This window comes from Solanum tuberosum, unplaced genomic scaffold, assembly GCF_000226075.1.
Source record: "Solanum tuberosum cultivar DM 1-3 516 R44 unplaced genomic scaffold, SolTub_3.0 scf00156, whole genome shotgun sequence".
Taxonomy (NCBI): Eukaryota; Viridiplantae; Streptophyta; class Magnoliopsida; order Solanales; family Solanaceae; genus Solanum; species Solanum tuberosum.
Window position 1 is genome coordinate 259,849 of NW_006239080.1, and position 56,015 is coordinate 315,863.

The 56,015-nt window shown below is 33.8% G+C and overlaps 2 protein-coding genes and 1 long non-coding RNA gene across 4 annotated transcripts; 2 read left to right on the forward strand and 1 right to left on the reverse strand.

Moving 5' to 3' along the window:
- Positions 1–26,584: 26,584 nt before the first annotated feature.
- Positions 26,585–27,128, forward strand: LOC102603299 (uncharacterized). The gene is made up of 3 exons (XR_367708.2): positions 26,585–26,653; positions 26,734–26,801; positions 26,935–27,128. It is a non-coding gene; the product is annotated as an uncharacterized lncRNA (long non-coding RNA).
- Positions 27,129–30,365: 3,237 nt separating this feature from the next.
- On the forward strand, positions 30,366–44,333 carry LOC102603532 (uncharacterized). 2 transcript variants are annotated; one of them, XM_006353344.2, is made up of 4 exons: positions 30,366–30,910; positions 31,851–31,920; positions 32,030–32,122; positions 33,998–34,227. In XM_006353344.2, the coding sequence occupies exons 1-3, from the start codon at positions 30,509–30,511 to the stop codon at positions 32,086–32,088; spliced, it is 531 nt and encodes a 176-aa protein (XP_006353406.1). In that variant the 5' UTR covers positions 30,366–30,508; the 3' UTR covers positions 32,089–32,122; positions 33,998–34,227. The 2 variants fall into 2 exon arrangements, with proteins under 2 accessions (XP_006353406.1, XP_006353405.1); XM_006353343.2 differs by lacking the exon at positions 33,998–34,227 and adding an exon at positions 43,998–44,333 and having other exon boundaries at positions 30,367–30,910.
- Positions 44,334–44,453: 120 nt separating this feature from the next.
- LOC102604085 (staphylococcal-like nuclease CAN2) lies at positions 44,454–46,531 on the reverse strand. The gene is made up of 9 exons (XM_006353345.2): positions 46,201–46,531; positions 46,065–46,120; positions 45,866–45,980; positions 45,679–45,792; positions 45,416–45,603; positions 45,286–45,342; positions 45,039–45,198; positions 44,886–44,954; positions 44,454–44,812 (listed from the first exon to the last, which is right to left on the reverse strand). Exons 1-9 carry the CDS (start codon positions 46,327–46,329, stop codon positions 44,708–44,710), a joined length of 993 nt encoding a protein of 330 aa, XP_006353407.1. The 5' UTR covers positions 46,330–46,531; the 3' UTR covers positions 44,454–44,707.
- Between the last annotated feature and the right edge of the window lie 9,484 nt (positions 46,532–56,015).

The following is a 56,015-nucleotide window of genomic DNA, read 5'->3' on the forward strand; positions in this document are numbered from 1 at the left end:
GACTCTTTTTATTGCTTTCTAGTTAGTTCATTAGGATGTTGTGGGGTTTGTCCCAACATCCATCTCAGTTGTTTTAGATGCTTCATAGATAGTCAGATGTTAGTCCTTTGAGTTTTTTCATTACCATTTCTTATTGTTAAGACTTGGGTTGCCACTTTTGGCCAAGTTGAATGTTTAATCTTTAAAACATTCTCAGTTATTTTATTTTTCAGTTAAGTTAAGTTTATTGATCATTATAGATATGAATATTGTCTTCTGCTGAGTTAAGTAAGTCAGGCCAAGGGTTCGCTTGGGGCCAACAATGGTCTTTGAGTTCCAGTCCCGCCAAGGGTGTAGGCTCGGGGTGTGACAAATGTTGTTATAAAGATAGACATGGACAAATTGTAAGTTATAGTATCTTGGTTTTACCTTATGAAAGTGATAAGGAAGATGGGTCGAATCATGATAAAGAAGGTTCGGTGGTTGTATAATTCCCAAGCGGAAAGTCGTATACTTTAAAAGTAGATGGAGTGATCAAGCGGCCCTTCTTGCGCCAACATACATCCAATGGCATAGAGTGATGCGTCAGTATGAACATGGAACTCCTTATTCCAATCCGGAAACCATATCTTCAAAGCTCATCACTTCAATAAAGGCATTGAAGTCAGGAGGCCGACCCCTAAGTTTTTTCTAATGGATCCGCAATTACATTAAAGTTCCCCCTACTAGCCACGGAAAGTTAATGCAAGTCGATAGGTCCGGGTTTCTCTGACAGATTTGTAGATATGATTTGGAGGTTGATTTCTAAAAATTACTACTCTATTTTACTGAATGTACAATCTTATTGATTTTTTCACTCTACTAGGGGAGTGAAGTAGGGAGATTCTCTCTCCCCAACCCTTTTTATTCTATCAGCAAAGGTTTTTTCTAGAGCACTTAACTCCTTATTTGATGATCCTCAACTTGTAGGATATGAGATGCCTAAGTGGAGTGTTAATCTGAATCATTTAGCATATGTAGATGATACAATCATTTTGCTTCATCTCATAATTATTCTTTGGGGAAAATCATGGTTGTTTTACACGGTTATGAAAAGCAATCAGGTCAAAAGGTGAATAAGGAGAAGAGTTATTACTACTTGCACCAGAATGTAGCAACAGAGATCTCACATCAGGTGAAGCAATGTACATTAATGAATAGAGGTTCTTTCCCTATGAAATATTTTGAGTGTCCTATCACTCATTCAAGGGAAAATAAAGAACATTCACTAATCTATCTGAAAAAGTAAGAGGGAAACTTCAAGCATGAAAAGGAAAGATGCTCTCATTTGGTGGTAAAGAAGTTCTTCTTCCTAGTGTTCTTCAAAGCATCCCTATTTATGTTCTTTCTACTATCACCCCTCCTAAATATGTTATTAAGGAATCGCATAGGATCTTTGCTAAAAAAAATTTGGAGTAATAAGGAATCATAGAGAAGTAAGCACTAGAATGAGCTAAGGTTTGTAGCCAGAACATATAAGAGGATTAGGCTTTAGGTCTATGTTTGATATTTCTCAGGCAATGTATGATAAATTGTGATTGAGTTAGAACTCAAAACTCTTTATGATCTAACTTATTATGGAATAAATATTGTAAAAAAAAAAGATTCCTACTCTGGTACAATGTAAAAGGGGTTATCAGGTTTGAAAACACATGCTAGAGAATAGGGAGTGCCTAGAACAATACTTGTGGTGGAACCTACAAGGGGGTACTTCTACGTTGTGGTATGACAGTTGGACCAACCTTGGATCCTTATACTTGCATGTGCACACTTGTTACCCTGTGAGGGACATTAGGGGAATTCTTAACTGAAGAGGGTTGGGATTTTTTTGCTTTACAAGATGTATACTCGAGGATGTTGATAACCATATAAGGCTTAACATGTCTTTTGTATAGCAAGAGAACATGGAGATAAACCCTAGTGGACTAAGTCTAGTACAGGGAAATTTAGTGTTAAAAGTGTTTGAGAGTTGCTAAGACAAAAGGCTGACATGAATGAGGACTTGAAACATTTATGGATTAAAGGGTTACCATTCAAATTCTCCTTTCTTGCTTGGAGAATTTGGAAATGTAAAGTTTATGTGGCAACCTTAATGCACTTTTTGAATCTTAGAATATCTTAGAATTGCAGGTGTTGTTCTAATCCAATGGATGAGACTATTGAACACTTAATTCTAAAAGGTGATGTAGTTGTCAAAACTTGGAATCATTATTTTAGAGTTGCTGATCTCGGAGGCCCTATGCTCAATCTGAAATAAACTATGAGAAGGTGGTGGACTCTAGAAGGTAGCTTTAGAATTCAAGTGGTTTATCAAATTGTGCCCATTATCATTTTGTGGTGCTTATGAAAGAGAATGGACACTATTTTACATGGAGGTTCATTCTCAGAAAGGAAGGTTATTTGGGAGATTAATGACATTATTTTGAAGGTAATTAGAACCAGGTTCAAAAGAGATATTAGAAGGAATGATTGGACTGATATCATTACGGAGCTACAGAGGCACATAAATACATGTATCATAAGTGTTGTGAGATGGATCCCTTATCCTGTTAATGGGGTGAAATGCAATACTAATAGAGCATTTCGGGGTAACTCAAGACCTAACTCGGCAACCTTTTGCATCAGAGATTATGATGGTAGACTGGTTGTGGCTAAATGTTTCAAAATTCAAGATATTACTAATTTGGTAGCGGAATCTAAGGCTATTAGAGAGGGGTTGTTGTTTTGTAAGAAGAATTTTTATCGCCTATCAGTATTGAAATGGACTCAATGTCCATGGTACAGATGTTGGAAGGGAGGAGGGATATACCTTGGAGTGTGACATTGGAGATTCACTCCATAAACTAGTTGAGGAGATCTGTATCAGCAAGAGTACAATATTCCTTTCGAGAAGGAAATACTTTTGTTTATTATTTTGCTAACCTAATTTTTTATTTTTGCAGGTGACTTTCAATTTAATAACATTCAGGACGTACCAATATAAGGGCAAAGAATTCTAAATTTTGACAAAATTAACACTCCTCAAATAAGAAGAAGACTTGCATATTGATATATAACAATATAATCTTATACAGGTTACTGTCTACGATTGATACATTCTGAAGTTGGCTATTAATATCCTAATTCTTTAACTATGGACTGAAATAATTTCATAATGGTTTGAGTATATGCTCCTGGTGAGACCTTTGAGGTGTTCGTCAAATACCAAATCAGGTCTTTGGTTTTGAAGAACTTGGTCTCCGGGGGTGGTTTTAATTTCTATTGAGATTCAACCCATTGAGATACAAAGAGAGAAAAGAAATAATGATTTTCAATAAAAAAAAATTATGTATAAAATGTAAGATTAAATACTTTAATACATAATATCAGGATCTTGAACACGATAATCTTACATAGAGATCGTTAGGGGCACATACCTGATGAGGAAGACATCATCACAGAGAGAAGCGGAAGCGTTAGTCGTAAATTGGTTTCTACCTCCTTGCCCTAACTTTATGTTACCACAACCATCGGCGATGGAATTATTGTAGAGAATATGTGGTAACCCTAATGGGTGGAGGGAGGACCAATTTATAGAGGTTATGACTTAATCCAGTACATCCATCAAGTAACCAATGTACGGACGAGATATATTCCTTATTAAATATTATTATGGTATTACTTGGGTTACAAGTAAACTTGGGCTATAAGTAAGAAATAATTAATAATAATTCTTACATTCTCCCACTTGGCCCAATGACCATATAATATTAATATTTAATAAACATTAGTTGCGCATCTAATAAATCTCTTCTATAATGTCCTTCATACATACCACAATATAATAAACTACTAATGCGAGTTATGGCGATTGTACATAAATTTTAAGCTACATACTTCCTTCCATATACTACTACATTAGCAACTTATCATACTAGGTTCATAAGCTATAAAACATATAACATTACGGTCCACAATAATGTCTTATAGAGACTTATCTTGTAATATCTCAAAACAATAATGTATACACCATTATGAGAAATAAGAAATTCATTAATGTATATCAAAAACACATAATTTTAGCTTAGAGTGTAAAACATCATAACTGTATCAATCATAAGTACAACCAAGACCCATTCTTTGAGCATGTTCTTTAAATGTCTTTGGTTGTAAGCATTTTTGTTAATGGATCTGCAATCATGAGATCAGTTCTAATATTCTCAAGTATCACTCTTTGTTTCTGAACTTCTTCCTTGACAGTAAAGTACTTTAATTCCATATGTTTGGCATATTTGGAGTACTTATCGTTCTTGGAGAAGAATACTGCTGCAGTATTATCACAATAAATTTTTCAGCGGCTTGGTAATGGTGTCGACAACCCCAAGTCCTGAAATGAAGTTCTGCAGCCATAATGCATGAATTGTGGCTTCATAACATGCCACAAACTCTCTCTGCAGTTTTTTTTCCAGTGATCAATTCCAGGATTACTTTGATATCTTCCTAGCATTCCGACCACAAAGCTAATATACGGTCGTGTGCAAGTTTGAACATATATCAAACTTCCAACAATAGAATATTAAGGAATTGAGTTCATTTCCTTTCATTCAACATCATTATTTAGGCATTACATGAGATTAAATTTGTCCCCTTTTTAATATGAACTATTCCTGCTGAACAACTGTTCATGTTAAATCTCTCTAGAACTCTTTCGATATAGCCCTTTTGAGACAGTTCAATAATCCTTGTGATCTATCACGGAATATTTTTATTCCTATCACATAGGATGCCTCACTTATATCTTTCATTTCAAAGTTCATAGAGAGAAAGTTTTTCGTTTCACGCAATATGCCTAAATCATTAGGAGCAAGTAAAATGTCATCAACATACAGGACTAAAAATATAAACTTACTCCCACTGATCTTTTGGTATATACACCGATCAATGGTAATTTTCTTAAATCCAAAAGATGTTATGGTATCATTAAACTTTATATACCATTGTCGCGAGATTTGTTTGAGTCCATACATTGACTTCTTTAGTTTACACACCATTTGATCTTTTCTTTTAATTTTGAAACTCTCTGGTTGGTCCATATAAACACCCTCATTTGAGGTCTCTATTAAGAAAGACAGTTTTCACATCCATTTGATGTAACTCTAAATCATAATGAGCTACCAAAGCCAAAACAATTCTTAATGAGTCTTTCTTTGAGACCGGTGAAAAAGTCTCTTTATAATCAATGCCTCATTTTTGAGTGTATCCCTTTGCAACAAGTCTGGCTTTATATCGTTCAATATTACCATTGACCCATCTACACCCGATTCTTTTAGAACTTTCTGGTAATTGAACAAGAAATCCCAGACTTTGTTGTATTCCATGGATTTTAACTCTTCATTCATGGCATCAATTCATTTATCAGACTCAGTAATTTATATGGCTTGTGAAAATGAAACCGGATCTTTATTAATTTCAATGTCAAAATCTGACTCTTGCAAATAAATCACATAATCATTTGAAATGGCCGATTTTCTTTCTCTTTGAGATTTTCTTAATGGCACTATTTGTGGTTCATTTGCATCAGATACTTGTGAGTTAGTTCCTTCTTGAAGTGTTTCATCCAATTGTTGTTCAACATTGTTAAAGTGTTCTTCAACAAGAGAAACAACATTTGTTATTGGTGTGGAAGTAGGTACATTCATGGGCAATGAGATATTTACCCTTACCTCATTAATTTCCACACTTTGTCGTTCAATACTCCCAGTAACTTCACCATTCTCAACGAATTTTGCAATATGGACCTAGACATTGTTTTGATTCGTTATACTTTCCATAATATTCACCACCTCTATCTGACCTAATGATTTTCACTTTTCTATCTAATTATCTTTCAACCTCATTAACGTACACTTTGAGAGCGTCCGCTACTTGAGATTTTTCTTTCAACAAATAGATAAATTCATAACGTGAAAATCATCGATAAAGGTGAGAAAATATTTTTCTCCACCAAAAGATGGAACATCAAAGGGTCCGCAAATATCAGTGTGTATAACTTCTAGAAGCTAAGTGCTCCTTGTGACACTTTTCTTGGTATACTTGGTTTGCTTTCCATTAATGCAATACAAACATATGTCAAGATCAATAACATTCTGATTCAGAAGAATCTCATTCTTTACTAATCTTTTTAATCTTTCTTTGGATAAAGGTGATAAAATATTTTTCTCCACCAAAAGATGGAACATCAAAGGGTCCATAAATATCACTGTGTATAATTTCAAGAAGCTGAGTCCTCCTCGTGGCACCTTTCTTGGTATATTTGGTTTGCTTTCTTTAATGCAATCCAAACATATATCAAGATCAACAAAATTCAAATTCGGAAGAATTTCATTCTTTACTAATCTTTTTTAATCGGTCTTTGGATACATGACCCAAACGTTTATGCCACAAATAAGCATAACTTTCATTTAGTGAACTACGTTTAATTCCAACATTTTGATGAATAGTAAGTAGGGATTCAGAAAAATGATTATCGAGTTTCAATCTATATAAACCATCAATAAGAACACCAGAACCATAAAAAACAACATTCTTATATAAATTGAAACATCCATGTCCAAACTTAAAATCAAATCTAGAAACATCAAGTCTTGAAAGAGAAATCAAATTCCTAGAAACTGAAGGAACATAAAGAGTCTATAATAGATCAAGTTGATGTCCAGTCTCCAAGATCAATTGATAAGTCCCTATGCCTTCAATTTGAGCCTTCATGCGACTCCCATGAACACATAATCCTTATTTGGATTTGTAGTTTGGATAGTAGTGAATCCCTGCAACATAATGGATACATGAGTAGTTGTACCAGAATCAAGCCACCAAGTATTATAAGGAACTTCTACTAAATTTGATTTGAAACATACAAAAGCACTAAATGTACCTTTCTTTTCAAACCAAGCTTTACGTTTCAGGCAATCTTTCTGATAGTGTCCTTCCTTTTTACAGAAACGACACACATCAGCCTTGAGTTCTTTATAAGCATCATGTGGAACTTTAGCAGGTGCTTTGTTTTTCTTAAACTTGTTGGCCTTCACTTTAAGTCCTTTACCAGCTCCTTGACCCATGAGGTTAATGGAATGACCTCTTTGTTTCTTAAGTCTTGACTCCTCTTGAGTAAGCATACTGGACAATTCACTAACATCCCACTTATCCTTAATAGTGTTATAGTTAATTTAGAATGGTCCATACTCAAGAGGCAATGAGTTCAGAATAAACTGAACCAAAAAGGTGTCATCCACTTTCATCCCCACGGTCCGAAGTCTTGCTGCAATGTTAGTCATCTCGATGATATGATTTTGCATACTACGCGACCCATCAATCTTCATGGTCGTGAGTTCAGCCATTAGTGTACCAGTGAGAGGCTTATCAGCAAAACGAAAACGTTCTTCCACAAACTTCAGGTATTCCCTGGCACTTTCTGTTTGTGGAATAGTACTCTTAATGTTGTTAGCAACAGTCATTCGCATGAACATAAGGCTCAATCTGTTAGAGCGTTCCCATGATTTATGAAAAGACTTCTCATCCTCACCGCTCTTATCAGTAATGGCAGTAGTTTTGTCATTCAACAGAGTCAAGTCAAGATCCATCACACCTAAGTAGAACTGGACTTGTTCATGTCATTCATAGAAGTTCAATCCATTGAACACCATAACAGACGAAGCATGTGAATGAAGAGGAATAACTGCAAAATAGATATACATGCTCACAAATCAGAAAATAATGTGAATTCAGTAAAGCGATAAAAATATATCGTAATTCTCCTTTAGGTAGATACTACGACACATTATCATAATTTAAATGCCAATTTTATCTTTAATAGGTAATTGAATAATTTTTAATCAAACATATACGACATCTTTGGATATACAATATATGTTTAACTAAAAGATATTAATTTACCTCATAATTTTCACTATTCATAGAATGATAGATTCACCTTTGGGTAAATTTTATAGTTCTAGCAATAGTGAAAGTCAATTTATCTATTTATTTTTCAATATAAGCATTTAATTAATCTTCATAGATAAATGACAATTTTATGAATGCATGTTTTTTCTTAACCATACTAGTTTGGCCACTTTGGTGACTAACAAGCTATATGAATACAAATGCATACATAATCTCATAAAATTTTGTGCATGTGAATAATTTTAAACATTTTAGCTTGGCTACTTTGGTGACTAACAAACTATAGAAACATAATACATGCATCAAGTGATCATAGACATGATATGTCTAGACGTTAATTTCTCTAGTTTGGCCACTTTGGTGACTAACAAACTATAGAAACATAATACATGCATCAAGTGATCATAGACATGATATGTCTAGACGTTAATTTCTCTAGTTTGGCCACTTTGGTGACTAACAAACTATATATATATACAAAGCACACATAATATCATAAAATTTTGTGCATGTGAATAATTTTATACATTTTAGTTTGACCACTTTGGTGACTAACAAACCATAGAAACATAATACATGCATCAGGTTAAAAAACCAGACACAGTCTCTCTTGGAATACTGAATATGCCAATAAATAATGAATTGTACTAATCCACATATGCCAAGTAATCATAAATATTATATGTGTAAACATTAATTTCTGTAGTTTGGCCACTTTGGTGACTAACAAACTATATTGCACTAAGTACACACATATTATTTATTGCTCAGTATAACGATCACTTTAATTTATTACACAATCTAAAACAAAACATAATTATTACATTATGGGAAGATTAAATTTTTTCAGAATTTGTGCAATCTAAACAAAACATAATTATTTATTTTTATTGAAGAATTCAAGTCTTAGCCTTTGACCGAAGAACCTTCTTATTTTGGCTTTCTCTTGTGCAGACGTGTGGATATGATGTTATAGTAATAAGTAGTTAGTATAGTCGGCTGTATATGTGATTTTTTCTTTTAAAAAAAAAGTAACCCAATTTACTAACTTTACTTTAAATTCAAATCTGGCCATGTCTCCAGAAGCTATTGATTATCATGGGAAATTATTTTACATTGATCTTTCGAAACCTTGTTAAGCCACAAATATGATTTCACATATACATATCAAGTAAATACTATCTATTATCTATAAAGATGCAAGACATACAAAGATTATCCGTTCAAACAATCCAGACTCTGATACCACATGTAAGATTAAATACTTTAATGCATAGTATCAGAATCTTGAACACGGTAATCTTACATAGAGATCGTTAGGGGCACATACCTGATAAGGAAGACATCATCACAGAGAGAAGCAGAAGCGTTAGTCGTAAATTGGTTTCTACCTCCTTGTCCTAAATTTATGTTACCACAAACGTCAATGATGGAATTATTGTAGAGGTTATGAGTTAATCCGGTACGTCCATCAAGTAACCAATGTACGGACGAGATCTATTCCTTATTAAATATTATTTATGGTATTACTTGGGTTACAAGTAAACTTGGGTCATAAGTAAGAAATAATTAATAATAATTCTTACATAAGAAGGTTATGTTGCAGACAGTGGACTCATCAAAGATAGATTCAAGCTATGAATAGAAAATATGGGATACAATATTTGTTGTAACTTGGGTTACTCAAAATGAGGAAATCGTGGACAACCATGAATGTTGATCATCTTGAGAGTTGATGAACTTCAAATGCTAAGTGAAAGGTCCCATGTCAGCTAGGGAATGTCAGTTCTGACAAAGCTCAATTCCAATCAGTTTGTTCTGCTCAGGTTGGAACAAGGTGACAAGGAGGGTTCAGATCTAGGGATGAAGAAACTTGAACTTTGTTTTTACATATTGTTGGTCCGTTCTCTGTACTTTCCTTTTGATATTTTTTTTTTTGTTTTTTTTTTCATTTGGAAAGGGTCACTTTTGGCTCAGTTGTACATATTCTAGTTCTTTTGTTAATAAATGGGCCTTTGAGCTCTCTTTAAAAAAAATTTAAAAAATACCTTCACCGAAGCTTGAGTTTGTTAGAGCTTTGGAACGGAATCTTGAAAAACTAGATTCTCTCTTCAAAGAAGAATGATTTGAAAAAATTTAGAATTAGATTTAGATTTGTAACACCTCGGAAGTGTAAAAGTGATTGAATTAAGTTGAAAAGGTTGCAGAAAATTTGTTGATGCAAATTTATACAAAGTGAAGTACGAACCGTACTTTGTTCCACGGTCTGTGGATGACTGTTGTATATGATGTCCTGAAAGTTGGGAAAAATTTCAAGTGTCAAATGACTTTTTACGAGCCAACATGATGGCTCGTGGATGGGTCTACGGGTCTTAAATGAGGCTTGTAGATTTAAGTTCCAGAATCCAGTGTCACGACTCAAGACTACCCCCTAGTCGTAACACGGTGCTTAGAATCACAAGTGACTCCAAGCTAACCCTTGTTATTGGCATAGTTATGAACAACTAAATATGAACATGTAAAAGAATGAAAATGACTGAGCGGAAGCATAATTATGGAATACTGATTCAATATATTTTTGAACAAAGTTTTTTAAATATAACAACTATAATGTGAAAGAAATCTGAAATAGAATCGACTGAATACAACAACTCTAACTTATTGTCTATGAAGCCTCTACTAATATTGATTATCATTAGCGGGACATGACCCCCGCTTACCTTAATCAATATATGTGAATAGAAATAACATACTAGAACTACAAACTGACTTGAGTGCTCGAAATACGAGAACTCATCACCTTCTGACTGGAAGCTACAATCCAACTGACTAGGATCTTGATAGTAAGAAACTTGAATCTACATCACATAAAAAAATGTAGGCACAAGAGGTATGTGAATCAGTACTTCGAATGTACTGAGTATGAGACATATGTATACATGATAATTTGTAAAGCTGGACATAATGAATTTAAAACATAATATGCAAGACCAAGTGAAACGTGATAAAAATCTTTATATAGAAATCATAAATCATATATGAGGTCAAGGCATACTTAAAATCATTTGAGAAGCTTTCATAAAACCTTTGAAGAAAACATAGTTCTTTTGTGGGATATTTACCATTAACCGACATAGACAGTCTGAGCTATAACATAGAATTCAGTGTCTGCCCCACACCGAAAATGGGTGTCCTTACTTGCCAAGATAAGAACCATAAATCTGAGCTAAAGTGGATCCACTAGCTAATGTCTGTCGCACCCCATTTCAAACTAGCCGAAACAGTTCACAACATTATATGGCTGACACTCTGATTTTTGGAAAAAGTTGTTTTTGTTTTAGAGTCGCCACCTAAATTTTAAGGAAAATATTAGGAAAACCATTTTTTAAATATGTGAATGTAAACTCTGTTTTGATTTGCGAAACCAGTGAGATTCTGAATAAGGATTTTGATTACTCGAGGGGAAGGTGTTAAGCATCCCTCAGAGCCTATCCGAAGATAGTCCTTAAACTCAATTTAGGAAAATATAACTAGGAAAATTCGTTTATTTATTTGCTTTAAAATCAATGGTAAGTATATTTTATTAGTTTAAGAAAAGAGTAAAATACAAGGTACGACACATATATGTCTATAAAATAAAATTAATGGTAATATGTGTAGCATACGGTAAAAATAAATAAATGAATGTACTAAGAATGTATGACAATTTTATATGTTAAAAAATATAGATTTGTCTTATATAAATGTATCTAAAAATAAACGTTGAGTTTAAAAGATATGAAAATTTATCGTTTTATTTATATATAGAATTGAGATGTAAAGAAAAATAAAATAAAATAAGCTAATATATAGTAAAATAATGTGTATATTAGAGTGTAGGGATTTATAAATTATAAAAAAAAAAAAATAAGTATCATTTGTAAAGTGACAGTAGATATGAGAAAAATAATATGAAAGTGTAACAAAATAAAAAAAAAATAGAATTTTATACCTTTATGTGTGTGACATATATATATATATATATATGTACCTTGTATTTTGAACCTGTTGACATATCTAAAGTCTTGAAATAACATCTTAAGAAATTAAAATGTTTTTGACAATATTGGATTGGAAAAGTGATATAGCAATTTTATTTTTATTTTTTTTAATGAGGGGTGATGTAAAGAAAATAAAATAAGCCTAATTATTTGCATCCCACCCCAAATCTTTATTCTTCTACTTTTAATTTTAAAAGGAGGTAAAAAATCGCCTAACCATTTCAAAGATAATGAATTAGGACATCTAAATATTGAATTAAATAATGCTAAAGTAACTCTTATTGGTCTATCTAAATTATGTAATTCTAGGCAAGAGATTTTGATTATCCTAAAGGGAAAGGTTAAGGATCCTTTAAGGAATTATTAAAACTAATAAATGTCAAACTTAACCTAAATGAATAAACTTGTATAAGTTTTTTCTTTTTTCACGAGCCCTTTTTTCTTTAAACAAAGAAAACAAGTTGGGAAATTCATAATAGCACGAGGAGCAATTGTGCTAAAAAAATGGAAATAAGTAGTGATAAATATGTATAAGTAAGAAAAATATTCTTTTTGCTAATTTGAACTTGAAATACTTTGGTTCTATTAAAAAAAAAAAGCTAAGTCGTATGTATCCTTAAGACAAAAGTAATAATTCTAACAAAACTTATAACATTTGTTTTGGCCCTTTCTAAAATAATGTTTCTTTTCCTTTTGAAAGTAATATTTTAAAAGAACCTTTTGGATTTAAACTCTCAAAGTATGTATTTTTAAACTTAAACTTTAAACACTTGGTTTATAAAATAGGTATATAATATTTGAAAATATTATTCCAACTTAGACTTCTTTGAAAAAAAAAAGGTTATGCTTTTATAAAAAAAATATTAACGAATAACCTAATTAGAAAGTATCGTCTAAGTTAAATAATTATCAAAATGTCTAAGGGGATATGGGGAGATGTAAAAGAATATGAAATAGGTCTAACTAGTGCGACTTAACTTATAACTTACATTTTTTATTTTTTTTGCTAATAAAATACAAGGGCCTACTTCCCTACTTGTTTTAAAAATATGTATGTCTAAATGTAAATATCTTAAACTTAAGTAATCTCTAAAGGTAATTATTCTAGCCTTTAATCTAGATTCAAATTTATTTGGAGATCCTAAGCGATGAATTAAGCCTAAATGAATATTATTTTAGTTCTTTTGAAACATCCTTTGGAAAACTCTTAAACCATAAGTTCCTTTTTCCTCAGCTTGAAAAGAATATTATAGGTAAAAAATGCTAACCCAATTTTCAAAAAATAATAATATTTTGTATCATTTATTCTAAAAGTATTTCCACAAAATTCACAAACAAATAATATTAGCTCACATAAATAATCTTCAAATAAAAAGACAAGCAATGTATCGAAAACTTAAGAGTTATGTAGGCATAAGTAAAGGTTAGTCAACATATCAAAATAATATAATCAAACTTGAAAAAGGAAAGGTTAAGAAATGTTGGACTCCTATTTATGAGACTCCAAGTATTGCGATGATCCTAATTGATGTTGGCCTAATATCTTAGGCCAATAATGAGTTTCAAAGTAGAAACTCCAGCCCTCCGGTTGTACATGAAAATTAAGAAGAGGAAACAAATCAACAACATAAGAAATATATATATATAAAAATGGATAGGTAAGATTACCAATTTAGAGCAAACTAAGTAATTGAGAAAAAATATTCATATTATCCCCTTGAAGTAACAAATATCACGTAGGACTTCAAAAGATGGAACACAACTCACAAGAAAACAAACTAAATAAACATGGCAAGTAACAGTAATAACAAATTATGATTCAAAATCAAGTTTATTCAATCGACTTCAAACAACTGCTATTGTTTCAATGTCTTGAGACAACTTATCTCAAAGCTTCAAATTCTTGTACCTATTTTGAAGATGATATTAATGAAATATTAAGCAAAACAAGGGATCTGATGTTGAAAATAAAAGTGGCAGGTACACAATATATTCAATAAATGTTCAACTGGCTAGTTTTAAGGTGAGAAACAAATGTTTTAATCCTATTTTTCCTTAATAAGAAATGTCAACTTAAAAAAAAAACTAGAATGGAGAAGAAGGATCCTGCAACGATGTTAATGGAACAGTGACCATAGCATCAACATTTTGCAAATAATGGAGTGTGTTATGAGAACACTACCAAGTATTATCCACAAAAGATCAACATAAGAGAGGGAAATATTTTTTTGAAGTAAAAAAACGAAATGAACCAGCAACAGCCAAAAAATGGTCCATCCACACTTTAAAAGCGATTATTTAGACAAAGCTCGGCTACCTTTGAAGGCGTAAACAAAGTTTAGAATCGAAACTCCTCAAACTTTAAATGAAATCTGACTTTCGAAACAATGAGATTACTTATAAAATTTTAAAGATGTAGAACATCGGCTTAAACGTGAATGTCATTTAAAAGCAGAGAGCAACACAAATCATCTCATGAAATCGTTGTAAAACTTCCAAGGCAGAAATATAAACATGTCTTGTGTGTGTTTTTTTTTTTTTAGCCGATTCTAACTCGAGTTTGCATTAACAAACAAGCAGCCGGGGGTTTCCATATTTTACAGACAACAAACTTATGACTTTCTAAAAAATATAACTCTAGAAAGGAATCAAACAAGCAGCCCCAAATTAGTTAAAAATTCCAGCATATTCAACTGAAGAAAAAATAAAAAAAATAGATGGATACGAATCTGCAAAACTCACTTCTGAGCTTGGAAAAAGTCATAAAACCATCTGCCAGAAACTTTGTTTTGAAACTTAGGTTAACATAAACTTTAAATTTTAAATAATGAAAAATATAGGATTTAGAACAAGATGTCAAGAAGTTGCTGAAAAACAGGGGCTCATATCATTCTAAAACACTAGTCAAAATAAGATTGTATCATGTTAGAGGAAGAAAACCATTAAATCTAGATTTTTACAAGTAATAATGTGCAACTATGTGAAGTCATAGCTAAGCACGGATGAAGTAAGACTTTAAAACTCAAAAAATCGCAATTCTTAACAGAAGGTCAGCAACATCCTTACTACGTAATCACAGACATCTTAACAAGACATTGTATGAAGTTCATTTATAATGGAGGATAGGGACATCAAAGCAAATACTAAACTTAATCTACATATGTAGTTTCTGATCGAGTCATCTTTTTCGATAGATTTTGTCTACATTTGGATCACACAATGCCCACACAACTATAAATTCTGACAAATAAATAAGCAGGATTAAAACACACACCTGGACTAATATATTTTATTATGTTTCAGCCAATTTATACAACAAATGCCAAAGATTTGGATAATTTTACCAGTTGGTTCCACAAGAAGTCATATCATCACATTAGTGTTATTACAAGGAACTTTTGGCTCTAGTTTCATGAAATCAACAGACACAATAAAATTGCTTCTTTATGCGCTGATTGTAAATGGAATATTATGTCGAAGGAAGAATTTTAGTCATTTTAATTCAGGACCCTAATAAGATACGAGTATCACAACATTATTTAAACTATCCACAGGTTGGTTTTGAATTAAAGCTAAAACAAGGCAGATCATGTAAGCATTTAACAACAGAAAACTAGATCAAATTTGAGAACCTTTAAACGACCATAATCGATTCATAAAAAAAAACTAAAATAGAGGAGATTACTGAACGTCAAAAAATTTCAACTTTGAACTTGAACTTCAACTCGAAGAAGAACGAAAACAGAGAACAAAAGATTTTCGGATCCTTGTTGGTTTCCTTGGATTCTTTGTTGGATTTCCGGATTGTTTTTGGATGATTTCTGAATGTTCCTCGGATGATCCTTTTATGAGAACCAAATGGTTCTCTTTTATAGCTAATTTGGGCTCCAAGAATTCAAAATTTGAATTCTTGGAAACCCCCCATCTCATAGCAAACAGAAACACCATCATGAAGGAGAAGAAAACCTTGGCATATCTTACTTTTTTCCGGATTGATTGAAAAGGGTGAGTGATAGATGGGGCAAGGAACTGCCGGAATTGACATTTTTCCGGCAGCCCAGAGCCGTTTCAGACGAAGGGGGTGGGGGATCACGTGGAGCGGTGATGGGACCATGGGAGAGGAGCTTGAGGCGTTGGTTTTTGGGGAAGAGGAAGAGGCATGGGTGGCTGATGGAGAAACGTTCTCTCTGGGGAAGAAGAACGTGAATTCTGGGCAAAAACAGAGTAGGGCGGTGGAGTCTATTTTGGGAAAGGTAAAAAGTCTTGGTTATTTTTGGACCATCTGATCATTTGATCGGACGGTTAAAAAAAATAAAAGGTTTTAAAAATATGTTTAATAATAACTAGTTTAAGGGACTTGGATTGCCAAATTTTGTTCAAATTAAATTCATTTAAATTATGACCTCTTCTTTATTAACTAACTATAATTTATTAAATTAAAAATAATTATTTTGCAAAACTAGCTTATTTGATAAAATTAGTCACTCTTAAAAATTAAATTAATATAAATTAGTAACTCATTAATTAATTAAGCTTTCTAATTTTAAACGATGTACGAAAAATATCTATTGCGACAAAAGAAATTATATTTGAACAAAAAAAAAAATAGACTCAATTCTTACGAATGACACTTATTAAAAATGAGAAAGTAAGTAGTAATATAATATATTTAATTTTTATAAGAAATAACATTTATGAAATAAATTTATCAATTAAAAAAAATCTTTTCGTATCCCTATAAAAACTTTCATGACATATAAATTTTATTATTATTAATATTATTATTTTAGTTACATGTTGAGAGCCAAAATTGGGTGTCAACAATGTCTATCTGAGACAATCATCCTATGGTGGCACATAGTTTATGGACATAGGTAATCGTCGTTAGTCCACTCGGTGTTAAGTAAAATCACAACAGAATTAAAATAGTCATAATCATAATCATAGAAAAATACTTGGAAAGATAATAATTAAGACTACCAATCCAACCATAAGTTCATATTAGAAAGCTCCTTTAAAAACCATGATTCATACATATGTGATAAAACCTTTCACAATCATGATTTCATAAGTATGTGAGAAAACCTTTCACAATTATGATTCCATAAGTATGTGAGAAAACCTTTCACAATACCTTCATATGTGAGAAAACCTTTCACAAATCATTGACACTTACTTTAAAGTATCCTCAAATCATAAATTCATCTTTTCATAAAGCATGCATAAATCGTTTATCAAATTCATGATCATAGTTCATAAGTTCATAAGCTTTTCTTCATAGTCAAAATCATGAATAATGCATGTGTTCATATGGATCAATTGAAAAACAATGCACTTGAAGTAAAATAAACTTTCTTGAAACTCTTTTAAAATAATGCACTTGAAATTAAAGATAATAATACTTTCTTGAAATACTTCTTGAAAATAATGTAACTAAAACTAAATATACTTTCTTGAAAGACTTCTTTAAAATCTTGAACATATTTTATTCATGAAAATAACGAATATGAAATACTACGACAAGTTTTATAAATAACTTTGATTAAAAAGGGATCATGTGGTATAAGATCATGAACCATAAATCAATAATCATTAATGACATAAAGTACCATAATTTTGATGATAAAAATCAAGAATCAATGATAGGAGATAAAGGAAATTCGAAAAACATAGAATCTTGGGTGAAAACCCTAGCTTTGATCTTAAAAATATATATTTTAGGAGTAGAGTGTGAGGAAAAATGAAGTTCCTCACTTTGATAATCTTACATACCTTAAACGCTCAATGAATCTTGAAGAAGAACCCTAATTTGAAGAAGAATGACCAAAAAATCCTTTCTTGAGATTCTTGAATTAGTTTCTTGAAAATCTTATGGCCAAGAATTGAGATTTCTATTATTGATCATGATTATAAGAAGGAATTTGAGTTGGAAAGATTGAAACACTTGGAGAAGGACTTACTTTGAAGAAGAATCTTGGAAAAGTTTTGGAAGAACATTACCTGGAGAAGAATCTTGAAAAAGATTTGGAAGAACATTACTTGGAGAAGAATCTTGTAAAATATTTGAAAGAATCATGCTCGGAAGTCTTATGCTTTGATCTTCCTTAGAATTTTGTATTAGGGTTTGAGAGAGGAGAAGAAGGAATTAATTAAAAGATGAAAATAGGATAGTTTAGGGCTTTATAGGAGTTAAGAAATTCATTTTTAAGGTTTTCCTAGTGGTATAAGGGGGAAAAAATTACCTTATTTAGAATTTTCCCGCGGCAAAAACGGAACTGCACTACATTATTTAGTAGAATGATCATAACTTTTTACTTCAAACTCGGAATGACACAAACTTGGTGATGTCGGAAAGAAGATTCAAAGACTTTAATTTGATAGGTTATGAGCCGCGTAAATCTTCATATTTTAAAAGATATGATCATTTGAAGTTGACCAAAGTAAAATCTTATATGGAAACTTAACCGATAAGGAAACTTTCAACTCAACTTTGTGTTAGAGGATTATTATTACCTTAATTAATCTCCAAATATCCTCCCGCACTAAATAATTGACTTTAACACCTATGCACAATTAGGAATCATCCGGTACAACCCTATACACTTATGAAGAATGGTTCAGATCTTAGCTTAGAGACTTTTGGGGTGTTACACCCAGTGATTTTAGTACCTTGGATCTACGGATGACAATGTATGGGTCATCAATGGACTACAACTCATGGTCATTTGATCATAGTCAAACATCATAAAGTTGGTTTTGAGTAACTCATTTCACGACTGGCCAGTATGATTTGTGGCCCCTTGTACGAATCATACATGGTGTCCGTCGAAGCGATTCAACAGTTATTACACCAAAGGAGTTATTTTTATGAGATTTTATGAACAATTTGTTATTACTAGATTCTTACCATTTCAAATACAATGAATATGTTATGCTTACACATGTTTTTTTGTGGGATTTTACTTAGTATCAAGTTGGATTAGCAGTGATTACTCAGATCTTAGAACTATGTGCCCCCGTAGATATGTCCCGATTGGATATTGGCTAGTGAATCCACTTTAACTCATGATTATGGTACCTATCTTGACTAGTCGGACACTCTATTTTCGATATGGGAGTAGTACATTGAACTCTATGTTATAGCTCACATGGTTTATGTCGATTAACGATATCTCCCACAAAGCTTTATGACTTCTTCATAGACTTATGTTATTATTATGATTTAAAAAAGAATGCATGACCTTGTACTATGTTTTTATGAAACCATATGATCAGATTTAGGTTATGTTTACTTGGTCTTTCCATTATCATGTTTTCAGATTTGTTATACTCGTGCCTCCTTCTCCATTCTCAGTACATTTAGAGTAATGACTACATACATATCTTGTGCCTATATCTTGAGGTTAGCACAGATTCTGATCTCATTGTCCAGACTTGATGAGTCTTCATGCTTTGAGGACATGTCAACATTTATGATTTTATGTCATTTCAGACTTGCTGTCATTTCCAGATTTGTTTAAGTAAGCTAGAGCTTGTCCTAGTCACTTACTATGTAGTAGATGCTTGTTATCAGACAAAGTATGTTTCGCATTTATGGTCTTTTATTTGGTATCATATTGAGTTGAACTTTGAGACTTATATTCCGTTTTCATGATTCTTCAATTATGTCTTTATCTTAGTGTCATGCTATATCAAGTGGTTCATTTAGGGTCTTTCAAAATTCTATTCACCATGTCATGTTTAGGGGGTAGTCTTGGACCGTAACAAGAATTATGTTGGGTAGGAAAATATTATAAAAGAGAAAGTAAAAAGTGTTGCAATAAATTGTTTTTTTCGAAAAAGCATTGCCACAAGGGTATATTGCAATGATTTCATTACGTGTTGCAAAGAAGAAATTTAAAACAATGAATATTTTTTAATTGCGACACTTTTATTTTAGAAGTATGCTAATAAGATCGAAAGTCTATCGCAACAGTTAAGAGACTTATAATAGATGTGTTATTGCAACAATTGTATAATCGTTGCTAATATGTTTTTGTTATAGATCTATTTTCCAATAATGTGGACTTGTTGACTGCATCTAACAATCTATAGAAGTACTTTAGCAACACCTTAGTTGGTAGATTGTGATAGGACATTGAATTGTATTTTTTTTTAAATCTCAGTCAAGCTTTATGTAGTGTTTTATCCGGAACTTATATGAAATTGTTTATCTCATCCCTAAGATGAATACGCCTACTTGGAGGAAAGAACCTCTTCAAAAATTCTTTTGTAAATTTTGTCTGATAGTGATGGATGCTTTACATTACTCCGCAAGTCATGTACTTGCTTCCCCAATAACAGAAAATAGGAATTACCTCAGTCTAATTCCTTCTTAAAATATACAGGGAAGGTTGTAAGCTAGCCATATCATGCGAAGTCTTTACGATATTATTTGGATCTTAAAAAAGTAGAGCATCGAATAAATCATCCATATCCATTAGGTGTAACATCGTGTTGGTGATGTTAAAAGTAGAATTTCTAATAAGTGTGGGAGGTCTAATGGCCCTAGCATGACCCACTTGTAAATCAACCTCACCTATCAACTCATGTTCATTCTCTTTATTCATTGCAAAATTCAGTCTTCGTCATCGCAATATTCTTTCTATTTCTGGGTCAATTAGAATCATGGGAGATCATTAACACTTAGTATCAGACATTAAATATAAAAAATTCCTACAATGGACAAAAACAAATCCATTGTAATCTTCAAAAGATAATAATAGCTATCTATAAATTTTTACAAATTATAAAACTCTAAACTACACTCTCCGACAACAACATCAGAATTTTGATGTTGCCCAAACTACACCATATTTATGGAATTAAAGCGATCGATGTAAAATGTAGTAGCCCAACTATGTTGAGGTTGAATCCCACATAGAGCGTACTCCGGTACTAGAGTTCTTTTATAATCTGATGTTGAGATTCAAATCATTAACTATTATTGAAAAATTGAAGGGTTTTATGAGAATCCACTAACTACTTTGATTTTATCAAACAATAAAGGCGAACTAGGGTTACAGTTCTTAAATATCAAAACTCAAACAAATATTTTACTATCAATTCATTCAAGTGTATTCATTGTGGAAAACTGACAAATCTATAAGTCTTTTAAAGCCTCTCGGCCCAATTAAGAGAATAACATCCTAAGTTTTTTTTCTCGATACGTTAGTGTCAAAATAATTTATTCATGCATCAAAAGTTTCAAATAAACTATCATCTTTCTAGTTCTAGTTATTATGTGGTGATTGGGAGCACCAAATTCTTGTTAATGGTTTTTTTTTTCCTGATATGTACTTCTATGGTCAAGCATATTAAAATATATGTGAGTTCTTTATAATGTTGTCAACAATTTTAAAAATATGTTAATTACAAACAAAAAAACGTAATACACAATGAAACCCCTTCATGAAAAGATATTTACTATAAATAATTTTTTATCATCATCATATTCTAAGTCTCATAATCCTAGTAATGAGTTTAGCTACTCATAACTAGCGAAAAATAATAACTATAATGAATTATTTTACTAGAGAACATGAATATAAAAAGAATTAAAAATCATTAATTAATGTAGCTCTTGCTAGATAATATTTTTCTATCCACAAGAATCTATTAAAGTTATACAATAAACCCTAAAAATTAAGAACAGTGAATTCTAACCTCTAAAACTAAGTTATAATCCTCTATTAATGAGTTGAAGCAACTCATAACTCTAAACGTTGTAAAAATAGACACACACGCACACATATACATAATATAGTTGAAATTTTAATTTCGATTGGACTCTGCTTTGAGTAGGTCAAACTCAATCTAATAGATAGGGAGACGCAACACGAGGCTCACTCACAAGCTCTAGTTCACAGGTTTCCATCTCAAGTCTTGCCTCCTTTTGTTGAGTCTTTGAAATTTAGTGTTTGTACAAATGGGGCGTCAGATTCATCTCACGGTTCTCCTGTAGCTATTTTTACTCCGTTTTAACTTGTATTACTTTGCTTTACATTCCAATCCATCCTACGGGTCTTTTCTTGCTATTTTTTTTATTTGAAATCAATCCAATCATAACTATTAGCTCATTACAACATATAATCAGTGAATACAACGATATTCACAAGATTATACCCAGAACTTAACTTAAAATGTGATTAAAATATGGTGTTTGAATACATAAATATATCCCAAATCACATATACAAACTCTTTCATGCTAAATTCATAAAAACAATATTGTCAAATACTTACCTTACACTTTTTGGAAATGAAAATGAAACCAATAACTCCTAAGGAGAGAAAGAATGGGGGCCAAGAACCGTGTGGTGTGTGTGTGTGTATATATATATATATATATATATATATAATATAGAAAGGTGAAGACCAAGGACGACCAATGGCAATTTCGAAAAATATGATGTGATTGAAGGGCAAAATCGTAAATGGCTAGCTATATGTGTAGAAGCATCTTTCAATTTTCAATTTAAATTAAAAAAAAATAGATAGAAAGGAAAGAAGAATGGTACAGAAAGGAAGACCCAATGCATGGCTTCATCTTCTTCTTCCTAAAATAAAATCATCGAAAAGAAGATCCAAAGCAACTTCATCTTCTTGAAATCGAAGAGTCACAACTTCATCTTCTTGAAAAAATTGAAGAGTCGCAACTTCATCTTCTTGAAATTGAAGATTCGTCTCTTCGACAACGAAACTCGTTCAACGTTCCTTCGCTCAGGCTGGTTAGGTTCCACGACGCTCCCTTGCTTGATGTTCGGACGTATGGGTCCAGAGATTTGAGTATCACGGTTGACTCCCATACCAAAATGATTGAAATCAGAGAGAAAACAGTTTCGTATGGTGGCCTGCGTGAGGAGGCTCAGGCGTCGATTCGACTTCTTTGGCTAGCTTGGTGGAGGCGGCCATCAGTGACGCGCTCATTTTTTCAATTTAATCATCTCGATTCGAATTCTTTGATAAATTCTTGCAGATGTGCGAGACACAAAGTGTACCGATTGTAGAGTTGCTGATACTCGAGAATGTAGCTAGCTTGGTGGAGGCGGCCATCAGTGACGAGGTCATCAATATTGTTAAAGTTCTAGATTTTTGACTTTTTGTTCTTTCCATTTTTTTCAATTTCATCAGATTCTAGAAATAAGATTTTCAATTTCTTCTTCTTTATCAGAACTTAAATTGTTATTCATTTCAGATCTTACATCAAGACAATTTTATGATCAACAAACTTCTTGCTTCATCATCAATGGAGACTTGCTCATCTTCCTGAACGAAATTTTAATCTCTGATATGTTTCATTCATTTTGTCTGAATCTCAAAATCTCTAATGAAAAAAATAATAAATAATAATTTATAATTATATAAAAAAAAACTAAACCTAACAAGGAGGTATTCTTGCAATATTCAAGGGTATAATTGTCATTTTATTATATATTTAATTTATTTTTTATGTATAAAATATAATATTTTACTTGTCCATTAAATCCCTTCCACGTGGCAGAATATTAAACACACAATTACAAAATATCTTCTGTCTAGAAATTTTCATCATACCTTTAAATAACTCTTCATCTTCTCTTCTCACAGATAGTTCATCTTCCTATTATATCAAGTTTGTTTTGTCTTCTGTTCTTTCAATTTCAGGTAAGTTCTTCATCAATTTTTTTGTCCTTCTCTCATATACTTATCTTTTTTTTTTCTTATTCATATAGCTATCTGTTAGGAATTATGATTTCAAGGAAGTTGGATTAGCACGTTAAATTTTTTGTATTTACATCAATGTCTTTTTCATGCTATTCACATAAAAGTCCATCGCTTTCAGTTATCCATTAGATCTATATAAATTACACTCTTGGCAAAATTAATCAAGACAGTTGCAATTCAAATAGGCTGAAAGTACAAGTTTTTCTCTAAAGCTCATAGCTTTACCAAAATCTCAAATAGGCAGGGACCTAAAAGCCAACAATCAACAATCTTGAAATACAATAATAACGATAACAACAATTATGCCCAAGTCTCAAACATGTAGGGTCGGCTATATGAATCTTCATTGACCACGTTAGAAAATAACAATATTATGGTATGTTGAAAGCTATGTTGCGTAGGCTCTTCACTTTGAATGTCGCACACGTGTCGGATTCTACAAAAATATACTATATTTGGAGAATTTGACGCGCACCCACTGACATTTTTGAAGAGTTTGAGCAAACATAGGTTGAAAGATACATTGTTGCAAAAATGCATTTTCTTTTTTCCTTAATGCTGCATGAATCATGAAGTGATTTTTCGTGCAATGAAACTCCCAGTTGATGTAGTGTTGTCATAGAAAGCTTGCAACTTGGTTCTTTTGTCCCAGTACATGGATTGCACAATAATTCTTGTTTGTTATTCTCTATTTATCAATTATTTAGACTTAAATGGAAAAAAAGAACTATGTGTTGTTTGTTACTATTCTCATTCCATATTCTCTTATGCATTACTATTTAAATCAGCCTTACGTTTTTATCATTTTTTTTTCCAGTCATACATGTCTATTAAATTAGATTTAATATATGGTTTGAATTATTAACTTTACAGAATTCTCAATTCATTGTAGTAGTTGTCCGCTCCTGTGTTTCACTTTTCTCTCAGTGTGTGGTAAGTATTACTCAACTAATCCCTTATTTAAAATTATTATTATTATTTACCAGATAATTATTTTGTGTAAAATTATTTTGATCCCAAAAATGTCAAGTAATAGAAACCATAAAAATGTGCATGCTTTTTAGAAATCAAATGCGGATAGAAATGCTAGGAGACGCGAACTATACAGATTGATGCCACCTGAGGAAAAAGAGATTCTTCTGGCACGCCGTCGAGCAAAGAGAGCTAAAATGAGAAAGCATAACTTATCTGAAAGTTCAATGAATAATGATTTGGCTACTGCATCGTCTTCTAATTTCACCATTGTTTTTGTTGCACAAAGTTCTAATCTTATGAGAGAACCCATGTTGCTCCTATCAGAAATAGGTAGTACTATGCCATCAGAAATTAATTATATCAAATTTCTATTATATAGAAACATGAAGAGGAGGACGACCAAGGGTATATTGGTCATTTCACACTAATAAAAATATTCCACATAGTTCTCGAAGCAACCATTTCTGCACTTTCTTTCACCGACAAATACAAGAACAACTCAAAATCTCCAGTTTTTTGCTTCCAAACCTAATTTCTTGGCACCTTCAAGTTCAATTTTACAATATCTTCCGAATTAGGGTAAGTTATTCTCTCAATTTTTGCTTCTTCTGCAAAACAAAACAGAGAACTCCTTCAATTCTCCTTCTTAAAACATTCAAGAAGGAGCAATAATTATGCAGCGAGCCATTAAAGTAGAGCTCTAGAAAGATCGGTTGACCTTTTATTCTCTACTCCTAAACAAATGCAGCAACATGACATCAACTCGAGGTTTCTTTCAAGTTTAGGCTCTCTTTAGTTTCACTTTTGCCTTTTCATGTTAAAAACCTAATCAAACTTGTAAACTTTGTATTAGATGTTGTGATTTATTACTAATAGTAAGCCTTTTTGATTCACCTATTGAATTTGTTTGATCTTAAAAAACTGTTATCTTTAATTAATTTGTTTCACACTGAAAAAATTATAATTTTAAAATCGTGTAGATCTTAGATTCATTGTGCAGTGTTTGTCTCTGTTATTTTTTACAACAACAATATACTTACATTCTTCAACAAACACAACACAATGCCTTTCATATATTGAACTAATAGCTTAACTTGTTAAAATATTTGAACAAACATAAGATGATGTCCTTTTACCCATCAGAAAAAGAAAAGAAAAAATTACATAGATACTGCTATTACTCTTTTGAGGGTTGCAATATTATTCATATTAGTAGAATTTGGAACAGGTTCTAGGAAGGAGATGACTAATGTTTTTTTCCATTCCCTTTATATTTTAACACGTTTAAGTGACTGATTACCATCATTCCATGGCTTAATAAAAAGGAACACTAATTTTATGGATCACATATTCTAATATAAGAGATTCAAAAGTCAAAAGAAAGCCTTTAAGAATTAGAATCCTCCCATTTAGTTGATCCATGCACTGATAATTTTGCTTGAATATATGTGCTTGTGATTACACACCCCACTTGTTTAGGATTGAAACATAGTTGTCATTGATTTGTTTATAAACATGAGTCAAGTGAGTATATATTTGGATGGCTCTTCCTACTTGCAATTTTTTTAAAACTTGTATAAGTAGTTGCTTTCTGATTGTGTTGTTGCACGAAAAAAATTGAAAAGGGGTGCTTGAAACTTGAAAGTATATGTAATTGATTCTATTTCTTAATCCTTATTGAAATCTAGCTCAGACATGTATGATGCTTCCTTCCAGTATTACTATTTGTTTGTTTTTGTTAAGAGTAGAAGATTAATCTTCTCTTGCATTGACGTAGCTCATAACTGCTTATTCTTCATTCATCAATATGAATTAGAACGAGAGAAGCTTGCCATGGTATTGGAGGAGGATAGAAGATCACATAAAGAGTGAGAACAATGCATCATTGAGCAACAAAAAAAATTCATAATCTCACTTATCTTACATCTGTTAAAATATGTGAATTCGGCTGTTGTGAACTTCCTTAGACTATCTCGTCTCTTTGAATTGCCGAGTTTAGCTCTTTTTTAGAATTTTAGGTGATACTCCACTTAGGACACAATGAGATGCTTGGATTTCATCTAAATCAATCCATGCTTTTGGTTTGGTTAGTCATTTTCTTAAATATTCCTCCAATTTTGAAGCCTAAGTTGTTTTGGGAGTCTTTAGGTCTGTTGTGGTGATTGTTGTCTTTGTGTGTGTTTAACCTTCTTAACTTTGGTAAGTGTCATCTTCTGCAGGATTTAAATTTCCCAGTCAGCTTCTTCGCATTAAAATGTCAAGTTTTCGAGGTCTATGGTGCTCTTTTGGCTGGTAATACGTCAATGTCAAGATTGGTTTGATCATCTTGGATATGCCTATCTCCCTTTTCACTGATTTTATTATCTATGTATAAAGATCGTATGTTTATAATTATCTGAGTTGTTTTTACCTATGAAATGTGCCTTTAAAGTTGAATTTATATCACCATATAACCATACTAAATAGTATTAAACATATGGACTATGGTTGACTGGATTTTTTTCCGAAGAATATTCGTTGGAACAGAAAAGTTATAGCAATGTTAGAGAGGAGTTATAATTATGATCACACCTCTGAAAATGTATGCACTGAACCAGAAAGCTAGACGAGTGAGTTATTTAAACTAATACCACCCGAGAAAAAATATGTCTTTTTAGCTCAACAATGAGCAAACAGAGCTGAATTAAAAAGACGTCGTCTTCTCGACAACTCTGTACCTTAAATTCATATTCTAGGTTGCTAAGCTACCGTGCATTTCATTTCAAATCCTTTTTTATTATGTTGTCATGTAGTTTTATCATCTTCCATAGAGAAGTCCTTACTTACGTGTTTGGAATTCTAGTAAAATGCACTTGAACATTGGAGTTCTCTCTTTGCTTTCGTAGAGATAGCAGGGACTGAGGAGGTTCATCACCCTATTATCCTTATAATAGTAAAATCAAAACTACATTATTAACAAGGACCCTTGAACTCAAAAATTGGGTCACAATATAAATTCTAAAATCTGAGTTGTGTTAATAAAACTCAACACATAACATTAGAGATGATACAGTAAATAGTGTATTTGCTGCAAAACTCTATCTATAACCAAACAACCAAGAATGGTACTTCAACTAAGTTGTCAACATATGTACCCATTTAAAGTACCCAAAGAAGAGACGTAAACATGTTTTGGTAAAAATCTGACTAAATTCGTTAGCAACATGAAGCGATAATTCACAGAAGCTTAACTCAGAGGCGGGTGTAGGATGATCTGGTGAAACTGTATCAGTAGCCATCTATAGCTATTGATGACAATGAAGAATCCAAAAAAATGATCTTTCTTCAACTGATAAATTCAATAGATTAAAGAAAGAAAGAAAAATGGATAGGCACTCTCAAATAGGCTCTCAAAGTAAATACAAAAGCAGTCGAGAACGAACTCACATAAACTCCAATCTACCCTTCAATGACTTAATAGAAACAACAAAAGAAAGTCCAGATCATGCCCCCTAATCAATTATTTCGAGCTTGATTATTTTTTGATAATTTGAATGGAAATGTTTTAAGGCTTGAAATGGTTGATGATTCAGGAAACCATCTTCTTCGTTTTTTCAAGCTTGAGCCAATATCATTTCAAGGTATCTTATATAAATATAAATTGAGTATGTATGGTTTTCTGTTGCAATGTATGTATGAACTAACTCTCAGGTCTTTCAATAGTATTTCATCATGACAAATATTATTACTTCTTGTAATTCAGTTGCTCACTCATAGAGATGAAAATGTACTAACTTTTGTGGATCAATATATATAGTGTGATCAAGATGAAGAGTAGTGAACATGTTGGTGAAGATTTCTATAAAATTTCTAAATGTAAGGTCCCTCCCCACCATGTCCTGGTAGTTCACAACTATATTTATTCCTGGGGTAAAGACTGCTCAGAGTGGAGTTCAAGTGCAAGAACAAAAGCTATAAACAAAAATAGGTTGATGGAATTTAGTAACTTCTTGATCGATTCAAAGCTAGAGCTCACTAAGATTGTTGATCTTTATAAAAACTTTTACTTATTATTCGTATTTTTATTTTTTGTCTTATGTAATTTTTTGAATAAAAATGTTTATTATGGTTCTTGATTTCTCGAACATATTTCCTAGGTAGATCAAACACAATAAATTATATCAGAATTTAAATTGTTGAGCCCGTGCTTAGCACCGGCAAGAACCATCTAGTATATATATATATATATATATAAATGTGTGTAATATGACTTTTGACCTAAATTTATGAATATATATTGCCTTTTGAGCGTATGGATCTTTGACCTGTCCCATGTTTGTTTAGCGCATTAATTTGGGTCTAAGAACTCTTAAGTAGTTGATCCACCTACTAATCTTGATTTAGATGTTTTAGGGACGTCTAAATCCCTAATCTTCAATTGGTGATATCTTGACCTCACGTTAATCGTCAAAAACATCAAAGCGTCATGAAGTTAGTTAACTAAATCATTAATGTATGAAATATGATACTTATTCTTGATGGTAACCTTCTTCAACTGTTTATAATCATACACATTCACATAGAACCATTCTTCTTATTCACAAACAACACAAGACCCCAAGGAAGGAACAACTTCGTTACTCAACAAATCCAGCAACAAATATCATGAACAAAAGTGTTCAAAGTTAAGATCGAGTATAGTGATGTCAAGAAGTTGAGCAATTTGTTCTATAGAAGAGATTTCCAACTATGTAGAATTTTAGATTTCCAATTATGGAACACAAGTTCAGTTCTTCGGTGAACCCAAGAATCGGTTGCCTCAAATAAACTACCAAACTTTAAAAATAAAATAAAATTATATTCATACCGATGAATCAAATTAGTTTGATATGATTCTATTTTTTGATATTTATGTCAAATCCTACAACCAATAATGAGCTAAGACTTCATTAAGAAACATATTTACTACGATTGTTCAAAATCAAGCCATAATTGATAGACCAATTACAAAATTGGATTATTAGTAGTGGCTATCAGATTCACAGTTGGTGAATGAATTTAAAAAATTATAATTAGCGACTTTGCAGTAGAGGGACAGATTACACAATTACCTTATTAAATAAACTGTTAACTCGTAACCATATTTATATTTTTATACCTAGGTATATAAAGTATCTATTGTAAACCCTAAATATAAAGCTCCACTCAATATTCCATTCACTTCTTACGAGAATAATGAGTCACTCCTCGTCAATCGTCACTTCTTAATCCTAAACACATCGTTTTTCTTACAATTGATCTTATAACCAAAAGAGTTGTGCAAAAAAATTATTACAAGTAATTGTGTCAGTTATTAAGATTCTGCTGGTTATTTTTTTTTATATGACATGCAACAAATTTATTATTTCATCTTTGCAAAGTACTTGTACAAAAGAAATAAAAGCTGTAATTTTAATTTCGTCGATAAAAGCTAGCTACACATATTAAGATTTTAATCTTCAAAAAATCAACAATAATGAACCTTTTTAAAAAATAAAATTAATTTGTGGATATCAAGACATCTTCTATTGCCACTTGATTAAAGAAAACAAACTAAATGAATATCTATGAGTGCGGCCCCAAGTCTCAACATCTAAAGCAATATAAAAACATTTTTTAAAAAAGAAAAAGAAAAAAGAGAAGAACATTAAGATCTAATTTGTATTTTTTAAATCAATTTTGTGGGTGTACCCAAATATTTCCTTGTTAGGGGCATTGCAATTACTGAAAATTCAAAAAGTAGTGGCCTAGTGGGGTTTTTTTCTGCGACGTTTTATGGGGAAATCGCTTCCTTCACCAAATAGAATTCAAGATTTTGCCAGAATAATCAGCTCCAACAGAATCCAGCGCCCGACCCAAGTCAAACCCGCATCCAGAATTAGGTCAGTTCCATCCCCTGTGGCCGCAAAGTTTAGGGCGGTGGTCGACGGCGATTCATCGGAGCGGCGGCTGAAGCTGAAGAAGAACATGGAAGAAGCAAGCTCTAACTCCAATTCCAATTCCAATACTTCTTCGTCGAACCAGCGGCGGCTACCTCTTGCTGACGTGGTGGCTGACTGTGTCAAGCGATGGTTCCACGATACTCTCAAGGAGGCGAAAGCTGGTGACGCTAACATGCAGGTCCTTGTTGGTCAGATGTATTTTAGTGGCTATGGTATATCCAAAGATGCACAGAAGGTGTTTGATTTTTGCTTCCTATGATCTTCTTCCATTTATTCCTTGTCTTAGTTCAATTATAGTTGCTCATAGTTTGCTAACAATCTAGAACTTGGTGATTTATAAATAACCTGGTGTAGAGATCCTTGTTTTCCATTGACAAGATATGAACAGAGAAAACCACCATAAAACGTATTGTTGAAAGAGCACAGTCTGAACTGTTCTTACACTTGAAGTTTTGACACTCTTTGTGCTTATACAGGGTAAAGTTGACTTTATTAAATGCTGAACCTTCTTACCTATTCCAAGTAGGAAGAGCTTTTTGGATTTTGGAAAAAAAAAGGATGAAATAACTTCACTGACAATTAGATATTTTTTATTTTGTCAGAAGAATCCTCCAAATATGTTGGTCTTACATTAGTTTCGATAACAAGGGTGAAAATGGGATAAATGGCCAACAACAAATGTTTATTATTGTCAAGCACATGAAATATCTTCAAACATTCAAGCTCGTGTGTGCCTTATAAATACTACTAGAAGAAACCCATAATTAACAGAAAGTATCCATCATGTGAAGATAGCAACAATCCAATTGAACTTGAACTCTTTAATAATTTAAGATAAGGAGAAGAAAAATTAGCATGATTTAAGTGCTTAGTTTATTCTTAATGAAGTTACACATGATTAAGAGGATGTACCAACATTTACATGCTTACTTATCTTCTCTATAATCAAAGAAGTGAATAACCACAGTGTGCCTGTTCAATTTCATAAATCTATTTATTAGAAGTTGCCCAAAGTTTTCAAAGCAGTCAAAATAAAATAGTTCCACTCTTTCCACTGCCCAGAAGTAGAGTTTTAGGTTTGGTTGAAACATTGACAGTTTTTCGGTTTTCCGTCTCTATTTGCTGTCTCTGAGGATGTGGGAAGTGCTTCTACTGATTGGTCAATTTGGGTACAGGGAAGAGCTTGGATTACCCGAGCTTCAAAGAGTCGGTCATCGGCATGGAAAGTGAGTGATAAACGCCCAGGTATGTAGATTTTCTGTTTACTGATTTTATCAGTTTGCTATTTTTTATTGATTAACTTTTATATTGGTTCACTGTTATTGTGTGGTGTTCATCTTTTCTTCCTTTTTAGGCTATAATGCCAGTGATTCTGATTCTGATGATACTGTGGAGGATACAAAGCAAAATTGAAGCTCTTTTCATGGGTTAAACAGGCTGTGGCATTGTAAGTTTCATTGCATTCATTCTAACAATAAAAAGAGGGTCCATTGAATTCGTTTCTTTCACTTCTATTGTGCAATGTCTTGTTCTATTTCTGATCTAAGTTGTTTGAAAGTTGTTGCACTTGCTAGGATATTGAACTCTGTATGTAGTAGTGTATGACAATGCCACTCTATCTAGATTCTTTGTTGTCTTCTTTAGCAGCAAGTGTTCTGTGACATTATGGGTCTGCTAAAGATCATAGAGTCAAGTTGTTTTATCTTGCGTACAAAATATCTCTATGATTTGAGAGTTTTTACAGCGTATGTGGGGTTGATGTATATTATTTTTCGGGGGTGTATATGAAGATGTTCTATTAATATTGAACTAAGATGGTCTCAACTTACATGCAATTGTAAATACATCAAAACTTTAGTACGGGAATTATTTTTGCACCAAAAGTATAAATGGAAGAAAAATGATCTCTTAGCCCTCCTTATGTGCTTTTCCAATGACAAAATACTAGTGAAATTCCACAGGTGGGGTTTGGGGAGGGTGGAGTTTACATAGACCTTATCTCTACCTCATGAAGGCCTCACGTGCTTTTCCATACCTTCAAAATTATGCCGTTTCTTGTGGAATCAACCAAAAAATGCAAGAAGGAGCTACATTCCATGTTTCTTTCTTTCTGGAGTTCAGCTTTCTTGCCCAACTTGCGACAGCTTTTGCCACTGCCATAGGTTGTACCCATGATAAATTAAATATTGAATATGTTCCATTGCAGAATTGCAATATAGCAGCTGATGATCCTTCCCTTGCTTTTTTACACAAGCAACATCAACTCACTACGATGCAATTTCACCCCATGAGTTATGTTTTTTGAAACTGGTAATGTTGTCTTCCTCAACATACCTTAAAGCTGAAGACCCCATAAATATTGAACCAGAAAAACTAAATACAAAAGAGAAGTTACAGGGAACCTAGTAGATCAATTATCTGTTCTACTTCATCTATACATTCCTCTTTACACCAAAACTCATAGGATATAATACAATTTCATTTAACTTTCTGAATGCAAGTTGGGATTGTTCTCCACCACTTCTTTTGACTCTTGTTTCCTCCTCTCCTAATCCATCAACTCAACTGATCTGCAACATGTTCTGGCGTTGTCCATTTTGTTTGTGAGACTTAAGAATAAGGATCAAATTTGTGCAGTTATCTTGCAGTGCAGAAGCAGATGGCTATTAGTTTCTTCTGCTTCATTACATAAGAAGCATCTATATACTATTTGAAACCCCCTTCTTTTCAGAATTTCCTGTGCAAGGCATGCTTTCCTGGCCACCAGCCAAGAAAAGCATTTAACCTTAGTTGGTGCTGAAAAACATCTAACCTTAGTTGGTGCCAAACTTTTTCAGATCTGCTTCCATGGTTCTATCCCACATCCTGGCTGCTCCCTTCTTTTTTTGTAGTCAGTTCGCAGAGTTTTTACCATCATTAACTTGTTTCCATATGATTGTGTCGGGGATCGGAGTAGTGCCTTTGAAGCTGTTGATTTCTTGTAAGAGTTGAGCCAATCTATCCACTTCCAATCATTCAAATATCTCCTGAAGGAGATGTCCCACCCATGATTGGACCAATTATCATCCCCAGGATTGGTGCAAAAAGAGAATAGATTAGGATAGGAGTTCTTCAATGCCATCTGTCCTTTCCATATATCTTCCCAAAAAAGAATTTTGTTTCCATTGCCTACCTTACAAGTGACAGTATCTGAGAATTTTGGTCCACAAGGCCTTTATTGACCTCCAAACTTGGACACCTGAAGTGCTAGTGACAGTATTGGTGCACCATGGACTGTTCTTCCCATACTTGTTTTGAATGACCACTTTCCTATGTTGCGCGGACTCTTCATTTTTGCAGGCGAACCCGTCTCGACACGACACTGGTGCGGGGTGCATGTCGGATTCGGTCAATCCGATCCGGACACTTTGACCAGAGTCGAGAAAAAATTTGGGGAAAAGGAGATCAGTTTCCGGCGACCTCTTCAGAGAGGAGGCGGAGATATACGAAGCTTGAAAAAGTACGGAGAAGAAGAAAGATGAGGAGTTTTTTCTTGAAAAAGTACAGGAAGTACATCTTTTTTATCTTTTTTGAAAAAGTAGAGTCTTTTCAACTTTTCTTGAAAAAGAAAACTAGAGACGAAGGGTTTCTCTAGATAAGTGTGTCCTTTTTTATTTATAAAATAAATTATACTTTTAATGTTTATTATATTCTCTCTCTTCTTTAACAATTATACTCCTTTTATTTTGTATGTAATTATACCAAAATATGCAATTCATTATTATATATATTTCATAAATATTTTTAGTAATATTTTAATATAATATATATATCCACTTATTTAATTATACTAGATATATTATTATTGTTGTTATTGATATAATTTATTTTTGGAGGTACGCTAAAAATAATAAACAATTATACCATGTATATATAATATTACACCTTATATTATATATATACCAGGTATACCAATTAGCCGTATCCCCGCACCTGTATCCATACTCGGATTCGCACCCCCGAATCTTAAAATTTAAATTTTGCCGAATCTGACTCTCAGATTCGCATCCGTCTCGGATACCCGCACTCGAGTCTGAGCAACTTAGCCTCTTTCCATAATGTTTGATGTTCTCCGTCATATCTCCATATCCATTTCGTTATCAAGCATTCTGTGTTTTCAGGATTCTTATACCAGGACCACCTGAAATCTTGTTAAGCTGAGCAACTTTCCAGTTTACTATTAACATGCCCACACACTCCCCCCCCCTCCCTTATTTCCTAGCTATAAGAAGTCCCTTCTCAGTTTATCTAGCTTCTGCACCACTTCAGATGGTATGAGAAATAGGGCTATAACATAAGTTGGCAAGGAATCTAAAACAACATTTATTAAAATTAGTCTGCCCCCTAGTGATAAATATCGAGACTTCCACATAGCTAGCTTTTTCTGTGTCTTTTCAACTACCCCATCCCATATTTCCAGATCTCTGTGTTTATTTCCCAAGGGCATGCCAAGTAAACTGTTGGCAGCTGATCTGTTTAGCGCCTGCATCTTGGGAATAGGCTACTTTTCTTCCCATCCACACACACAATCCAAAACTACTTCAAAGGTTACAAGAATCACGCTGATGTAGCTAATTTGTTCTGCTTTGGCTTAACAAAAAATTACTAGCAGATGATAGATTTCCAAATTCTCACCTCACCTGATGCGAAGCTTGACACCTTTCAACCACCCTTTTTTTTTTTTTTTTTTTTGAAATTGGTAACTTTGTATATATTGATAGAAACAGATCAGTATATGGGCTGTACTAGGGCCATATTTACAAGTAAATCCAGATCCTATGTCTATAATGAATCTAACACATCAATAATAGATACAGGATCATTAGACATTAGACCAAATCTGATTACACCAAAAACATAGAATCAAGATACTATTCAATTTGATCTGTTCTATACTATCCTCTATGTTATCAAAAACCTAGCATTTCTCTCCTTCCAGATAGTCTACCATATGCTTGCTGGTATGATTCTCCACCTACATCTGCTTCTTCCCAGCTTTGAAGAAGATTGACAACAACAACACATTTGAAGAGAATAGATTAGGATAGGAGTTCTTAAATACATGCCCAGAAAGATTGACAACAACAGATTGGAAATCCATCAGGTCTTGGTGCTTTGTCACTTACACATAATCTGATACATTCAAGAACTTCTTCGTCTTCAAACTGTCTTTATAACCATTCCTGCTCCTCTCTGTTTATGCCTTTGATCTGTTGAAGATTCAAGTCTGGCCTCCAAGTCATAGTTCCCTTGTAAAGAGTCTGATAGTAGTTCTGAATTTTCAGCTTTATAGAATCTGGATCAGAGATGGTAGTCCCATCATCACCTGAAGTGTCAGTAGAGTCAAGTCTCTTATGCGCTGTAGCAATTCTGTGAAAATATTTGGTATTCTTATCCCCACTTTTCAACCATTGTACTGGAGGCCTCTTCCTCAATGCTATTCCTCATTCTTTGTTACCTTAGACTCCATAGCCAAATGACCTTTTTGAAGAAGCTCATCATTAGTAAGTAATCTATGCTCCAGGATGCTTTCCAGACTAGAGAGTTGATTGAGAACTATTGTGTCGCTCTCAAACAAGGAATGCGTGTTCCACCCTTCCAACCTTAATTTGATTCTCTGTATGACTGTATCACTGGCAGTCTTAGTTCAGTGTACTTTAATTTTCCTTCTGGAGATAGGCCCAAAAATAATGATATATATGTGGCCGGGATGTTAGCCAATTTACACCACAAACCTATGTTAATTCTGGTGTGTTTTTTTACTTCTCCAACCAGTAATAATTCTACATTTTCCAGGCTTACATGTAGTTCTGATACTACTTTAAATCACATCATGCTCTGCATGTGAATCATACCTGTCTTATCTGTGCCTTAGAAGACACCTGCTATTGAAGACTGAAATAGAGGTGTCTTCTCGTTCTACCACTGTTTACCTCACTGCCTCTCAAGAAACCTCTATCTATGGTTTGTTCCACCTATCTATCAACGATGACAATAGATCTATTTCATCTACTCTAATCGATCAATAAATCTGTATTACAGTTGCTAATTAGCTGGAGTCGGCTATATGAATCATCTGTATTCATCCATCCAACTTTATTTAGCATATTTAGGGTGTTTGTATTGGCTTTTAAAAAGTGACTTATAAGTTAAAAGTCAAAAGTCATAAGTTGGGACACCCAACTTGTGACTTTTTTTTTTGTACCTTTTCAGTGTGAAAGTGCTTAAAAACACTTTTTGTGTTATCCAAACACTTCCAAAACCAAAAAATAGTTTAAAAGCCAAAAGTCACTAAAAATAAGTCACTCCAAACACCCACTTAATATGAAACTAAATATTTGTATTTTAAGGCAGTTTGGGTTCTCTAAAATTAGAATTCTCTAAATCTCACACATGCCCCTACTCAAACATACAGTTTAAACCAGAATAAAAAGATTCTTGGCAGACATATGGTCGAATGCAAATCTGGAGAATCTCGTAGTGGATAATCAATGATATTGTCACCTCTTATATTTTTCCCCAAGTTCTTCCTGAAAAGGATGTATAACCAGAAATTCCAATGCAATTGTCATCAACCTTTTTGATGTTAATTAGTAATGATGGTGTATCACATCTCATTCTAGAGCCTATTATCTCATTAGCAAGTATACTTGCATCCAGAGTTACTCTCCTTCACAAAAGAGCATTCTGATTGCTAGATGTGAGCTTATATCCATTACCGACCTCAATTTTACCGACAACAGCTCTGCCACAATCTTCTACATCCCTACCAGAGTTCTAAGTTGAAAATCTTTACCATACACCCCCCCCTCCCCTCCCTGGAATCATGATTATATGAGTAACTAAAGCTTCTATCTCTCCAAGGGTGACAGATTTTGAAAGATTCTTTTATGAGGAATAGTACTTGTGAGGGTGCTAGATTCAAGATGAAAAAATATCTAATCGTCCCCACTCTATCTAATTTGGTGAAGAACTCTGATGATCTCGGGAAAACCACTAACTTTCAAGGTGAACACATAAAATAACTACAACATATGTGGTAGAGCAATTAAAACAAGGGCGTCCTCTCACAGTCTTTATCTAATGGATCTTTCCATTCTTATACTCTTTTTGAGGGTTAACGATATTTATCAGATCTGTTCCTATCTAACGGAGTTCTATGGAATCAAATGACGAAGATATTGTTGAGAAAAAATGGATATTAAGGAGGAATGAAAATAGGATTCATGTAAAAAAGGATTCCCCATTCCATACCCGGAAGGATATGTGGCCATGAAAGAGGGAATAAGGATCCATATTGGTGGAAGTGATCCTTACACTTCATTGCATCATTGTTTACCATGTCCCAATCATATTTGGAAAATGTATAACTGAGACTATTTGGTCGAAGTGCTTAATCACCCAGGCAATCTACACCATGTTAGATATCATTATTAGAACTCAAAGTTTTTTCTCAAAAAACTCAAAAGACTTGAAATAAAAGTGTTTTTTAAAATTCTCCCTTCAAGCTCTTCTCTTCATAGCTAATACTTCGCAATTCAACACCTCCATTCCTTGCCTCAACACTTCCTTTTCCTTATACAATGTCTGTATGCAAATATCGTAGAATCTTTTCCCTAACTTGATTATCCTCATGAACACCTGTCCATTTATTTTATTTTATATATTTTCAAGGAAGCTATATCTTTTAATGAGTACTGGGTGTGCAAGAGAAGAACTTGATATTGTTATCTCACTTTTCAACCAATTTACGTTGGAACTTTTTCGAGCAACATCATTCCTAGGCTCTTTGATCTCTTTTTTTGGTTGTTGAGCAGGCAACATATGCAGTATAAACAAAAGAACTACTCCAAGAAAGTAGTCCAGTAATAATTACAAGTAGTAGTCAAAATGAGGGTATTCATGAATACACCAATAGTAAAAAATGCTAAACAATTCATCTTTATCTTTGGGAAAGGATTGCTCTTGTCTTCAAAGCATCTTTGTTTTCTCTCCTTCCAGATTGTCCACCATATGCAAGCTGGGACAATTTTTTATCTCTCCGTGTCCTGACAGATTACCATCTCTGTTCTAGCAAAGCTAAAACTTCCTGTGTACTCCTTGGCATAGTCCACTTGATTCCCCTCAAGTTGATGACGATCTGCCATAATTGATCCGTCACTTTACAGTGTAAAATGAGATTGTTTACTGTCTCTGCTTCTGCTTCTTCACCACACCAACAATAGCTGGAACAGAAAACCCCTTTCAATTAGTGTATCTTGAGTTAAGACAACTTGTCTTGCCAATAACAATGTGAAGCATGCTACCTTGTGTGGGATTTTGACTTCCGATATCATATTCAAGGCCAACACCCGCCTTGTGAATAGGTGCTCTGGAAACAGTTATAAACAGATTTAACAGAGAATCCTCCCAGCTAGTCTTTCATCTAATTAAGCTGTCTTCATTTGTGGTGAGATCTTGGACCTGTTCCTAAGTCTTGTAGAATTCTGTTAATCTATCAACTTCCCAATCGTTAAGAAGTCTTCTGAAATTGAAATTCCTTGGGGTTGGCCCTTACCTCCATAACTGTGAAATTCTTCTGCTGGCTCAAAAAGTGAAGGTCAGGAAATTGAGACTTCAAAGAGTGTTGCCCAGACCAGATTTCATCCCAGAATAAGGTCTTCCTTGCCTACTACTTTAATCTTGGAATTTTTGATAATTTTGGGCTACGGATTCCTAATTGATCTCCATAAGCCAACACCATGTGGACTCTGGAGTCATAGCCCATAGGTGCCTTGGTGGTGGTCCAGTAACCATCCATCCCATACCTTGTTATAATAGTTTCTTTCCATAGAGATTGTTCCACAGTTGCAAATTTTCCATAACCATTTTGATAGGAGGCTATAGATTTGTGATTTCAGATTTCTTATTCCCATTCCACCTTCCTCCTTGCAAGTTATAATAGATTCCCACTTTACTAAGTGAATCTTCCTGTTCTCACAATTTCAGAGAAAATTCCTTCCGATTGCATCCAGTTTCTTGATAACATGCCAGTATTCATTGGCATGGGGAATAAGGACATCATATAAGTTGGCATTGTTGATTAAAGTCAATCTACCTCCAAAAGAGTGATATTGACTGTTCCAATAGACAAGTTTTCACACATCTCTAGGATAGCATTCCAAATACTTTGTGACTTACTCTTAGCACCCATGGGCATGCCAAGGTAAGTAGTAGGCAGTTTTCCTATCTCCCTCCCAAAATTTTTGGCCAGACTGTTAATACCTTGAACCTCATTAATTGGGTAAACAAGACTTTTCCCCTAGTTGACATGAAGTCCAGAAATAGCTTCAAACAAAATGAATATAACTCTCAAATGTTTCATTTGGTCACTATTTGCATCACAAAACACCAATGTATCATTAGCATATTGAAGGTGGGAAATAGACAGACCAAGACCGTCTCCAGGCTTAACATTTAAACCCCTGATCCAATTATTAACCTGAGCTGTTCCCAACATTTCATTAGACCTTCCATTGCCAAAATAAAGAGAAAAGGGTAGAGAGGATCCCCTTGTCTGAGGCCTCTCTTAGAAGAGAAAAAACTAGATGGTGAACCATTGATCAAGATTGAGAAATTTACTGTCTTACAGCAGAACTTTATCCAATTAATCCGTCTATTACCATAGCCCTTCTTCTCTAATGTCCTCCATAAGAATTCCTAGTTAAGATGATCATATGCCTTCTCATCTTCCCTTACATAAGATGCCAGGGGCCTTTGTAATTTTTCTCACATCTACACATTCATTAGCCTACTAAAATGACATCCATGGATGAATGCCAGCTGCAAGCTGTCCACCAACTTTGACACTACCTTCTTGAGTTTTTCAGTCAGGATTTTTGAGATAATTTTATAAATGCTCTATCAGTAGGTCTAAAATCCTTCAACTCTTTAGCCCCCCACATTTTTGGTATCAATATAATGAAAGCAGAATTGGAACATTTTTCGAAGTAACCTTGGTCATAAAATTCTAAACAAGAGCCACCACTTCACTACTCATCATCTCCCAACAGTGAATAAAGAATGCCATAGAGAAGCCATCAGGGCAAGGGCCTTGTCCCCAGCACATGCCATTACACAGTCTTTAATTTCCTGTTCCCCAAATTGACTGAAGCATATTATTATCGTCCTCATTGATCATAGGCTCTGCATTGGTATTATAGAGTGGTCTCCATGCCTTTGTTTCTTTGTAAAGATTCTGGTAAAACTTGATGTCTCCTTTGATCTCCAATGGTTCATCTAAGGTAGTTTCTTTACTAACCAACCTATCAATGTTATTAAACCTTCTATGACAGTTTGCAGTTCTATGAAATAATTTGGTGTTTTTGTCCCCTTCTTTAAGCCACAATGCCCTTGATCTTTGTCTCCGGACCACTTCCTCCTGTTTTGCGTTTTCCTCAAACTCCACTGTCAGGGCAGCCCTTAAGTAAGCCTCATCATAACCTTTGGTCTTGAATCTCTTAAAGATATGGTTCATTACTCTCATGGAACTAGATGCATTAGTTAAGTCAAAACGCATCACTAACCATCATATAAACCATACTTGGCCTTAAAAGCAGTTTTCCATTCATCACGGGGATTCATTATAATTTGATGGTAACTACTCTTCAAATTAATTTTTGAAAAGACTGTAGAACCATGCCATTGATGATGGATCTAACATATTATAAGACGAATAATGAGATGACGATACTTTACCATTATTTTATTCATGGAACGACCGTCCCCATACATCCTCCAAGTTCCGTCCTTTGCATCAATTGGACTAATACATAATATGTGATATGTACTCGTGTTCCTTCTTTTTCCAAACTTTTTTGAAAAAGCTCCTCAACTTGTCTTTGCAGTTCCTTTGTTTCTTCAGGATTGCTCCTACGGGTAGAGGCCTATTTGGAATTTGAGATACTGTCACAAAATCAATTTGATGTTCTATTCCTCTTAAAGGTGGTAAATCCTTAGGAAATACATTTTCAAAATCATACTAAAGATTGGAAATAGAAGTAGGTAAAGAAAGAAGTTAGTTCATTAGAATTAAACAATCTCTACATGTAAGGAGTATTTGGACTACCCTCTTTTCTTGCACTCAAATCATTTTTGATTATTATATATAGATTTTTTATTTTTTGGTTCCTATATTTTTGCCCAACCCCCTTGTTTCTTTTCTCTCTTGTTGCTGCCTCTTTCCTGGCTGTTTTTATTTTTTCTCGGCCGTCTTTCTTTTCTTTTTTCCTTTCATCAAACTCACCTTTTATCTCTCCCGCTTGTTTTCTCACTGTTCCCTTCCATCTTGTTGATCTCGACCAACTTGGGATGGAATTAAAGTAGCTGGTGTATATTTCTCTATAAATTGATGGGTTTTGAACAAATTAGAGGACTTTATGTTTGTTGTTTTCTGGTGTTGCGTTTTTAGAATGTTTAAAAGATAGGTTCCCAAGTGTGTCGTTCCCTTATGCTTAAAAACTATTTATGCTTCCTATGTTGCTAAACTATTTGTAAAAGAAGTTAAATTGCATGGTACACCTCGAACTATTGCTAGTGATAGGGATGGGAAGTTGTTGAGCCACTTTTGATGTGTATTTTGGTGGTAATTGGCCACTAAGTTATTTTCTACTCCCTCCGTCCCATATTAGTTGTCCACCTTACTATAAATAGTTGTCCCAAATTACTGAAGTGGACAACTAATATGGGATGGAGGGAGTACTTCTTATCATGCACAATATGCATGCTCCATTAAGCACATATCACACAAACATATATGCCACACATTACACAGAGATTGCGTGGTTGAGTTTGTTTGATCTGATTGCATATATGTATCACATGGACCATGCCTAGAAATACTGTAGAAGTCCTAGCATGTTGGAATAGAGATGGAAATCAGTCAGGACACAAGGAGAGATGGAAGATTGTCCCTGCCTGCATCTGGTGGACAATATGGAGTGAGAGAAATCAGAGATGTTGTGAGAACAAGAGCATCCCTTTCCAAAGCATTAAAATGAATTGTTTAGTGACCTTTTACTTTTGGTGTATCCATTCTATTCCCAAGGATCCGGGGGACATCACCCTATTCTTAGATAGTTTATGAGGGAGATAGGTGTTTAGTTTCTTTTTGGTAAACCCTCTATACTTTTGATGTAATTACTACAGGAGTTCACTATTGGTGTACTTCTATGTTTATAATACCAGTTAACTTTCTCAAAAAAAATAAGAGAGTTTTTGTTAATTTTATTTAATAATAGCAACTATAACACCATACAATATGATTCACCATGTGGTGTTCAACAATAAAATGCAACTTTGATTATGTGTGGATCCACAGGTAATTTATTTGTTTTGAATGAATCCCCCCATTAAACCTAACCTGTGACCCACCAAACTAAAACCCAAACCAAATACGTAAGTGTATATGTTAAAGGCTTTAGATAAAGTTGCTTGAAAGGGATTTGAGATGGAACAAACTGGACAATTTTGTCCTTCTGCTAGAGATTCATTTTTAAGTGTGGCTATCTTTTGCTTCACCACTTGTGACAATTTTTCTGTGTTGATAAAGTAAGAGACTATAATTTGCTCATTTGCAATTTTAGTCGAGTCCACACTAGTTTCTCAATGTCTTTTGATTTATTTTATGCATCTCCAGTTTGCTCACTCATTGGGAAAGCAAATTGAGTAGGTTTTGATTTTTGGGTATTTATGAGATTGTTGCTTTACTGAGTAAAACATGAGTGTTTTTACTGTTGTAAACAACGAAGAGCGCTTGCTTTTTCCATCTTTGTGATATCTGTTGTCATTCTTGGTTTGGGTAACTCCCGTTTGTGAAGTATCATTTATGAGTCTTCATCAAGTAATGCAGAAGGGGCATTTGTTGGGGGTATTTTCTGTTGCTTGTATCAGAACAAATGATATCATAATACATGTGTGATGTGTCCTTAGGAAGCAAAGTGTGCAGGATATGATGGTGGAAATACAACTATTACCTGCCATTGTTTAGAGGGCTAGGCAACTACTACTTTTTTTCCCCAGCTGTGTACTGTAGCCTCTTTTCTTTTATGGAAGTCTTTTTTGGGGATGATGAGGGGCAGACTCTGGTTGCTTATATCATCTCAGTAGAAATGGAGCAAAATGTTAAATTGTACTCGCATGTTTTAGCATCCTTTTCAAGTTTCTTCTGCCTATGGGCAAGCCATAATTTTCACGCCTGGAACTTTATATCCTACAATACACTAATTATAATTTGTTTTATGCAGTGTATTTTTGTGCTATGCATATGCAGCCGTCAGTACCTTGCAGTTTGGTAACAGACATTCAACTGGACCTGCTGTTCTAATCTCCATGATATTTTTTTTTTCATTTGAAGTATTCCCATGTCCATAGTTCTGACTGGACTGTTAGCAAATCACATTATTTTTCATTAGTTTTGATTTTTTCTGTGTCATGGTGGTTTGATCTTGTAATTCTGGCTTAACTGGGAAGAAAACTGAAAAAAGGTGATTATTAGATCGTCAAGCCAACTTCAGTGGATTATGTCTTCAAAGTCATGATGTTTGGATGAATGGACACTTGAAACCTCAAGTTACTTTTTATGTTGTTGCATGCTAGAGAGTTGTCCATTTGCCGCAAACATCGGTATATTTTGTAGTTGATCTTGAAAGAGGAACCTAAGTTAGGTAGCTTAACTGGAAATGACGAAAATACAAAAGAGGAAGAGGAAAACGTTTTTGATGGTAATAGATATAGAAGCACCTGAGAAATAAATATACATATACAACAAGGAATGCCCAAGTACACACTACATTTGGCTTCCTTGGAGTTAAATTACTAGGAGATGCTTCTTCTACATTGCACCTCCTCTATATCAACACGATTTGACAATTGAATATAACATTACTGTGACTTTCTTAAGCTTATGCCTTTAATTAATGTGTTGGGGCAACCATGGCTCTGTTGAATTAGTTATTCATGAACGTTGGTTTTCACGTTTCTGTTTCCTCCACTCCCATGGCATTTCAGGATTTCTGGCTGCCCACAAGCCAATTCGTTTTGCTCGAGCTTCTTTTTCCCACTAAACCATAGAGAAAAATATATTAAGAAACATTGTGTTGTTAACTCCATGGCGACATAAAAATGCAGATTACCTTATCTAACTCTGGACGCTTGTCATACGCGGTATAGTGCCAGGCCAATCCCTTCTTTAACATCACTTCCTACTTGAGAAGCGAACTTAGAACTGGAAGAGCCTAAATTGAATAACTGGGAGAAGAAAGAATGGTATTGATTGATTTCAATACCTGTGCAAATATGCCATTGCAGTATATATCCCCTACACAGCGGCCATAACGATCTTCATCAAAAACTAAGACCCTTAAACTCTTACCCTGGAGAACTTTAGTCAGTTCTTCCTTGGCCTCTTTACCATATGGCATTGCACTTTCTGGTGCATCTATCCCCCTGATTTCTTCTTCATTCGTTATTTACCAATTTGACATATATCGCAGAATTATACATAGAAAAAAAAATATCCAAGTATCTTAATACCTTAATCTGATCCTATATTTTCGAGCAAGAACTTCCTCATGGTTCACTGGTATTGACCTGTGACAGAATCTCAATGAATTGGGTGAATGAAAGTTAAAAAAGAGACAAAGGCATGCTTGATGCAACTTACCTATATCCTGAATCTATGATCTGTTTGTGCAGTTGATCTGCTTTTGCATAATTTTTCTGAGCCCGTGCTTTTGATCTTTGAATAGCTGCATTTTGCACGTCTCTTGGGAGACACGATGCCTCTCTAGGATCTGTTGTACTAACATATACAGTTACTGTATCTCCGTCTGCCACAGCCTTTGCATCCACCTAGCACATACATTCTACGAGTATTACAACACTAATTTGAAGATTCAGAGGCTAAGCAAATTTCGATATTCTTACAGGGAGAGTATGCAATTCAAACTTGAGTCCTTGTTGGTGTGATGGAGGAGTGCCATCACTAGTTAGTTCTACCAAGGAGTGAGGAAGAGGAAGACCATAGAAAGCCAGTAACCCCTGAAATCAATTTTGCTAGACATTATTATAACAAGTTGTGAATGTTATGGAAATTTAGTACAAAGTTACAAACCTCAACATCTGCTTTCTGATGTCTCTTCAAGGTCTGAATGACAAGTCTTGAAGCTTCTTCAGGTGTTTTAGGAGGAGGCTTTGTTTCTCTCCACGCATCCGAAAGTTTCTTATACCTTCATTTATCACCAAAAATGTACAATTTAGGAAAATCAAACAGCTATTCTTGAGCTACTATTCCCAATTCTCTTAAGTTTTACCAGTTAGATTGCGCCTTCTTTGATGATACAACATGCTTACTCAGTCCTTGAGGAACCTAAAGGGAAAAAAGAAAAAATTGAAAAACCTAGATCTTAAAATTTGGTTGTGAAAATCTAATTCTTGGACCTCAATTACCTGGGAGTTGATTTCAAAGTTGTAGAGATCGTGTGCTAAAGCGGAAACGCCGGGATGATGGCTGAGGGAATCAGAGTCTGCTGAAGGTTTGCAGCAATTAACATACAAGGATCTTAGAGCGTTTCCCATTCTCCCGATCTAAATTATTGTTTGATGGTCCAAACAGAGAGGAAAGAGATTATTATTATGTAAAGAGGATTTTGCTTTTAGGTTAGAAGAAGATGGTAAAGAATCTTTTGTTAGATTGAAGCTGCGATCAAATTTAGGAACCAATCAGGAAAAGTAATCTGTTTAAGGATACGTAGTATTTACCCTTCAATCTCATGTGCCCCTTATTTATGGGTCAACGCCTCAACGGTCCTTTGCCTTTGCAACATTTCGTGTCCTCACGCCTGTATCTTGTCAATTTTAATTGTATATGCACCTTAATTTCAATGTTACACTATGCATCACGGCGGACATATATTGGTTCAAATGGGTTTAGATGCGTCAAAAAAATGTGCTCTCAACTTTGTCATTTAAACATGATATATTTTCTTTACGAAAGTTGAAGTGAAAAATTAATTTTTAATAATATTTTAATGGAGGGGTATATTTGATCATTTTTCACACATTTTTTTAAAACTTTTTAAATTCAACGGCTAATTTGAATTTATTATTTTGATGATCAAATTTTATATTATTTCACTTATTTTCTTGTAAAATTTATTATAGAATGCCACAATTCTTTTTAGAGATATAAAAACTAGATTACAATATAGTTGCAAAAAAGTTAGTTTTTGTTATAAATGCATTATTGTGGATGTCATCCGTAACTCTCTCTGAAGTTCATGTACGAAATAAATGAACACTATTTAATTCATGTAACTTGAAAAAACATTTTGTACTATGAATAGACGATGATTATTCTATAAAAGAGACAATCGAAAAGTACAAAAGAAAGAAATAAGAAAGCACTCTCTCTCATATATCTTGTTTATATATTTATTGTCTTATATTATTTTATATTGCTAATATTTCACAACACGTTATCAGCACGAGTCTATAACCAATTGAGACCTACTTAATTTGAAATTATTTTTTTCCTAAAAGTTGATCAATTTTCTTTCGGAGTCAGGTATACATTTATATGTTTATAACATCTCTGCTAGGACTTGCATAAGTCTTTGATTTGCGATATAATTACTGTGTACATAACTTGCTTTAGGTATTATTATGATACTTTACTAGACATAATAATCAATATGTTTCAGATTTATTTTTTTATGCTATTTATATGCTACTAATTAACTTATAATTCTAAATTAAATTCTAAGCAATATGGTAGCATGCTAGTTAAAATACTCGTAAGTATTTTCTTGTCATACATTATGATAAGTATATTTGTGTGTCATAAAGAAGAATATTATTGTATTAAATATGACTTGAATCTCTTACAAAACTTTGACGTTAATATCTATTGAAACTAGTAAAAAATATTGTAGAGTAATTAAAATTATATATTAAATCTACCGTTTCAATACTTCATGAGTTTGCATACTTTTAAGATATTCCATGTGCATGCGTATAATATATTTTATAATCATATTATACTTTATTATTTGAACATTAATTTACCATTTACTATAAAGAAACCAACATCATAATATTAACTCAATTATTTATGATAGTTTTCATCATGTCGAATTTGTCAAAACTTGAATTTGTGGCACTTGACATTTCTAGAAATTAAATAACTATTTGTCATGGGTACTTGATGCTGAAATTCACCTTAACACTAAGGGTCTTGGTGATAGTATAATGGAAGGGAATAAAGCATCAAGTCGGGATAAAGCGAAGGCTATGATTTTTCTTCGTCATCATCGTGATAAAAGCCTGAAGGTTGAATACTTGACGGTAAAAGATCCACTTGAATTGTGGATAGGTTTGAAAGGGAGGTATGACCACCTCAAGGCAAAGTTATTGCCAAGGGCTCGTTATGAGTGGATGCACTTACGGTTTCAAGATTATAAAGTCGTAATTGAGTATAACTCTGTTGTATTTAGAATCACTTCCCAATTGAAATTATGTGGGGAAACTTTAAAAGATGAGGACATGTTGGAAATACACTAACTAATTTCCATGCCTCTAATATTATATGACAATAACATTACCGTGAAAAGGGTTTTCAGAAATATTCTAAATTAATCTCATGCCTTCTGGTGGCTGAGCAACATCATGGCCTTTTAATGAGAAATCATGAAGCCCGTCCCACTGGAACTGATCCGTTACCGGAAGCACATAGGGTAGAAACACACGGTCAGTCTGAAATAAAACAAAATAATTAGGGCCATGACAACAGGGGCGGACCCACGTGTTGTCCAGGGGGTTCACCCGAACCCCCTCGATAAAAAATTATACTGTATATATAAGGTGAATTTTCTGGATTTAGGTGGATATATATATTTTGAACCCTCTCAATGACAAGGTGAAGGAGATAGCCCAGTGGTAGATCCCTTCAATATTAAGCCTGACGTCCAGGGATCGAATCCCTGGGTTAGCGTTTTATTTTTAGTTTTTACTTTCAGTTTATTTTATTTTTTTTAGTTTCAGTTCCGATTTTCGTGTTTTTTTTTAGTGTTTTTTAATAAAAAGTGCTAAAATGTGGTGTTAAACCCCAAAAAAATTCAAGGGTCCCATACTCCCATTCCTAAAAGCTAATAACTTTTTCACTTTCCAAATCTCTGAATCACTTTCTTGTTCTTCCCCAACACTCAAAACTCAAATATTAAAATCATCTCCCATAATATTCTATTGTTGATTTGACATATTTTAAAGGGCTAACTTTTTGTTTCACTGTAATCACTTATGTTAGTTTCAGATTTCTTGTAACGAAACTAACTTTTTGTACCTATAAACTATATACTACTACTTCCTTGAAATTTTTTTGTTGGCTTATTTACACGTTTATACTTTTATTTTTCGAACCCTCTAAACGAAAATCCTTGGTCCGCCACTGCATGACAATGTGCGTGGGCGTGGCAAAGGCAAAAGACGATATAATAATCGTCGATGTGGTGGTCATAACAAAAGAGAGAACAATATGTGTTCTCAAAATAATCATTCAAAAGGCAAGGGCGATCACTGTCATTGTTGTGGCCTTAAAGGTCACTGGATAAATGAATGTCAGACACCTGACCATTTTGTCAGGCTGCATCAAAATTCCTTCAAAAGAAAAGGAACTAAAGGCGGTGCCTCCTCTTCTAATGTCCCGGGTGGAGTGACATTTTACTCTAAAAATTGCTGCTCAAGCAGGATCTTCTCAAAAATATGATGAGAATGTTGAGGCAAATTTAGCATTGAAAGATGATGCTTTTGATGGGCTCGATGATATTACTCATCTAGAAGCTGATGACTTCTTTGGGGATTGCAACTGAAGATTGATAATTGGACTGAGAAATAAATAATATTGTTACGTGTTTTTAATGTCTTACTTAAAGTTCATGTACTTAAATTTTCTTTTGTTAAGTTTCATACTTCTTATTGTGTATTTTTATTTTATGAAGAAAAATAAAAAAATTCAGTCTTCAGTTAGGAGATATGTGCCTTCTGGACAGTGCCACAACTCATATGATACTAAGAGAAAAGAAATATTTCTCTCATTTGATTATGAAAAAGGCATATGTTAATACAATATTCGGTAGTACAAAATTGATTGAGGATTTTGAAAGAGCGACCTTATTACTACTTGGAGGAACATTATTGGTAATTGATAATGCATTGTATTGTAGTAAGTCTCAAAAAAACTTGTTAAGTTTCAAGGTTATTCGCCAAAATGGATATAATGTTGAGACTGCAAATGAAGGAAAGGTTGAATACATTTATATTACTACAATAAATGTGGAGAAGAAAATTGTGCATGAAAAATTGTCTGCACTTTCTTGATTATACCATACAAATATTGGTACAGTTGAATCACATGTCGTAGTAAACAAAAGGTTTACTGGTTCTAATAATTTTATTATTTGGCATGACCGGTTGGGCAATTCTGGTTATAATATGATGCGCAAAATAATTGAGAATTCACATGGGCATACTTTGAAGAACCAAATTGTTCTTCAATCAAAGAAATTATCTTATGCCGCTTGTTCTCAAGGAAAGTTGGTTATCAAACCATCAGCGGCTAAGGTTGGGGTGAAATTCCCTGCATCTCTGTAACGAATACAAGGTGATATATGTGGACCATTTAAATGTTATATGGTCTTGATAGATGCATCTACAAGATGGTCATATGTGTGCTTATTATCAACTTGAAATATGACTTTTGCGAGGTTGTTGGCTCAAATAATAAGGTTAAAAGCACACTTTTCAGATTATGCAATAAAGACAATTTGTCTTGATAATGTTGGTGAGTTTACATCTCAGGCATTTAATGATTATTGTTTGTCCACTGAAATAACAGTTGAACATCCTGTTGCACATGTTCATACTAAAAATGGTCTAGCAGAGTTATTGATTAAACGTCTTCAATTGATAGCTAGACCATTGTTGATGGGGACAAAACTGTCTGTTTCAATATGGGGGCATACTATTTTGCATGCAGCGACATTTGTGCGCATAAGGCCAACCAGTTATCATGACATCTCCCCATTGGAATTGATTTTTGATCAGGAGCAAACATTTCCCATCTTAGAATCTTTGGTTGTACGGTATGTTCCAATTGCTCCATCACAACACACAAAGATGGGTCCCCAAAGAAGGTTGGGCATATATGTTGGGTATGAATTTCATTCTATTACAAAATACTTGGAACCTAGAACTAGAAATTTATTTATGGCAAGATTTGCTCATTGATAGTTTGATGAATAAGTATACCCAACATTAGGGGGAGAACAAAAGCAATTGAAAATGAGATAGATTGGAATTCACTTTCATTGTCTCATTTAGATCCTCGAACAAATCAATGTGAGCAAGAAGTTCAAAAGATGATTCATTTGCAGAATATTGCAAATCAATTACTAGATGCATTTACTAACCTTCCACGGGTTACTAAATATATATCCTAGCTGCTAATGCTCAAGTTCGAGTTGATGTCCCAACAAGACAAAATGTTAAGGCAAACGAGTCTTGACCACACTTAAAACGTGAAAGACCAATTGGTTCCAAGGATAAAAATCCTTGAAAAAGAAAAGGAATAAATGATCATAATATGGAGACAATTGCTCATGAAGAGCTTCGAGACATAATAAATGATGACACCACTAAGGAGGTCCATGCACCTAAAAATAATGAGAATGAGGAAATCTCAATAAATTATGTCTCGACGAGAAAAATGTGGAATCAAAATAATATTGTGGTGGATAATATTTTTGCCTATAATGTTGTTAAATAATGCAACAAGATAAGGATTTGGAATCAAAATCTGTTAATGAATGTAGGTAGAGAAATGATTGGTCAACATGGGAAGAAGCAATTCAAACAAAATTGGCTTCACTTGAACAATGTGAAGTTTTCGGACCAATAGTTCGAACACTTGATGGTGTCAAACCAGTGGGGTACAAACGAGATTTTTTGTAAAAACGCAATAAAAATGGTAAAGTCGTAAGATATAAAGCACGACTTGTGGTACAAGGATTTTCGCAAGATTATGAGGAGACATATTTTCCTATGGTAGATGCAATTATCTTCAGGTATCTCATAAATATGTCAGTTCATGAAAAGCTTGCAATGCACCTAATGGACGTTGTCACAACCTATTTATATGGCTCACTAGACCACGATATTTTTATGAAAATCGTTGAAGCACTCAAAGTGCCTGAAGCATATAAAAATTCAAAAGAAAGTTGTTCAATAAAGCTTCAGAAATCCTTATATGGATTGAAACAATCATGGCGAATGTGGTAGAATCGTCTTAGCGAATATTTGCTAAAAGAAGGGTATAAGAATGACCCTATTTGTTTTTGTATTTTTATACGAAGGTTAAAATCTAAATTTGTAATAATATCAATTTATGTTGATGACTTGAACATCATCGGAACTCCTAAAGAGCTTTCAAAAGTTGTTGAGTGTTTGAAGAAAGAATTTGAAATGAAAGATATTGGTAAGACAAAATTGTGTCTTGGCCTTCAGATTGAACATTTGACAAATGGAATATTTATCCATAAATCAACATATACTGAACAGATTTTGAAGCAATTTTACATGGATAAATCACACCCATTGAGTACCCCGATGGTTGTGAGATATCTTGATATAAATAAAGATCTATTCTGACCTCAAGAAAAGGATGAAGAGCTTCTTGGTGATGAAACTTCATATCTCAATGCTATTGGGGCACTAATGTACCTTGTCAATAATATCATTATGAACTAACACTACTGATACTGCCTATTTGGCATACGAGGTTGAATACAAGGAGAGTCCAAGTCCACGAGAGAAATGTGTTAATTATGGTAAGGTTTCCTTACATTAGTTGGACTGATACAAGAAAACGTTTGATGGAATTTAGAGCATACGAGTTGTACCCTATATATTGCAAAAAGGACAAATTTGCAGGTACTGATCTGCAAAATTACAAGGCAAGAATGAGCAAGAGGGAGAAGAACTTGACTCGAGTAATCTAAGGTTGTTACATAGCGATAGCTGGATGTCAATGGTAGTTCTTATAATAGGGGTTTTTACTGAATTGTAATAGCTTCTATTTCGTTGTTCAAAGGTTAGTGATTATTGTGAGATTTGTAACAAAAAGCATGTTTGACTTCTTGAGTTCGAGGTACTATAGTTAGTCCATTAGACTATTGAGTTGTAATCTAAAATATTGCTCTTAAGAAGGTAGTGGAGTTTGGTGGTTGAAAGGTCGTGACCTTTTTTTTTCACTCCCTTGAGTAATCAGTTTTCCATGATAAATTCATGTCACGTTTCATTTTACTGTTTACCATTTACTCTCTGAACCAGATCCAAAGATAGGTAATAGGATAACTAGTTCTTTCATTACATGTAAAAAGTGAAATGAAAGTCAAATCAAGTAAAAGGAGAGCAAGTTGTTTGAGACAATTGAAGTCAAGATTACAATGTAATAAGAGCATAATATGCATCTGTAACTTATATGGATTGAAAAGAAAAGAGGAAAAGAAAATGTAAAGAAAAGAAAATAATTCCAAGTTGAGACAGGCGAATGTAGAATTTGAAGTTACAATTACATAATTTCAATGTTTAGAAGAAAATAAATGGGTTTTATATCGTATTCACCATAATGAGAGCTTTGGCTTGATGGTTTTGAGCGGATCTTTAGTTAAAAGAGATTTGGATTCAATTATACTAAATCACCATTTTAAAAACAAATAGTAATAACGCTTCGTTTAAATATTTGCCAAGAAAATGTCGTAATCACAACCTTCCATTGACATTAAGAAGGGTTGTTTGAACTAGTTACGATAAGATAAGTTATGCTCCCCATAGTAGAGAGAATGAGTCAGAATGGGTTAAACATTTGAGTTTTTATACAAACTGGATATTTAAAATTAGGAAGGGAAAAGGGTCTGAAAAATAATCCAACTTTGGCTGAAATTGCTGTTACAATACCAAACTTTGGAAAAGACCTTTTATCCCCTGTACTATTTAATAGTGTTGTAGACACATAAATTGTATTGGATCAAATTCATACAAAATTTGAATTAAATCCACGTTCATTTGGGTTGAATGATTAATTTGGGCTTTAAAAATAAATAAGTCCATCTTATTAAATTCAAATCCAAGGCCCATTTCACATTGAAGCCCAAACTCATGCCATGTGTCACTGTGACTAGGCATCCAAGACCAACAAGGTGACGCCACGTGTCCAAATGAGGTTTTAGTCCCAATCAAATGCAAGAATCAATCACAATCCGCCAAGTGTCAAAATGACATCCTTTGGCCAATCACAAGCAACCTTGTCCACCCCTTACAACTATAAATAGGGGATGGACATGACATTCTAGGGGGCATCAAGAAAACTCTTCAACAAGCATTCTGCAATTGGAGGAAGCTACACCATCAACTACATAGCTCTTCAAAGGAGTCATCAACGGAGTTCTTCCTAGAGATCGACTTGAAACGACGAAGCGCTTTCCGACATTCTCGGAGATCGACAACATCTCAAGGAGGTCTACATCATCCAATGTTTCGATAAATATGCTACTGAAGGCCTTCGAATCTTGGAGAATCTTAGGAGAGAGAATCAAGAGAACAACATAATTGTACTCACAACGATTCATCAATAAAATAACATTTTCTTTTATTATTTTGCTTGCAATTGATTTTCAGCGCTTAAGGAAATTTGTTGCGAACAAATTTGGCACGCCCAATGGGACCGATTCTGCTCTTCATCTCTTTCTCTTGCAAATCAGAAACTATAAAGGCAACTACTGCAATGGCCTTCAGAAAGAGTAGTGATTTTCACACAAGGACTCTACTGATGTCGTATCTGCTGATCTCAGTCATGTTGGCCCGATTACTCGGTGTAAGTTCAAGAACAGTGGGCTAGATGGATTTGAATACTTCACTTCTTTGGAGGCGATGAAAAACAACAATTCTCATACGATGGTCGTAAGTGCAACACCTAGGGGCAATCTTGCGTCTGTGTTCTTTGGAGAATTTTCTCAAATTGGCTCCAATTTTGGTGAATCTGAAGATTCAATGGATTCTCCAACTTCAATAAATGTCAATGCTTTGATGGCTGACTCAACTGACATGGACAAGAAGTTTGCGATGATGGATCAAACTATTGAGACCTTGAAGAAATCTGTTGATGACAAAAATCTTCATATTTATCAACTTATGAACAAGTTGGAGGCCTTCACACCTGGAGAGTCAAGTCATGTCCCCACTTGCCCATCTGGTTTTGATCAACAAAACAAGGACGTTGAGGAATCTCTAGGAAAGTCAAAATTTCAAAAGGAGAAACAATCTGCTTCAGTTGCTGCACTATCTGTCCAACAGTTGCAAGACATGTTAATGAACACTATCAGGGCTCAATATGGTGGAACACCACAAAGTTCTTTGTATTAATCTAAGCCATATACCAGACGGATTGATTGTCTATCAATGCCAACAAACTATCAACCACCAAAGCTACAACAATTTGATGGCAAGGGGAACCCGAGGCAACATATCGCTCACTTTGTTGAAACTTGTAGCAATGCTGGAACACATGGTGACCTTTTGGTAAAACAGTTTGTTCGTTCGCTGAAAGGGAATGCATCGACTGGTATATTGACCTGGAACACGAGTCCATTGATAGTTGAGAGCAGCTCGAGAAGGAATTCCTCAATCGTTTCTACAGTAATCGCCGAACTGTAAGCATGATAGAGTTGACCGGTACTAAGCAAAGAAAGGATGAGCCTGTGGTGGATTACATCAATCGTTGGAGATCGTTGAGTCTGGACTGCGAACTTTCTGAAATATCTGCTGTGGAAATGTGCATTCAGGGTATGTATTGGGGACTTCTATACATACTACAAGGAATCAAACCGCGAACTTCTGAGGAACTTGCTACACGAGCTCATGACATAGAGTTGAGCATCGCAAGTCATGGGAAGGCATCTCCTTTTGCTGATCTGACAAAGGAAAAGAAGGAGTTCAAGAAAGGTATGACCTCAAAGATCCAGACTAAGGAATCTATGGCGGTGAAAGCAACTTCTGTAAAGGTCACCACCAAGAGTAAACTAAAAGAGGAGGAAGCCCCAAGTCAATATCCAAGGGAGGAGAGGTGACGCCCAACCTTGAAGGAGTTAGAGGCAAAGGTCTACCCATTTCCAGATTCAGATGTACCTATGATTCTTGATGAATTGCTAGCTAAG

Coding starts and splice junctions, on each gene's coding strand:
- LOC102604085 (XM_006353345.2), bottom strand. CDS start 46,329: ATGGGAAACGCTCTAAGATCCTTGTATGTTAATTGCTGCAAACCTTCA. Junction 45,343..45,415: donor ATCATAGATTCAGGATATAG/GTAAGTTGCATC, acceptor ATTCTGTCACAG/GTCAATACCAGTGAACCATG. Junction 45,199..45,285: donor AAATATAGGATCAGATTAAG/GTATTAAGATAC, acceptor AGAAGAAATCAG/GGGGATAGATGCACCAGAAA.
- LOC102603532 (XM_006353344.2), top strand. CDS start 30,509: ATGGGGAAATCGCTTCCTTCACCAAATAGAATTCAAGATTTTGCCAGA. Junction 30,911..31,850: donor TATCCAAAGATGCACAGAAG/GTGTTTGATTTT, acceptor ATTTGGGTACAG/GGAAGAGCTTGGATTACCCG. Junction 31,921..32,029: donor AGTGAGTGATAAACGCCCAG/GTATGTAGATTT, acceptor CTTCCTTTTTAG/GCTATAATGCCAGTGATTCT.